The sequence below is a fragment of the Palaemon carinicauda genome, chromosome 25, assembly GCF_036898095.1.
Source record: "Palaemon carinicauda isolate YSFRI2023 chromosome 25, ASM3689809v2, whole genome shotgun sequence".
NCBI lineage: Eukaryota > Metazoa > Arthropoda > Malacostraca > Decapoda > Palaemonidae > Palaemon > Palaemon carinicauda.
The window spans coordinates 79,194,547-79,259,086 of NC_090749.1; the positions used below are offsets into that span (position 1 = coordinate 79,194,547).

The following is a 64,540-nucleotide window of genomic DNA, read 5'->3' on the forward strand; positions in this document are numbered from 1 at the left end:
AAGACACCCAGTGTGTTTCTCAAAAGTAAATTTGCTGTCGAGAATCACACGTAATTTTTCAAAAAAGCCGTACAAAGTTAAAGAAACATTTTTGGGCTCAAGCCATGTCATCCTGATGGAAGGTTCCTGAGAGTAGCTTCCTAAGGGATATTTGACTACAGTGATATTCCCAAAAAATTTACCTTTAGGTCTCCAGAATTTTAACTCCTGGCACGAATATCCTTAAATTTCTCAAGGATATCGCATAAAATCAGGGGACGTATTCTTGACACGCCACATAGCAATCTGCACCCTGAATGGCGTTTACTCTACGAGGGGGAAAGTGGCAGTATTTGAAGGAGAGCCATATCAAGGTTACCCTGGTTCCCATACTACTATTGAGTATCACAACAGCGCCATATCTAAGATGGCGGACATTCCTAAATTTGTAGCGAATTCGCACGGTGTTGTTCCCTGTTGATCTGACATTTTCGATCGTTTTTCAATGATTACAATTATGCTATCTCCAGCTTCTTTTGCCTCTGGAAAGTTGAGTATTGAGTCTTTACAATATGTATATTTTAGCTCCTGTCTCACAGTGAAATTAGAGTAATTTATTGTGATTAGGAGCTAGGCCTGTCACCGGAGGCACCATGGGCGCTGTCGTTCGTTAGGCGTGTGTTATTTAGTTAGTAGAATGACATTCCCGGTTTAAATAGCATTAATGATTTAATTATGGAAGCTATTTAAGCATTTTATACTTGTAAAGATATTTATATACATAATTTTCCTTTTCTGTGTCGATCGTATATGTTAGAGTTTCGGTGATATAGGTAACCGAGATCTTGTCTTGCCTAGGTAGCCTAACCTAGGCAACATATACTTTCGACTTTCCCCGGTTACCCTCGTGTATTGGTTATCAATTCATCGGAGATTGATATCTCCTAGAATTATTATATAACCAATGCTCGTCTCGAATAGAGATTTAAGGGTAAACTCTCTTCCCTCTTGAGTGTAGCCTTTGGCTACAACCCTAGTGGGTCGTGCCTCGAGTTTTAATTCAGGCATGACTAGCCTAGGGTTTTCTGTCTCTTCCCTTAACAGCAGATGATAAGTTTTGGGATTCATTCAGAACCTCAGAGTATTAGTCTTGTGATGGCAGTCGGCTGGCAGGGTGAATAGTCATTCCCCTGCCGGCTAGGCTACTGGCATAGGAGGCTAGCCCTCCCTAGGCTACACCTGAAGTGGTTGTATGATGCCGCCACCTTCTCCCTGTGGCCTAGTAGACTAGTCCTATGCTTGCAGACCCTAGGCTGAAGAGTAGTACTATTCTGAGGCCTAGGATGGTGTGGCACTGGAACTCTGTTTCTCCCTTGTTGAGAGGAGGCGGCACTGCTGCCGTCCCCTTAACTGTGTTGGCAGTTCCTAGGCTGGAGAATAGAAGATTCTCCGGCTGCCTAGGATGGCGCCGATAATGAAACAGAGTTTCTTTAGGGTGTGTAGGTCTGGCAACAATACCGGCTCCTTTCACATTTCATACAGGACTCTTTTCCCTCCCCCTCTGTTCTTTTATGATGGCCGAGCCATTGTCTTTCTTGAACCGGTGTCTTGCAACCCCACTGTTGCCGGTGGGTTGCCGGAGCCGGCCAGACTCCCTCTCTGCAGCCGGCGGCCATGTTGGCTGCCGACGACCATATGTTTTATAGCTGTCGGCGGCTATGACGGCTGCCGGCGGCGTTACATGCTGTTGGTAGCCATGTCATCTATCGGCAGCCATGATGGCTGTGAGTGGGAAGTTCCTTCTGTTATCAAGGTTCTTCAGTTCTCCCTTGGACTGCTGGCCACAAGTTCTGTTGTCGGGATATTGCTCTGGCCAGCAGTATTCCGGCCAGGCAGGCACAGATAAGTGCTGATTCAGCCGGCAGCACGCCGACTGTACTATTGCTGCCGGAGGCTAGCCTGCCGGCGATAGTACTGTGGCTAGATGGAAGCCTGAATGTTACATTCTCCCCTTCCATTTTAACCTTCTTTCTGGAAAAAGGCACTAAAATTAGAATTTTACATCCTTAATTACTCTATACATACTCAGTAATAGGTAGCCTTCACTCCATGCTGTCTCTCTCTCTCTCTGTTAGCTAGCATGCTGGATAAGCTGGCTGGAGCTAGCTATGCCGGCTATATGCCGGCTGAATTACAGTATATGTTTATACAGGTAGTCAGTATATTTGCAGTACAGTGGTCCCTCGCTAGTTCGCGGTTCAATTAGAAATTACATTATTTTACAAATTTTGAAAACAAAATATTCAATTAGAATTAGTAATTGCATCATTTTACAAAATTTTAAAACAAAAAGAAATGCACGTATACGCTAAGCATCACGGGCATAAACGCAAGCTGATTGGCCAGCACTCACTGAGAACTCGACTCCCCATTGGCCCATTCACTAGCCCAAGCTTCTCCCGATGCCCATCGCTCCACGCTTTTCTCGTATACGCTTCTCGCCATAGATCGCGGTTAGTTAGTCTTTGTCTCGCGGTGATTTTTTAAGTGTAAAAGTTTTGTGAAGCCCTTCTTGATGCCTCCCAAACGCTCTTTATCCCTTGGTGCATCTAGTGAACCGAAGAAAAAGCGAAAGATGTTAACAATTAACAAAAAAGTGAGTTTATTGGACAAGTTGAAAGCGGGAAATAGCTACGCGAGCGTAGCCCGACAATATGGCCTTAATGAATCCACGGTACGGTACATAAAGAAGGAAGAGAAGAACATCCGCAAAACTGCTGCAATATCTTTCACGAAAGATGCCAAAAGGGTTGTAAACACCCAGAATAAGACCATGGTGCGAATGGAAAATGCACTGGCTATTTGGATCCATGATTGTAGGGAGAAGAAAATCAGCCTGGATACAAACATGATCCGAAGTAAGGCTAAAACTTTGTTTGATGCTATGGTGCCTGAGGGTGGTGACGACGACAACATTCAAGATGAGGAAGAAGACGACGGCGACGAAGATGATCCTCTGCCTGGTACCTCAAGCCAGACTAGCCCACGACGACCACGTACGACTTTCGTTGCCAGCAAGGGCTGGTTTGATAAGTTTAAGAGGCGATTCGGACTTCAGAGTGTGTCGTTGTATGGAGAGGCAGCCTCTGCAGACGAAGCAGCAGCGAGGCATTATGTTGAGGATGTGTTTCCGGAAATAATAGAAGAAAATGTCTATGTCCCGGAGCAAGTCTTTAATATGGATGAAACAGGCCTCTTCTGGAAGAGGATGCCGTCCCGAACATTTCTTTTCAAGGACGAACTTAAAAAGACAGGTTTCAAAGCTCACAAGGATCGAGTGACTCTGCTCATGTGTGGCAATGCTGCAGGATTCATGCTGAAGCCCGGCCTTATCTACAAGTCACAGAATCCTCGAGTTGAAAAACAAGAACAAAGCCTTACTGCCAGTGTACTGGATGGCCAATAAAAAGGCATGGATCACCAAGGCCCTCACACTTGATTGGTTCCTTAACTCTTTCATACCACAGGTAAAGCTTTACCTGGCTGAAAAGGGCCTGCCCTTTAAAGTGGTTCTCTTCATGGACTGTGCAGGAGGTCATTCAACTAATTTGCATTATGAAGGGGTACAGGTGGAGTTCCTTCCCCCCAACACCACTTCCCTTATACAGCCCATGGATCAGGGGGTTATTAGGGCCTTCAAAGCCCTCTACACTAACTCAACAATGGAGGGTCTCATCTCCTCCATTGAAGAGACCGACGAGACCTTCAGCATCAAAGCTTATTGGTAGGACTACAACATAGCTACGTGTCTGGCTAATATTCAGAATGGCCTAAAGGACATGAAAGAACAGACACTCATCTCCAGCTGGAAGAAATTGTGGCCAAACAAAATCACTCATGACTATGAGGGTTTCACGCCTAACGAAATCCATCACTCTGCCGTTGATAAGGCTGTCAGGCTGGCTCGGTTGGTGCAGACTGAAGGCTTCTCGGATATGACGGCTGATGAAATTAACAATCTCATCGACTGCCACTCAAACCCACTGACAGAAGAGGACCTACAGGAAATGACCAAATCGGCGAGTGAGGAGGAAGACGAGTCTGCTAGTGACGAAGGTGACGAAGCTGAAGAAGGTGGCCTTACATTGCATAATTTACAGGACCTCTTCAATGTTGCCAAAGACCTCCAAAAAAGGGCCAAAGAAATGGATGACAACATGGTAAGAGCCGTCGAATTCAGCAATCGTATTGATGACGTCATGGCTGTTTATAGGCACATCTTCATCGACAAAAAAGACAACGTTCACAACTCCCAATAACGATGTTTCTTACGCGCAAAAACCCAGAAGAAAATCCTCCTGCAGCCGCTACCGCCTCCTGCATCCCTTACGCCACCTCCTATAGCCACTACGCCACCTCCTATAGCCACTACGCCACCTCCTGCATCCATTACGACACCTCCTGCAGCCACTACGCTGCCTCCTGCAGCTTCTCCTGCATCGTCTGCGGCGTCATCCGAGGAGCAGTAAAGCTCTTCATGCCCCTGTGCAGTCATTCATCGTTATCACCTCATCGTACTGCACAGGTCTTTTCATCAACTATACTATTGTAAGAGGTAAGTTAAATGTTGTTTTATTGTTTGATTGTTTGATTGTTTAACATGAATCTCTCTCTCTCTCTCTCTCTCTCTCTCTCTCTCTCTCTCTCTCTCTCTCTCTCTCTACACCCATTTTCTATATGGTATGGTACAATTTTATTTATGTATTACTGTAATCTTAAACCCCCAGAAATAGAAATTATAAATGTTAATTTGTTGCGCAAAACGACGGACTAATTATGTTAGCTAGTTGTAGTGTTTGCTTGTTTTTGAAAGCTGATAACGATAATTGGTTGTTCGCAAGTAAATTGTTCGGTAGAACAGTGTTCTAGACCCTCAATTGTTATTGTAAACAGACAACATATTTTAGTTTTTTTTTTTTTGATATAACGTGAATTTCACTCTCTCTCTCTCTCTACCCGTATTTTATATGGTGTACTGTATACAGGGGGGGTATATATACATTTTTTTAAGCATTTTTGAAGAGGCGCCGCTACTTCGCGGATTTTCAGTTTTCGCGGGTGGTCTCGGTCCCCATTAACCGCGATAACCGAGGGACCACTGTATAGGATATACTGCAGATAGAAAAACTACTGTATATAGTATACTTGTAGTTATTTTCCAATATATTTTGGGTATCCTTGTCTGGGCGTTTGCTGAGACCAATCCTATATTGAAAGAATAGAATTTCTTCAATATTTTGATTAGAAATCAGTTTTTCCCTTTTTACCCCATAATATTAAATATTTTAAAGGGCTGGTGGTATTATACTTCTAACCCAAAAAGGATAGAACCCTTATCCTTGAGTTTTCCTGATCAGGAAACTCTGTGATTTAATATTGTAAGGGAGGTCACAACAAATGGGCTGGGTAGGATACACAAATATATGTCTTTCATATTTCCTAGTCCAGTCGGTGTCATGCCGGCTGGACCATGCCGTCAGATGCTTGCCACAACGGCAGCACACTGGCTGAACTACATTATATATAATTATACAGTAGCCAGTATATTTGCAATATAGATCATACTGCAAACAGAAAACTACAGTAAAATATTATACAGTAGCCTAAATTTTCCTACTACTCTGTGTTGTCATGCGCAGCCTATTGTTGAGACCATATAATATAAAGAAAGGAAGTCCTTTCTATATACTAATAAATTAGTGATAACGATCCTCAATCTTAAACCGTCTGGAAGCTAGAATTAAGTTACACTTACCTATCCTCACAGGATAGAAATCTTCCGATGGGCTTTCCAATTAGAATGACCAAAGGTTTTAATTTTGAGGGAGGTCACAGCAATTGGCTGGGCAGGAAATACATGTATGTATCTTTCCTATTTAATTTCTTGGGTACCCTTGTGCGAGCTTCTGCTGGAACCGTTCCTATTTTGAAAGAATAGAATTCCTTCAATACTCTGATTAGAAATCTGTCATCCTTACCCCACAGTGTTAAGAATATAAAGGGGCAGTGATTTGTACACTTCTCTACCCGTAGGGTTTAGAACCCTTTCGTTGGAGTTCCCTTGATAGAGGAATCTCCTTATAGTTAATACTGAGGGGAGGTAACAGCATTTGCTTGCAAGGGATACACAAGTATGTGTCTCCTACTATCCCTTTCTAGCTTACTATCCTAAGCTGTTTTAGTTAAAAGATGACTTTTACATATTGCTTATCCGTGAGATAATCAATTGTATACTCATTCTGCTTTCCTTTCTTTACAGGAGGAACCCCAGATGACATGTGTTGCAGTCTTCTGCAATATCAAGAGTAAGTGTTTTTACAGTCATAATACATGCAGGCTTCATGTCCTCTGCAATATTATGTCCGAATCCCTACATTATTGGAACCCGCAGGTTTGCAATGTATGCCGGACCTTACTGTCCGAGGGTTTCGAGAATCCCAAGTCGATAGAGTCTAGGGATGCAGCTCATAACAAACTACGCAACTGGGTGAGAGGCTTCCAGAAAATCTCTCCGGGACCATACCTACCTAATGATAGGATGCGTAACCTACTATTCCCGAAAGCAAGTAAGGAAATAGTGGTGCCCCAGGCACGATTCACACCTCCCGGCAGCCTGATAGCCTTTGGGACTGAGGGCAGGAAGCCCCCACGGGAAGAGGGGGATAATGTCGTGTCGGAATTGTTTCCGTCTCTGCCGGCTCTAGAGCCATTAACATCGACATCTTCACCCTCTACCCCTCTGTTAGATGGAATGGACCAATTATGCCCAAGTGAAAAATCCAATTGAAAACTTTCGCAAACAAGACGAAAAGGAAGAAGCGAAATGCAAGATAGAGCTCTGTGAAGCTCCACTTGTCACTCCCCAAGGGTCATACAAACTACCCAGAGACGAAGACCATCCGACATGCTCCAAAACCAATCCCTGGAGGGTTGCGGAGCTGATGCCGATTTTAAACGGCAAACTCAACATCTCGGAGAAGATGGGTGCTGTTCCTTTGGACAAAATGCAATTTTGGCCAAGCTTTGACGCTTTCCCTAATTGTTTCATTCGATTGAGACATGAACTAACGTCAAGAAAAGAAACGGAATTGAAGGAGGTCATGATTCTTGACCATGATAAGGGACAGGCTATCTTGTCAAGGAGCCTAAAAAAGGCAGGTTACTTGGTGTCAAAAGTATTCACACTAGGTAACAGACACTCTTCCTTTCTTGCTCCTACTTCAATTTCATTCCCCTTTACGTGGAAGGCCTTTAAGTCTGTTGCCAAGGCAGTGGAGGCAGGTAGACCATGAGTGCAGGCCTCTATCATTAGCCTTTCCCAGGCAGGAGAATGATTGGAAGGAAGTCCACTTAACTTTTTCAGTAGGAAGACTAGATGCGGATGTCGCCAGTCGACAGTTTAGCGAGAATCTCCCACCAAAGTACCCCAGAAATGCTCTTGGTCTTGGCCAAAATCCATATGGCCTCCTTAGTAAAAGACCTTTATGCCTTTATGAAGGCTAGGAGAGTCTGTAGGGAGTTTGTGTTTGCTGCCGCAACAGTGAAACACGAAACCAGGAAGCTGATATCTTCCAACATCTGGGTTAAAGACCTCTTTCCAGCCGAGGTAGTTAGAAAGGTGATTAAGAAAGCCACCACGGAGAGCCTAGAACCTCTCCAAAAGTGGGGCATCTTTTCAAAGAGAAAGTCTTTCATGGCTGTGGGTCCCCAACCTAAAAGGAAGACAGTAAAGTCTGGAAATATCCCTCAGGCCGTTCAACATCATCCCACTGTTGCAGTGACCGCAGTGCCACAGGCAAGTGGTCAAATATGTAAACCTGACCAGTCGAAGCAAAGAGACGCTAATGGTAGGAGGGAGGTTCCTTCAGGATCGCTGGACCTTTGATCCTTTAGTCAAAGGCCTAATCAAGATGGGACTAAGATGGGAGATAGACATACCTCCACCATCATTTCCTCAACTCTACCTACATTCCAAAACCCTCCTGGAAGAGTATACCTCAGAGCTCTAGAGCATACAGGTGGTAAGGAAAGTATAGTCCATCGAATTCCAGGGAAGGCTGTTTGGTGTTCACGAGAAGGACTCAAGAAAACTCAGAGTCATTCTGGACTTGTCGCCACTCAGGTTCAAATAAAACAGCAAGTTCAGAATGTTAATCCTTCTGAACATAAGGACCCTGTTTCAAAAAGGGGTGTTAGCAGTCTTGTCAGACCTGAAAGATGTCTATTGGCAACTTCCAGTCAGTCACCCCCTCCCCTCCTACCTAGGATTCAAGTTACAGAGGACAACGTAGATCCTAGGAAAGATACTTGTTGGACTAGACACAGTCCTAAGTATCTTCACGGGATTAGCAGACACAGTCACGCAAAAACCAAGCCTAGAAATGGTTCAGGCAACAATGTACCTGGACGAAAGACTGGGGTGGGCAGCACCCGTAGTGGCTGGTCTATGAGCATCCAAGGAAGTGATCCGGTTCCCGGAACATCGGGGATGCAACATAAACCTCAAGAAGTCTCGATTCTCTCCAGCTCAAAGGCTTCAATGGTTGAAAAACCATTGAAACCTGTGGTCACACCAACTCTCCTTTCACTTAGGGATGTAAAAGGAGATCGCAGGGTCGGTCAAGAGAGACTGGTAATCAGTCAGGATTTCAAGACGCTAACAAGGGGAAGTTCTCAACTCTCTCCAGTTTGCAATAGTGACAGACCCAGTGCTAAGAGCACAGATGACAGATTTGTTAAGAGTCTGGAGAAGATTCTCATCAAACGCTCGAAGAGATCTAAAAAGACCGATATCAGTCCTTCCTTAATCGCTCCTCTAACAAGGGTCAAAGGCCAAAAGTCCCAAGACCATGTTGGTCCAGTCATGAGTGGGGAAACTCTCCACTCAGATCAGACCTCCCAAGGCTCCTCTGGGACACCGAAGCGATAATGAGACGTCAGAATCGATAATACTAGAGAACGTCTCATGCAGTCTAGGTGACGTTAACCATCCCTTACCTAAAGGGATGACACCTGTCAGCAGTTCATGTGCAATCGATCCGCAATGTAACAGTGGATGCTCTACTTAGGCTCAAGCCGATAGAGTTAGAATGGTCCACAGACGCAGACCTATTCTTCCCCAGATGGGAACAAGTCCCCGAGCTGCAGATCGACCTCTTCATCACAAGCGTCTTCAAGATACTACCTCGATATGTAGCCCCATATGAGGATCCTCTAGTGGAGATCACAGCCGATCTCCTGCTGAAGGTCCTCAATATGCTGAGATCCTTCTAGGGAGGAGTGGCTCTGTTGGCTCCCAAGTAGCCCAAGAGCAATCTTTTCCCTTTAGTGAAGGAACTGAAGCTGAGGCTGGACCTAGTTCTGAACCCAGGACTATCTCAGAAGGTTCAGAAGTTAATTGCCTTCGATTTATCACAGAGAACCCGAACCCTTCATTTCATGATTTTTTCGCCGTAGCGGTTAGGAAAAGATTTGGGATCTCAGAAGGCAATATAGAATTCTTAGAAGAATACAAGTCTAAGTCAACGAGAAGACAGTACGAGTCTTCTTTGAAAAAGTGGGTTGCTTTTGTAAAAGCAAAAGGACCGAAAGAAATTTCAATAAACTTCTGTCTGTCCTTCTTTGTTCACCTTCATAATCAAGGTCTGGCGGCCAACACGATAACTACGTGCAAGTCAGCCTTGACTAGATCTCTTCTGTATGCTTTTCGAGTGGATCTGGTGAATGAAATCTTTAATAAGATTCCGAAGGAATGGGCAAGGCTTAGGCCTGCACCACTACCAAAGCCCATCTCATGGTCTTTGGACAAGGTCCTACATTATGCCTCATCTATGAACAATGATGATTGTTCCCTTAAGGATCTAACACGAAGGGTTATTTTTCTGTTCGCTATAGCCTCCGGGGCTGGAGTTAGTGAAATAGTGGTCCTATCTAGAGATGAGGGCCACATTCAGTTCACAGAAGCAGGAAAACTGAATCTCTTTCATGATCCAACCTTTCTCACTAAGAACGAGCTACCCACTAAAAGGTGGGGTCCCTGGAGAATCTGCCCTCTGAAGGAAGACGTCTCTCTATGTCCTGTAGAGTGTCTAAAGGTCTATCTTCGTAGAACTTCAGACTTCAGGGAAGGACAGCTCTTTAAAAGAGAAACCTCTGGATCAAATATATCCCTAAAACAACTGAAGGCGAAGCTCACCTACTTTATTCACAGAGCAGATCCTGACAGTACTCCCACAGGTCATGATCCAAGAAAAATTGCTTCATCACTGAACTTTTTTCAGTATATGTGTGGGTGTGGTACTGTTATTAACACACATTCCTGTTCTAATCAAATGTCTCTTCAATGTGTTGTAATATTTAGACTTGGTAGGTTGCTTCTTCTAAATAAGTCTAAGTATGTTAACTTTAAAACAGTTTATTCCTTTAAAACAGTTATTAACATCTCCATCATAGGATTATGACAACTTGATCAGAACTGACTAAAATATCAATATCAAAGATATCGTATAGTCAGTTATCTTAGCATTTAAAGATATAATGTAAACTAAACATTAATAGAGGAAGACACCTTGATCCGGTGAGATACAACTCTTTCTCACGGTTTGTATTTGTGTTTACTCTTCATAAAAATTTTACATTGCTAAGGTTTGGCATTCGCATCCTGGTTAGGACTGACTATGGCATTTCTCACACTCGCTCCTAACTTCCATATTGACCTCTTAGGTCATGGATTTAAACATGTAATTTTACATACATTACATTAGCTCGGTCAGCTACCTTCAATTAATTGAACTCTAATGACACGTTCAAAATATGTTTACTAGGAGTGTGACTGGATATATATAATTTTTCTTTTAACTTTAGCCATAAGCAAATGATTAAGGATGAATGTTCAAATAGGCAAAAAAAGAAAAATGCATACCTAACAGATATTGTCAAATCAAAAAGAAAAAATGCATGGTAAATACAGATCATATATATGGTACATTGCTAGCAAATGATTATATGGTACCAATATAAAAAAATTCTGATATACATATGATTCGGTAACTTGTTAAAGAATAGTTGTTACCTTTGTCAAAAATATAGATTATTATAATACGGTAACTAATAAAGAATATTTGTTACCTTGGTAAAGATATAATTTTAGTGCGCAAACACAAATTCCTGGTACGTACACGCACCACGGTTTCGTATATATATATATATATATATATATATATATATATATATATATATATATATATATATATATATATATATATATATATATATATATATATATATATATATACATACAGTGAACCCTCGTTTATCGCGATAGATAGGTACCAGACCCGGCCGCGATAGGTGAATATCCTCGAAGTAGTGACATCATATTTACCTATTTATTTAACATGTATATTCGGACTTTTAAAATCTTCCCTTGTACGTAGTATTGATAACAAACTACCCTTTAATGTACAGAACACTTAATGCATGTACTACAGCACCCTAAACTAAAACAGGCACAAATATTAAAGGCGATTTTATATCATGCGTTTCCTAAACACCTAAAAAGCACGATAAAAAATGGCAACCAATGTTTTGTTTACGTTCATCTCTGATCATAATGAAAAAAAAACTCATTTAGTGTACACATATATGTACTGTATAGGTTAGTTTTTGCATCGATTATATTGATTATACAGTATGTTGATTTTGTTATTACCAATGTTTTACTTAATTTTTCTTAGGACTTCCAAATGAAATATTTTTCTTTATGACGCCGCCTGAAACGATGGCGTCAAAGTACTGTACACTCAGTAAACAACCACGCTCAGAACAAACAAGGCATTTAACGCGCTTGATGAAAGTGATAAATAATGATACAGTATTTACAGTAAAAGCATTTACAAAATATGTTACCTTACAAATATAATTTACCGTATCTATATAAAATCATACAGTACTGTACAGTACATATTGTACGTAGCAAAGCAGGAAAACAATTTACGATAGAGAGAGAGAGAGAGAGAGAGAGAGAGAGAGAGAGAGAGAGAGAGAGAGAGAGATTGTTTTACGTACGTACTGTAAATGTAAATTTTAAACAAAAAAAAATCAATTTACGAGAGAGAGAGAGAGAGAGAGAGAGAGAGAGAGAGAGAGAGAGAGAGAGAGAGAGAGAGAGAGAGAGAGAGAGAGAGAGAGATTGTTTTACGTATGTAAATGTAAATTTTAAACAAAAAATATGATAGGTTACAACATGTAGACTTTTAAAACCTTCCCTTTAACTTAATGCATACAGTACTAAACTATAAAACAGGCACAAATATTAAAATGTTAGAATATTAAAGTAAAAAATAAAGATTGTTACTGTACTCACCACGAAAGAAGTTCAAGAAAAACTTGAATGATGATGGCGATGAATTTGCTGCACAGTAGAAATGATGATGATGAAGCTGATTATGTGTTCTACTGTGCAGCCAATGATAGTATTTTACGTCTCTTCAGACGGATGTGTCTTTTCCTGGGACACCTCTTCAACTTCTTCAATTTCTTCCGAAGGCTTAGTAGCAGAAGGAACTGGCTCTTTTTTGCGAGGCTGGAAGAACATTGTGATCGGAAGTTGTTGCCGCTGCTTCTTTTTTCGATCTAAGACATCCTGTAGGGAGTTATGTCTTCATCGATCTTGTTGCAGAATTGCATAGACCGAACCATATCCTCGTCCCACTCTAGCAACATTTCTTTCAACTCCTTCGCATGGTTGCAGGCCTTGGCAAGCCGTTCTAATGTTAAGTCCGTTTCTTCAAAATTTTCTTGGGTCTCTTCCTGTGTTTCACTCTCTTCTTCACTTGCCGATTTCGTCAGGTCTTCTAGGTCTGCGTCAGTTAGCGGCTGGAATGGCAGTCCAACAACTCGTCGACGTCTTCAGTCGTCATGTCGCCAAACCCGTCGCCTCCAATTATGGCAGCCAACTGCACAGATTTGCGTATTGCAGAGTGTTGGATTTCAGATGGAGTAAATCCCTCGTTGTCGTAAACAATCTTGGGCCACAACTTCTTCCAGCTCGCATTCACGGTTGCAGGTTTCATCTCTTGCAGTGCCTTCTGAATATTCTGCAGGCACTTGGCTATGGTGTACTGCCGCCAGTACGCCTTCAAGTTAAAATCTTCATCCTCATCATCTTGGGCAGCATCTACACACACAACGAGGTCTGCCAAGGTATTCTTCGTGTAGAGGACCTTGAACGCCCTGATAACCCCCTGGTCCATCGGTTGAATTAATGACGTGGTGTTGGGTGGCAGGAACTCAACCTGAATGCCCTCATGCGACCGATCAGTTGCGTGTCCACCACCGTTATCCATAAGGAGAAGGATCTTGAATGGCAAGCCCTTCTCTACAAGATATTTGCTGACTTGCGGGATGAAACACTGGTGGAACCAGTTAGAGGTCAGCATCTTTGTAATCCATGCTTTTGGATTATGCATCCAGTACACGGGAAGGAGATTCTTATTCTTATTTTTCAAAGCGCGAGGATTTTTCAACTTATAAATAAGCCCCCGGCTTTAGCAAAAATCCAGCAGCATTGCCACACATCACGAGGGTAACGCGATCTTTGAATGCTTTAAAGCCAGAGGCTTTGGCTTCCTCTTTGAACAGGAAAGTTCGTGACGGCATTCTCTTCCAAAACAAGCCGGTCTCATCCATATTAAACACTTGTTCCGGCTTGTATCCACCTTCGGCGATAATATTCTTGAATGTCTGGTTCAGGTAAGTTTCAGCAGCGGCAGTGCCAGCCGAAGCAGCCTCACCATGCAGGGAAACGCTTTTCAGGGCGAAGCGTTTCTGAAACTTCGCGAACCATCCTTTGCTGGTGGAAAAACTTTGTTTCTGAGGCTGGGAATCAGTGGATGTCCCTGGTTGAGGTTCATCTGCATCATCATCTTCTTCAGCATGGTTGCCGTCGTCGTCTTGAGGTTCCTTTGCAGCAAAATTTTCATACAAGCTCAAAGCCTTTGTTCGGATGGTGTTCGTATCCAAGGCTATGTTCTTCTTCCGGCAGTCGGCAATCCACACAGCTAAAGCACCTTCCTTGCGTACGATCGTTTTATTACGCGTTGTAACGACTCGCTTCGCTGATCTGCTAAAGGTGATTGCAGCCGTCTTTCTAATGTTCGCTTCGTCCTTCTTGATATAGCGAACAGTAGATTCGTTGATTCCAAAATGGCGCGCCGCGGCCGCGTAGCTTCTACCGTCTTTCAACATATCGAGAAGCGTCATCTTCTCAGCAATCGTCATTATCCTTCGGTGGCGTTTAGGCTCACTACCAGCCTTAGTAGAAGCAGAACGCTTGGGAGGCATTGTACAGTAGGATTTAACAGAAAGTTCAACAAAAAGTTCAACTTAAAACTGTCGCACACAGCACAGATTAAACTTCACAAACTTAAGAACGTCTACTCAGCGATACGGCATAAGAGAAAGTGGACGACCCGGGCCCGCGAGAACCTAGATGCTGCGGGTTGGAGATGTGGGCAAAACACCAATCACAGGCTAGATAACAAAACTTGAGTTCTGATTCGTCATCTATCAGCGCTTGAAGCAATCACAACCCGTCTTATATGATGCGTAGGTTACCAACTCAAAGTACAAGATACCCCGCGTATACCGTACGTACAGTATTAATAATAATAATAATAAATAATGATAATAATACAGTAATAATAATAATAATAATGATAATAATAATAACAATAATAATTTTATTAACAACAACAACAATAATAATAATAATAACAATAATAATAATAGCTTTATGTGTGCTATTTTATTCTTTTGTAGGATGTGTGTGTCTCTCTCTCTCTATCTCTCTCTCTCTCTCTCTCTCTCTCTCTCTCTCTCTCTCTCTCTCTCTCTCTCTCTCTCTCTCGTACGCTTATTCGAAATGTGATTTTTGCAACAAAGAATATTATTGGATGCAGTACTACGTACGTATACATACAAAAGATTCATGGAAAAGAAGCACATCCATTACATTTGTAGTACTGTACAGTAGTAGCCATCAGCAGCCTTACACCATTCTTATATGGTATGACTGCATCTGATTTGCGTTTCATGTTCGATTTAATTTTACTACGTACTGTATACAGTACAGTACTGAATTATCGTATGATAATACTGTAATACAGTAATAATAATAATAATAATAATAATAATGATGATAATAATAACAATAATAATTTTATTAACAACAACAACAATAATAATAATAATAACAATAATAATAATACAGTAGCTTTACGTATGCTATTTTATTCTTTTGTAGGATATGTGTCTCCCTCTCTCTATCTCTCCTCTCTCTCTCTCTCTCTCTCTCTCTCTCTCTCTCTCTCTCTCTCTCTCTCGTACGCTTATTCGAAATGTGATTCTTGCAACAAAGAATATTATTGGATGCAGTACTACGTACGTATACATACAAAAGATTCATGGAAAAGAAGCACATCCATTACATTTGTAGTACAGTAGTAGCCAACAGCAGCCTTACACCATTCTACTATGGTATGACTGCATCTGATTTGCGTTTCATGTTCGATATAATTTTACTACGTACTGTATACAGTACTGTATTATCGTATGATCACATTCTCTTTTCGTGTTTTATTTCTTTCTGTGCTGAATTATATATCATATGTAATACAATGAACAATCAGTAAGATCAGATATTACTAATTACAGTATTAATGGAATTACAGGTAACGAAATATCGTATTTGGGGGTCTTCAGATTTCGCGGTATTTTCAAAATTTCCGGAAAATCCCCGATATGTATATATATATGGGTTATGGAAAAAACCCGCGAAGTGGTGAATCTGCGATGGTCGAACCGGGAAGTAGCGAGGGTTCACTGTATATATATATATATATATATATATATATATATATATATTATATATATTATATATATTATATATATATATATATATATATATATTATTATATATTTATTATTTTTATATATAGGGCTTATATATTTTATTAGATGGCCAAAAAATTATTTGTATTTTAAATGTTTTTTAAAATGTTTTTAAAATGTTTTTAAATTTTTCTTTAAAATGTTTTTAAAATGTTTTTTCAATGTTTTTAAAATGTTTTTTAAAATGCAAATGTTCAAGAGTCTCTTCAACTACATATTACTAGCGTACTAACTGCTTTTCGTGCACAACACTTTTCCAAGACAATTGTACTCCTTTGAGCGAATGAAGGGACCAGTTTCAAACAGCTTTAAATTGAAATAAAATAGGAGGTTTGTCTGGACATTGCAAAACGTTTTGTTTGATCTCCAACTTATTTTTTCTTAACCTACGCCAAACAAAGATTTTAACGGGGATAAATATCATCACCGTAACGCTGATTGCTGCTAGTAACACGTAAAAACGAAGGTCTGCATAAGTCGGTGTCGGGTGGTCCGTTTCGGTTAATTTCATCAACCGCTTAGCCACTCGTGCATTGTATGGGAGAGGTAAAGATGGAATTGTAGTCGACCATGTGAAGTTCGCGAAGTAGGCCCGTTCTCTAATGATAGTCTTGATTCCTCGAACCGTGTAATTCGTGGACGTACCGATACAACCATCTGCTGCAACGAAGATTTGGCAATAGGACGTGGATCCATCCGGGCATGATACATTGAAGCCGGCCTTGTCGTATTGTATCCACGAGCCATTGTTCAGTCTGCAATTGAACTTATTATTGTCAAAGGGATAAAGTTTTTCCAGACAATTTTTATGTGTATGGGAGAGAGCACCGTCTAGCACTATACCTAACTCGCATGTATATTGAGTTTTTATGGAATTCAAAGGAGTCAGCTGTAAATATTTTTTTATTCATTGCATCTAAACAGTGAGTTAATTGATTTACGTCTTTAATGACTGCATATGTTTCCTTGTCTGGGGAAATCAATACGTGTCCTGTCAAACTGGATATTACTGGGTTTGAGTTATTCGTCATGAAAGTCGGAAATGGTGATATCCTGTAAGATTGCCAGGCATCGGAAGAATCAAAGGGAATTGTAATCATAATCCTGTGATTTTCAACACTTACTGTAATTAGGCTGTAATAAAATTCTAACCTACGTGCGTCTAACAAAGGAATATAACCTAATTTCTCCCGTCCGTTCTCCACAATTAACGTTAAGTCTCTTATCGGCAACAAATGCGGTGACAGTACACCTTTAGTCGCTAACGTAATAGCTTCCACATAGTCTTTTGATATTCTCAATGAAATGTGCAATTCTATTATGGATATGATCTATTTTTTAATCATAATACGTTAACGTTGCCAACAAATCTTGTACTTCCATAATCTGACTGATATTACTAAAATGTTCATTTACCAAACTCATAATTTGATTGATTGAAGCTAACTGATTCCTTAGTTCTGATAAAATCAATTCATTTTCATCAGTCAAAAACTCAATTTTCTTATATTGATTACTAATCTTAAGATGATTGAAAATCCCTAAGCCTAAACTTGCAACAGAACCAAAGATGTTTAGTGTAGCAAAAATAAACGGGTTACGTTTTTCAAGGTTATCGTGTCTTACTGTCCACATCAAAAGGTCACGAGCCAAAGATTCTGCCTCGTAAGTCTTATTTTGCAAGTCGTCGGATAGCATCTCTGCAACTTTTAGTGTCGATGCAAGCGAACTCTCTGTATTAAAAGGAGAGTATCTTCTATGCATTTCATTTAATGAAACAGCAAACCTTGAAATGGCGCTCTTTAAGCTAGTGACGTCATTCTCTGGGGGAAAAATTGCTTGCATGTGTACTTTAACAACTACGTTACTTGATGTAATAAAAACTTCTTCTCGTCTCTCTACTATAGTGCCATATTTAAAATCTATACTTTTAGTTTTAGAGCTCTTCCCACACGAGAAAAATGTCTGAGCGAACAATATCACTCCTAACAATAAAAACTTCATCTTGGAAACCTGTAATGAGAAAAATATATGTAATTACTCCTGTATTAAGAAGAAAAAAATGTTAACATATAAATTTCATAGATAAAGAATAGAAAAAAAAATTCCCTCACTTCTCTCTTATTTTAATTTATGTGAGCCAATGGTATAATTCTTTCATCAGTGGGCTGGGATATGTTTTGAACTCTAAATCTATTGGCCGTTAATGTTTCCAAAATGCTAAATGGGCCTTCAAACTTAGGTGTTAGTTTATTATTGAGTCCTTTACGTACATTTACCTGTATGTATACATTATCACCCACGGTATATGTTTTAGTTGGCTTCGCTATTTTATCATGATTCCTTTTCATTATGATTTGTGATTCTTCTAAATTCTTTCGAAGGATATCAATACGACTTTTGCTTGCATTTATACATTCTTTTAAAGGATTTGAAAGATTAGTTGTAGGCGTTAATACATGAAAAGGCGTTCTAACTGGGGTACCATACCATGCCTCGTGCGGCGACATTTTAATTGATATATGATATGAGTGATTCAGATTATTTAGTACCGCAGGTATTGCAATATCCCAGTTGGGTTCTGATCCCCCTAGTGTTAATCTTAATATGTTTAAAACCTACCTATTCCCTCTTTCCACTAGCCCATTCGACTCTGGGTGATAGATCCTGGTACTGAATTTCTTTATGCTAAGGAATTCACACAATGAGGTAAGAAAGTGATTATTGAATTCTCCACCCGAGTCTGAGATTATCATGTGTGGAATTCCAAGTTTACAAATGTAACACTCGTAAAACTTCCTAGCGCATTCAATCGCAGTTTTAGTTTTAAGTGCTATAAGTTCTGTATATCGAGTCAAAGCATCTACAATTACTAAAAGGTGCTTATTTCCTCTGTCTGACTCGTAAAATCCTGTTAATAAATCTAAATGTATCCTTTAAAAGGGTTGATTGGGCACGGGATAAGCCCCTAGGCTGACAGGTGTTTTCGTGTGCCCTTTGTTTTCCTGACAAGTGCGACAATTAGCCATGTGTTTTTTTTTATATCTGTAAGCATCATATGCCAATAAAACAATAATTTGGCTTTCTGTGACATTATGGAGAACCCCGGGTGTCCATGCAATGGGTTTGCATGCAACCAATTTAGGACAATGGATATAAGTGAGATTGGTACCACTACCTGGTCGTTAGTCACATGTGGTGTACAGTGAACCCTCGTTTATCGCGGTAGATAGGTTCCAGACCCGGCCGCGATAGGTGAAAATCCGCGAAGTAGTGACATCATATTTACCTATTTATTTAACATGTATATTCGGACTTTTAAAACCTTCCCTTGTACGTAGTACTGTTAACAAACTACCCTTTAATGTACAGAACACTTAATGCATGTACTACAGCACCCTAAACTAAAACAGGCACAAATATTGAAGGCGATTTTATATCATGCGTTTCCTAAACACCTAAAAAGCACGATAAAAAATGGCAACCAATGTTTTGTTTACGTTCATCTCTGATCATAATGAAGAAACAAACTCATTTAGTGTACACATATATGTAAAGGTTAGTTTTTGCATCGATTATATTGATTATACAGTATGTTGATTTTGTTATTACCAATGTTTTACTTAATTTTTCTTAGGAATTCCAAATGAAATGTTTTTCTTTATGACGCCGCCTGAAACGACGGCGTCATAAAGTACTGTACGCTCAGTAAACAACCACGCTCAGAACAAACAAGGCATTTAACGCGCATGATGAAAGTGATAAATAATGATACAGTATTTATGGTAAAAGCATTTACAAAATATGTTACCTTACAAATATAATCTACCGTATCTATATAAAATCATACAGTACTGTACAGTACATATTGTACGTAGCAAAGCAGGAAAACAATTTACGAGAGAGAGAGAGAGAGAGAGAGAGAGAGAGAGAGAGAGAGAGAGAGAGAGAGAGAGAGAGATTGTTTTACGTACGTACTGTAAATGTAAATTAAAAAAAAATCAATTTACGAGAGAGAGAGAGAGAGAGAGAGAGAGAGAGAGAGAGAGAGAGAGAGAGAGAGAGAGAGAGAGAGAGAGAGAGAGAGAGAGATTGTTTTATGTACGTAAATGTAAATTTTAAACAAAAAAAAATATGATAAGTTACAACATGTAGACTTTTAAAACCTTCCCTTTAACTTAATGCATACAGTACTAAACTATAAAACAGGCACAAATATTAAAATGTTAGAATATTAAAGTAAAAAATAAAGATTGTTACTGTACTCACCACGAAAGAAGTTCAAGAAAAACTTGAATGATGATGGTGATGAATCTGCTGCACAGTAGAAATGATGATGATGATGAAGCTGATGATGTGTTCTACTGTGCAGCCGATGATAGTATTTTACGTCTCTTCAGACGGAGGTGTCTTTTCCTGGGACACCTCTTCAATTTCTTCTGAAGGCGTAGTAGCAGGACGAACTGGCTCTTTTTTGCTAGGCTGGAAGAACATTGTGATCGGAAGTTGTTGCCGCTGCTTCTTTTTTCGATCTAAGACATCCTGTAGGGAGTCATGTCTTCATCGATCTTGTTGCAGAATTGCATAGACCGAACCATATCCTCGTCCCACTCTTGTAACATTTCTTTCAACTCCTTCGCATGGTTGCAGGCCTTGGCAAGCCGTTCTAATGTTAAGCCCGTTTCTTCAACATTTTCTTGGGTCTCTTCCTGTGTTTCACTCTCTTCTTCACTTGCTGATTTCGTCAGGTCTTCTAGGTCTGCGTCAGTTAGCGGCTGGGAATGGCAGTCCAACAACTCGTCGACGTCTTCAGTCGTCATGTCGCCAAACCCGTCACCTCCAATTATGGCAGCCAACTGCACAGATTTGCGTATTGCAGAGTGTTGGATTTCAGACGGAGTAAATCCCTCGTCGTCGTAAACAATCTTGGGCCACAACTTCTTCCAGCTCGCATTCACGGTTGCAGGTTTCATCTCTTGCAGTGCCTTCTGAATATTCTGCAGGCACGTGGCTATGGTGTACTGCCGCCAGTACGCCTTCAAGGTAAAATCTTCATCCTCATCATCTTGGGCAGCATCCACACACGCAACGAGGTCCACCAAGGTATTCTTCGTGTAGAGGGCCTTGAACGCCCTGATAACCCCCTGGTCCATCGGTTGAATTAATGACATGGTGTTGGGTGGCAGGAACTCAACCTGAATGCCCTCATGCGACAGATCAATTGCGTGTCCACCAGTGTTATCCATAAGGAGAAGGATCTTGAATGGCAAGCCCTTCTCTACGAGATATTTGCTGACTTGCGGGATGAAACACTGGTGGAACCAGTTGGAGGTCAGCATCTTTGTAATCCATGCTTTTGGATTATGCATCCAGTACACGGGAAGGAGATTCTTATTCTTATTTTTCAAAGCGCGAGGATTTTTCAACTTATAAATAAATCCAGCAGCATTGCCACACATCACGAGGGTAACGCGATCCTTGAATGCTTTAAAGCCAGAGGCTTTGGCTTCCTCTTTGAACAGGAAAGTTCGCGACGGCATTCTCTTCCAAAACAAGCCGGTCTCATCCATATTAAACACTTGTTCCGGCTTGTATCCACCTTCGGCGATAATATTCTTGAATGTCTGGTTCAGGTAAGTTTCAGCAGCGGCAGTGTCAGCCGAAGCAGCCTCACCATGCAGGGAAACGCTTTTCAGGGCGAAGCGTTTCTGAAACTTCGCGAATCATCCTTTGCTGGCGGAAAAATGTTGTTTCTGAGGCTGGGAATCAGTGGATGTCCCTGGTTGAGGTTCATCTGCATCATCATCTTCTTCAGCATGGTTGCCGTCATCGTCTTGATGTTCCTTTGCAGCAAAATTCTCATACAAGCTCAAAGCCTTTGTTCGGATGGTGTTCGTATCCAAGGCAATGTTCTTCTTCCGGCAGTCGGCAATCCACACAGCTAAAGCACCTTCCATGCGTACGATCATTTTATTATTAGTTGTAACGACTCGCTTCGCTGATCTGCTAAAGGTGATTGCAGCCGTCTTTCTAATGTTCGCCTCGTCCTTCTTGATATAGCGAACAGTAGATTCGTTGATTCCAAAATGGCGCGCTGCGGCCGCGTAGCTCCTACCGTCTTTCAACATATCGAGAAGCGTCATCTTCTCAGCAATCGTCATCATCCTTCGGTGGCGTTTAGGCTCACTACCAGCCTTAGTAGAAGCAGAATGCTTGGGAGGCATTGTACAGTAGGATTTAACAGAAAGTTCAACAAAAAGTTCAACTTAAAACAGTCGCACACAGCACAGATTAAACTTCACAAACTTAAGAACGTCTACTCAGCGATACGGCATAAGAGAAAGTGGACGACCCGGGCCCGCGAGAACCTAGATGCTGCGGGTTGGAGATGTGGGCAAAACACCAATCACAGGCTAGATAACAAAACTTGAGTTCTAATTCGTCATCTATCAGCGCTTGAAGCAATCACAACCCGTCTTTTATGATGCGTAGGTTACCAACTCAAAGTACAAGATATCGTACGTTCAGTATTAATAATAATAATAATAAATAATGATAATAATACAGTAATAATAATAATAATAATGATAATAATAACAATAATAATTTTATTAACAACTACAACAATAATAATAATAATAACAATAATAATAATAGCTTTACGTATGCTATTTTATTCTTTTGTAGGATGTGTATTTCTCTCTCTCTCTCTATCTCTCTCTGTCTCGTACGCTTATTCGAAATGTGATTTTTGCAATAAAGAATATTATTGGATGCAGTACTACGTACGTATACATACAAAAGATTCATGGAAAAGAAGCATATCCATTACATTTGTAGTACTGTACAGTAGTAGCCATCAGCAGCCTTACACCATTCTAATACGGTATGACTGCATCTGATTTGCGTTTCATGTTCGATTTAATTTTACTACGTACTGTATACAGTACAGTACTGAATTATCGTATGATAATACTGTAATTCAGTAATAATAATAATAATAATGATAATAATAATAACAATGATAATTTTATTAACAACAACAATAGTAATAATAATAACAATAATAATAATACAGTAGCTTTACGTATGCTATTTTATTCTTTTGTAGGATGTGTGTGTCTCTCTCTCTCTATCTATCTCTCTCTCTCTCTCTCTCTCTCTCTCTCTCTCTCTCTCTCTCTCTCTCTCTCTCTCTCTCTCTCGTACGCTTATTCGAAATGTGATTTTTTGCAACAAAGAATATTATTGGATGCAGTACTACGTACGTATACATACAAAAGATTCATGGAAAAGAAGCACATCCATTACATTTGTAGTACAGTAGTAGCCAACAGCAGCCTTACACCATTCTAATATGGTATGACTGCATCTGATTTGCGTTTCATGTTCGATTTAATTTTACTACGTACTGTATACAGTACTGTATTATCATATGATCACATTCTCTTTTCGTGTTTTATTTCTTTCTGTGCTGAATTATATATCATATGTAATGCAATGAACAATCAGTAAGAGCAGATATTACTAATTACAATATTAATGGAATTACAGGTAACGAAATATCGTATTTGGGGGTCTTCAGATTTCGCGGTATTTTCGAAATTTCCGGAAAATCCGCGATGTGTATATATATATATGGGTTATGGAAAAAACCCGCGAAGTGGTGAATCCGCGATGGTCGAACCGGGAAGTAGCGAGGGTTCACTGTATTGCGGGTTTCCCTTGTCACGAATCTACACAGAATATTGTCTTTGATTATATAATTCTGCTGCGTATACTTTATATATTTTTTTTCCTTACGATTGCAGTCCAAAGCATTTATAATTTTTACTAATTTCTGATCTTTTCTTTGCTCAGTCTGTAATAATTCAGTGCTCCAGCCCAGATCTTCATGTTCAGATATAGTTCTAACAATAGGCATGGATGTTGATATATCTATTAATTCAGCTAAAGGTTCCGTACAAGATGTCACGGGGTTGCGTGATAATGCATCAGCAATGATATTTGCTTTCCCTGGTAAATACCCGATTCTCCCGCCAAAGTCTTGAATGATCAAATGCCACCGAGTCCTTTTGGGGTGTGACTGAAGCCTTTAAAGAAGTCGGTTAGTGGTTTATGATCAGTAAGAACCTTAACGGGATAACCGTATATTATGAACTTAAAATGCACTAGTGAAATAACAATAGCTAGCCCTTCCTTGTCTATTACTGCATACTTACTTTCGGAAGTTCTCAGTTTTTGAGAATAAAAAGCTATCGGGAAAAATTGTTTTTCATATTGCTGAAGCAATACCCCTCCTACTCCTAAGTCTGAGGCGTCTGTTGCAATGAAGAATTCCTTACCGAAGTCAGGAAATTTTAAGATAGGAGAACTACACAGTTCATCTTTCAAGGTATTAAACGCCTGTTAATGCTGCTCAGACCATATGAAATTTACGCCCTTCTTCTTAAGATCAGTTAGGGGAGCGGCTATTATTGAATAATTGCGTATAAAACGCCTGTAATATCCACTACACCCCAGAAATTGCTGTATTCCCTTGACATTAGTAGGTATCGGAAAGTTACGGATAGCTGACACCTTATCGTGGTCTACTTTAAGACCTTGGCTAGACACCGTAAAACCCAAATAGACCAATTCTGTTTTGAAAAATTCACACTTACTAATCTTTACCCTTAAGTTATGTTGTCTTAGTCTCTGTAGTACTAGTTCTAGTTTACGTAGGATGTTCTTCTAAGGTATTGGAAAAGATTACAAGGTTGTCCATATAGGCATGCAATATATCCCCTAACAGGTCTCCAAACACTATGTTAATCATTCTTGTAAATGTTATAGGAGCACAACATAAACCAAAGAGCATATGTAAAAATTCATAATGTCCCCTGGCTGTGCTGAAGGCTGTGTATGGAATACTATTTTCTTCTAATGATATCTGGTGAAAGCCTTTAAGTAAGTCCAAACTGGTAAAATATTTATTCTGACCTAACAAAGATAAAATATCGTCAGTACATGGCACTGGGAACCAATCAGGGATCGTTTCCTCATTCAAGCAAGGGAAACCTACGCAGATACGCCATGTTTGATCTTTTTTCGGTACAACTATTAATGGAAAATTATAAGGGCTGTTCGATTTCCTAATGACTCCTTTTATCATTTTACCTACTTCATCATTTATCTCATTCTGGAATTTCATAGGGAGTCTGTACGAGGGTACATAGATAATTTTCTGCTTGTCCTTTAACCTTATTTGATGTTCTATGACACCTGTTTTTCCTAAGGATCCATCCGTAGTGGAAAAAAAAATCATGATATTCAGTTAAAAATCCAAAAAATTTCTGCTGAATTTCTTCTTCTTGAATGTCTTTATTGATTTTATTTTTAATAGATTGCAAAAGGGATTCATCCGCAACTGATTGAGCGTGATTGATTTCAGCGACGGTTAGAATACGATGTTTATAAACTTCTACATCCAAGATATGTTGATTTTTGTGAATTACTAAAGTGGTATTTAAATGATTACAGACTTCAATATTACATTGTTGATGTGAGCCTACTGTAAAAATAGCTTGTGTGACAGACAATCCGTTAGTTTTCAAAGTGTCGGAAAGGATTAATATTTCAGATCCCGGTAATGTTTTCTTTATTTGCACTATCAAATTCGAAGGTACATTCGGCTCGATAGATTGCGTGCAAGATGATATTACGGGTGAACGAGAATTCTGTTGGGTCGCGTATATTATTTCTTTATTAGTGAGACAAGTTATTGGTTCTTCAACGTACGTCACTGTTTTATTTGTCGACTCCTTTTTATCCAAAACTGATTTTAAGGTATTAGAAGACTTATAGAATTTTCCTTTGATATACACGCCATGCTTGGTAGGGGCTAAGATAATGTTTTGATTACCCATAGACGGATATCCTATAATTACAGCTGGATACATATCAATGTTTTGTACAACAACAAAGGTATCGGCAAACGTGCGCTTACCGACCTTATTACATTTAATTCATTATTTCCTATACCTGAGTGCCTTACTCCGGACTTCTCTATAGGGAAGTTCAAAAACAACAAATGATGTGTCCTCAAATCCATGATATTACGTGGACTACCAGAGTCAAAAAATAATGTAAAGGATCGGTGTTCTAAATTTACAGCATATAATGTTGGTCGTAACTCATTTTGACTTATTATTGTATGAATTTGTTGCAAATCTACGGGAGCATGCACTAATTTATTTGATTCGGTCGTGTGTTTCGTAGGAAAATCTATTGCCTCACAGTGATCTGATAAAACATTAAATGGATTATTTAACACTACTGATGTGGATTTAAATGACCCAACATCACTCTCTTCCCCACTGGAGTTAATTATGTGGTAATTGCTTTGCTCTGCACATTCTGAAAATTAGTCTGACCTTGCGAGTTCTGGGTAGACGGCCCAGGATCAGAGTTATTCAAAGAACTGTTTGTTTGTTTCTGAACTACATTGACGTTTGGCTGTTTCTTCTTATTGAACTGAGGATTTTTATTTTTATTTCCATATGGAACTGACTGTGGAGTTGACTGTGGATTTGACTGTGTATTTCTAGGATTCTGTTGTGTCTTACGCGAGTAGCACTGACTATATGAATGAGTTGAAAATTTTTTGCAAAAACCTGTGTAAACAAGGGATCAAGATTAGTACACTTAGACATGTGTTTCTTTATCTGTTTATATACGTCCAATTCTGTACTTGCTGGCGTTAACTTTTTATCAAAACACCGCACTAAAGCTTCAGGCAACATAAGTGTCATGCAAGTTAAATACATTAATCGTAAGAAATCTTTCACGGAGATGTTATCTCTAGTAACCCAAGTGGAATTACCTAAAAACGGATTTTGAGCGAAGCGAAAAATCTATTTTTGGGTGAGATAGCCATGGCGTCCTGATGGAAGGTTCCTTTTTGGTAGCTTCCTTGGGTAAATAACTACTAAGATATTCCCAGAGAATTTAACCACAGGTTATCACAGAATTCTAACTTCTGGAGCGAGTATCCTAAAGGTTTCCCTCTTAAGACATCGTATATCAACAGGGGACGCATGTATTAACGCGCCACACAGCTATCTACACGGCGAACAGACTTAACACTTCGGTGTGTAAGAGCGGAGAATAGCTGGGAGCCGTTCCACAGCTAATTTCGTCCGTGGCTACTTTTGGTACTCGAGACGTAAACAAACGGGCGCCATTGCTAAATGACGTCACGTCCGTCCTCATCCTGAAGCCAGTTGCTTGCCGATCACCATGATACAGTAGAGCAGGGTGGGACCTAAAAACTGGACGAAGTAGCAGGGAGGGTCCATCAGGACGCCATGGCTATCTCACCCAAAAATAGATTTTTCGCTTCGCTCAAAATCCGTTTTTTGGGCTCAAGCCATGGCGTCCTGATGGAAGAATACCAGAGAATCAATGTATCGTGGTAGATTTTCCCCTATTAGGTAAGTGCCAAGGGCTTTGAACAATGTAGCATAGTAATCTTAATAAAAGAACCGTAGGGAAGAATCTTCCTGCCCCCCTTGGCAGTGAAGTTCCCACGGGCCATGCCGAGATCAAAGTGGTTATCGAAGGGCTATTCACCTTGCTAGAAGAACCTGAAGAACTTGGAGACGAGACTGAATGGTTGGCATTCGTATCGGAACATACTCGAAGGCAGACAAGTGGTGGTTGGACACTGTGTGTCGAGAAGGAGAGTTTCGTCTTTAGGGTATGAAGAGTAAGTATTCGTATTGGAATATTACATTGCGAAGGTGAATATATAATAAGGGTTAGGACCTTATTATCTCCATGAACCATAGGGAAGGGATAATAAAACTATGACAGGCATGTATTTCATAGTATAAGTAGGAGCGGATTGAGACGCACAAGTAATAAAATAAGAATTTTATTTCACAATTGCAGAAAAATAAATGAATTGCAGTAATAAGTAAATTTAATTTACAGTAAATATAATGTACATAGTAGTAAAGACTTGCTCTTGAATCTGAAAGGGAATTTCAAATTTATTAGTAGGCCCTCGTTCTCGAGGAACGTCAGTCTTTAATTAAAACACATCATGCTCTAGGCATGTGGCACTTGTGTGACGACTATGACATTTCACCTGGGATAAGAACAGTTATAAGAAAGCACTAAGTGTTTTCGACATCACTACGTATCGCTCGAGGGTCAACATAGGCACCCGAAGAGTTAGAGTCCCAAATAACTCGCTGTTCTATGCAGAGTTAGGTGCAGGTTTCATAACACTACCTGCGGCTACCACAAAATGTTTGACTTCGTGCACTTGTTTCGCATAATGTTTGAAGAAAACACGCGAGGACTTCCAGCCTGTGAAGCTTTTAAGGCTTTCGAAGTCCATACTCTGAAAGAAATTCAGAGACGATGCAACTTTTCTAGGATCGTGACCGGCGGGTGTACTGTCAGGATCCGCTCTGCGAATGAAGTAGGTGATTTTCGCTCTTAGTTGTTTCAGTGACAGGTCGCTGCCCGATGTTTCTCCTTTGAAGAGTTGGCCTCCACCAAAGTTCGAAGTTCTGCGAAGATAGACCTTGAGGCTCTCTACTGGGCATAGAGAGGCATCTTCCTTCAGAGGGCATATTCTCCAGGGGCCCCATCTTTTGGTGGGTAATTCGTTTTTGGCGAGAAACGTCGGATCCGGGGAGAGGGTAATGTCTCCTGAATCAGTAAACAGGATGTGACCCTCTTCTCTTGACAATGCCACTATTTCGCTGACTCGGGCTCCTGAAGCAAGAGCAAAGAGAAATATAACTTTCTGAGTCAGATCCTTGAGAGGGCATGAATCATAATCCAAGTTGGAGGCGAAATGGAGCACCTTGTCCAATGACCAGAAGATCGGTTTCGGTGGGGGTGCTGGGCGTAGACGAGCGCATGCTTTCAGCAGTTTATTGAAGATGTCGCTGGACAGATCAATTTGGAAGGCATACAGCAGCGGTCTAGTCAAGGCCGATTTGCAAGTCGAGATCGTATTGGCTGCTAATCCCTGTCCATGAAGGTGAATGAAGAAGGACATGCAGAAATCAATGGAGATTTCCTTAGGATTTTTTGCCTTGACGAAAGAGACCCATTTTCTCCAAGATGATTCGTATTGCCGTCTTGTGGATTCGGTCTTGTATTCCTCGAGGAAGTCTAGACTTTTCTTCGAGATCCCAAACCTCTTCTTTGCGGCTAGGGAGAGAAAATCATGAGATGAAGGTCCTTGATTTTCGGTGATGAAGCAAAGACAGTCGACTTCTGTACTTGTTGGGAGAGAACTGGGCCCGGGAGAGGGATCAGCTTGGGCTGCAGCTCCAGGACCAGGGGGTACCAGTTGCTCCGGGGCCACTTGGGAGCCACTAGGGCCGCTGTCCCTTTGAAGGTTCTCAGCTTGGAGAGGACTTTCAGCAGAAGGTTGGTGGGAGGGAACAGGTAGATCTTGGACCATCTGTTCCAGTCCAGTGACATGGCATCCACTGCTTCTGCCTTGGGGTCCTCGTACGGGGCCACATACCGAGGAAGTTGATTGTTGTCGCTCGTTGCGAAGAGATCGATCTGAAGTTCTGGGACTTGGTGAGAGATGAAGGAGAATGATCTTGCGTCTAGAGACCATTCCGACTCTATCGGGCTTGTCCGAGATAGAGCGTCCGCTGTCACGTTGCGGAATCCTTGTAGGTGAACTGCAGACAGGTGCCATTTCTTCCTCTCTGCCAGACGGAAGATTGTCAGAAGCACCTGATTTATCTGGGGCGATCTTGAGCCTTGGCGATTGAGACATCGAACTACCACCGAGTTGTCTAGGGTTAGACGAATATGGATCGAGGGAAGCGGGGAGAGTTTCTTCAGAGTTAGAAAGACCGCCATGGCCTCCAAGATGTTGATGTGAAACGTCTTGAACAGGGGAGACCATGTGCCTTGAGCCTGTTTTTGGTGGGAGTGACCTCCCCAACCCTCCAGCGAAGCGTCCGTGTGGATGTTGAGTGATGGAGGTGGGTGTTGAAGAGGAATGGACCTTTTCAGGGCCTTTGCTTCCGACCACGGCTTGAGGAGAAGTCGAAGTCTTTTTGGGAGCCGTCTCTTGAGGTCTCTTCGAGCGATGGATGCAGAATGTCTCCAGACTCCCGCGGCATCCTTTAGCTGTGCACGAAGCACCGGGTTTGTTACTGAGGCGAACTGTAGAGAGCCTAGAACTCGTTCCTGCTGGCGTCTTGAGATCCGCTTGGATTTCAGTAGTCGCTTGACAGACCCTGCTATTTCCTTCCTTTTCTTCTGGGGGATGGAAAGGCGGTGTGACTGAAGGTTCCATTGGATTCCTAACCATTGGAACTTCTGAGCTGGAGAGAGGTGAGATTTTTTCACGTTTATCTTGAATCCCAGGTGTTCTAGGTACTGGATGACTTTGCTGCAGGATTTTAAACAATCCTCGGGCGATGGAGCCCAGACTAGCCAATCGTCGAGGTAGGCCATCACCTGGACGTCTCGGAGGCGGAGCTGTTGTACTATGGCGTCCGCCAGCTTTGTGAAGATCCGCGGGGCCACATTGAGGCCGAAGGGCATGGCCCTGAAGGCGTAGCTTTTCCTTTGGAGTCGAAATCCTAGGTAGGAGGAAGCGTGATGGTTCATTGGAACATGCCAATAGGCATCCGCCAGGTCTATGGAGACCGTGTAAGAACCTCGAGGCAGAAGGGTCCTTATCTGTTGAAGAGTCAGCATCTTGAACTTGTCGTTCGCTATGAACTTGTTGAGGGGGGATAAGTCCAGAATGACTCTGAGTTTGTCGGAGTCTTTCTTGGGGACACAAAACAGTCTCCCTTGGAACCTGGTGGACTTTACCTTCCTTATCACCTTCTTTTTCAAGAGATCTAGGACATATTCTTCCAGAAGGGGGGTTGATTGTTGGAAGAATTGCTGGAAGGTTGGGGGTGGTTGAGTCCAACTCCAGCCTAGACCCTTCTTGACGATGCTGTGTGCCCAGGGATCGAAGGTCCAACGATCATGGAATTGGCGGAGTCTTCCTCCCACCGGAGGCACTTCATTGCTTCTGGTGTCACGAGGGCTTACTGCCTCGGCCGCTAGCTCCCCTTCCTCCTCTGCCTCTGGAGGGACGGCGAGACGCGTCTCTGCCTGCACCTCTGCTTGAGCCTCTACCTTTGGGACGAAAGGTAGTCGTCTGTTGCTCGAAAGCAGGGGTGAAAACCGGTGACTGTGACAATACCGGTTGGGTGACCAGCTGAAAGGTCTGCTGTGGTTGAGCTGCCACTTGGGGAGTAGCGGGTCCCGGAAACTGCCGTCTCTGTTGACGTTGCTGGGGTTTCTGCTTGAAGGATTTCCTCTTAGGTTGAGGTCTGTCGTCCTGGGAGGATTTCCTTTTCTTTGACATGCCCCACTTGTGGAGAAGGTTCCTGTTCTCCGTGGCGGCCTTGTCAGTAATCTCTTTCACGAGGTCAGAGGGAAAGAGGTGTTTACCCCAGATGTTGGAGGAAATCAGCCTCTGGGGTTCGTGTTTCACAGTGGCACCTGAGAACACGAATTCTCGACAGGCTCTCCGAGCCTTCATGAAGTGAAACAAATCCTTCACCAGGGTTGCCATGTGGGATTTGGCGAGTACCATGTAGTGGTCTGGTACTCTGGTGTCACAAGCCATGATGTCAAGTTGGACCTGGTGGGACATGGATGCTGCAAGCCTCTCCTTCGTATCTTGTTCCCGACGAAGGAGGTGGACGTTGAGTTTCGGGAGGTCTTCGTTAAACTGACGTCCGGCTACGTCAGGATCTAGCTTTCCCACCACGAAAGTATGCTGGATATCCTTCCAGTGTCGAGCGTCGGGGGGAGTTACTATGGAGAAGGGTTTGCACTCCTCCAGTGCAGGGCAGGGTTTTCCTTCTTCCACAGCCTTGAGGCACGCAGCGAAGGTGCGACGTAGGTAGGGTGCTTCTTGCTCAGGGCCGGAAGCTTAGAGCAGGTAAAACCCCTACTTTTAAATGTGTTGGCTAGCATAGCCTGGGCCTTCGCGAGATCGAACACTATCTCCTCCTTGGGTTCGGTCTCTTCTTTAGAGGCAGGTTCAGAACGAAGCCGGACGTAACAGTCCGGGTAAGCCTCAAAGTTTGGGAAGAACTCCACATCTTCCAGGGGGACCGTGCCGATCTTATCGCTGACAAAGATCCTGCCGGTCGCGATAACCATATGCTCGGCATACCTCCAGGGGTTGGCATGTGAGCATGCAGGGAGATCCTTAACCGAGATCTTCTTCGGTTCTTTGGACCCCTTCATGGACCTGATGAACTCATGAGTTTCTTTCAGCCTGTCGTCCATAATGGCTTTGATCATCCGGAACATCTCTTGGGCGGATGGAATGGGTTCCGGGGTAGCGGAGGTAGACGGAAGAGACACTTCCGTCGGTGTAGGAGTGGGGGCGGTGATGGAAGGAGGAGCGACCTCTTGCTCCGACTCGGTGTATTCCACCTGGTCCTCTTCATCTTCCGCACCTTGGGCCATAAGGGTCTTCTCCGTGCCCTCCGAAATATCCGACATGTGTTCGTCGTTCTCGGAATCCAGGTGGCACTCGTGCATGGACTGGGCCATGACTACGTCTGGTTCCACCGTAATTTGGACAGTGGGGATCAATTCTTTGGGCACCACAGAATCGGGGGAGGTCTTTGGGAACAGAAGGGACCTCATTTCTTCAGTGGCCAGGTATGGTCCAGTGGCGTTCTTCTGGAAGCCACGCACCCACTTGCGTAGCTTATCCCGAGAAGTGTCCCTGACCTCCGCTGAGGGAGGATTATGGAAGGCATCGACTAGGCGATCCTGGCAGACCGTACAGTTCTGCGGGTCCCAGAACTTCAAATCCCCTTTCTTGTTGGCACAAGGGGCGTGAGTCCTACACGCCGTATGCCCGTAGAAGTGCGGGCGTTTCACAGCGCAGAAGTCGTAGTCACACTTCATCTGCTCCTCCTGTAAAAGAAAGAGAAAATGAGTATTGGGGGAGTCATAAGAATGGCTCTTAAACTAAGTTAATATTAATCATTAATTTTAACTTAATAAAGGGTGTGATGCACAGAGGAAGGGTTGAGATAGGATAGGAACATACTCCGTGCATCCCGCCCGGCTGGTTACTGTAACCTTCATCCTTGGACAATCCGAGGTGACCGAAGGCACAGGATAGAATTCCAGTAGAAGTCCATAGGGCAGATAGAATTCTATGGGAATTGTCAAGGATATAAGGTTGGGACTGAGGCCACTCAGTTCCAAATTAGGGGACTAAAAGATCCCATAGGGTAACGGCTTCCGGCAACCAGCCGCGCTAAGATACACGCAGCATGCTGGAAATCTGTAAAATGCAAGAAGACAGCATGATTACCAATAGAACAGTAATAAGATACTGATCCATTTACGTAAACAAGCCATCTGGTTGCAGTGTAGGGCTATCAATATCAGATGATAGCTAGTAGAAGGGGGTGCAAGTCGCCTTGACGCCTCCGGAAGGTTCCGGCAGACCGCCGGCACGCCGGAGGCTGCTCCAGCAGAGTTTCTGGCATTAGGGCAGACAGTATAAAAGTCAAGAGTAATACCAGGGTGGCGGCCGCCGGCACAGCGGCGGGACGCCGGCAGAGGGAGCGGCGGCTCCGGCAGCCGGAGGTCGCCGGTTTGGTGACAGGAACAAGGATGGTTATAGCAGAACCGGACTGCCGGCAGTGGATGCCGGCACTCCGGGGGCCGGGCGGCGGGCGGACGACCAAGCTATGAGGAAGGAGGGAGAGCCATCGGCTGGAAGCCGGCGGCAGGCGGCAGTCCCCCGGCACACGGAGGACTGGCGGCCGAGGGGATATGGAATGAGTCACCAAGGTAGGGGGTGGGTATCACCGACAGTGGAGGCGGCAAGGGACCGGCACCCGGATAGTGAAAGAGACAGAAGGAGGGATGTAGGGGTCCGGCCATGGACTCCCAGACATCCCCCCTGAGTGGGTGTACCCATGATAGAGGCTGACTCTATCACCCAGAAGCAGGGGCCGCAGAGGACCGGGAGCTAAGGTAGCCCAAAGGAGGGCTAGGGGACACCCAGGGGGGGGGGGGGTGGGGAGACCCCTGCATACAGAACATAACCAGTGGCTAACCCCATAGGACACTATGAAGGGTATATGTACCAGAGCGGACTGCACACAGAAGCTCAAGGTAGCCCTATCACTCCACCCTAAGGAGGAGTTGTAGGACAGGGGACAGATGGGTATAGACTAACCTAAGTATAGGCTAGGCCATACAAGAGATAGGTGGGGAGGGGAGAAGAGAAGGGTCTTCCATGGAGGGGGTTCTGTACCAGAGCGGCCACTAAGGAAGGGAGGACACTCCCTAGCCTAAGGTAAGGCAGCTTGACTGAAAACGGTGCATGGGTATAGTTTCAGCAAGGAACAGAATTAACCCCTCCAAAACCTAACCTAGAGCAGGGATGTACGTCCTGAACTAGGAAGGATTGAAGACATATCGCTATTGCAGGAAAGTCGTAGACCTAGCCCTGGCAATAGAGGAAGGACTAGCCGTTCCTCACTCTCAGGCGCAACCCTAAGGGGGGATCATTCCCTTAGGGAGGACAGAGAGGCGATAAAATACTCTGATATGAGCTTGATCCCCTTACGTGGTAGGGGGAGCAAGGCTACACAGAGGGAATGCCCTAGGGCAGGGGGATGAAGGAAGCATATAGGGGTCCTACATGTAGGTTAGGTTAGAAAGACACACTAACTAACCTATCCCCTATATGGTCCCTGAAGGCGAAAGCACTTGCATCACAGTCAATAGTATTGTAAAATAATGCCACTATCTTCATAAATAAGCCTAGGATCACTGATAAATATCATGCATGAACACTGATATAGGCGCTCTGGCCTGGGGGCTATAGTAGCCAACTGGTATGGGGTCAATCGATGACCGGTAAAAAAGCGTCAAAACACGATATAAAAGTTCGTAGCTATGAAGACTAAATAAACTAATAGTATCGATTAGTAAATAAGGCCGGAAGCGTTGTTGAGGCTAACTAAATAAGGCATGCAGAACAACAACGACGCCATAAAATGGCGGGTCCGGTTGAGGCACAGCTCTGCCACAAAACATCAAATATCTCGAAAAGTAAAATTTACTTTACGGTCAGAGCTTAACTAAACAATACTGGAACCTTGTACTGTACTCAACTTTCCAGAAGAAGGCAAGGCCGAAGGTAGCGACATGATGAAGATGCAAGTCGATAAAGTAAGCACAGGGAAAATCCGTCTAAGTAAGGCAAGCGACTATGCAAAGGATGAGGACGGACGTGACGTCATTTAGCAATGACGCTCGTTTGTTTACGTCTCGAGTACCAAAAGTAGCCACGGACGAAATTAGCTGTGGAACGGCTCCCAGCTATTCTCCGCTCTTACACACCGAAGTGTTAAGTCTGTTCGCCGTGTAGATAGCTGTGTGGCGCGTTAATACATGCGTCCCCTGTTGATATACGATGTCTTAAGAGGGAAACCTTTAGGATACTCGCTCCAGAAGTTAGAATTCTGTGATAACCTGTGGTTAAATTCTCTGGGAATATCTTAGTAGTTATTTACCCAAGGAAGCTACCAAAAAGGAACCTTCCATCAGGACGCCATGGCTTGAACCCAAAAATATCTTGGTACTTGTTTAGCCTATCGGCAAGGAGAGCTGCTCTCTCAATAACATTAAGCCGAGTCATAGTGGCTTGATTAAGTGTATTTCTTAATGTTAAAACTACATCCAAGGCTTCCTCACTGCCATAGCCCGCACGTAGCCTAACTTTGAAATCGTCCCATGTTGAAACGAAACTCCCCTCAAATACGCACTCGCATCTCCTTTAGAAAAGTCTATAAAACTTTTAGCTTCTTGTAATTGTACAAATGGGTCTATAATTTGTTTAGCATTTAAATGGGCGTCGACGGAAGAAATCCACGACTACATTCTGAGGTAAGAAGCCGTTGACCCGACCTTGAAAAGGAAGGATAGCTGATCTTGCATTAACTAATGTAACAATGGGAGCGGGGATGGGGTTACTCGGGGCGTGGGTGGGGTTACTTGGCCTGACAGGAGGTGTCATGTTAACTTTAACTTGTTTTTTATCTCTTCGATTCCTTGCAGTCCTATCAAAATCTCTCTGTGAATACAGACGTCCACTGCGTAAAGGCATAAACACTATTCAAATAAAGATCATAACATAATCCCCCAATACAATGATACAAATATAAAGATATTTCCCGAGAACTTCTGAAAGAAAACGGAATTAGCACAGAGAGAAAAAAAATTCTCGACGAGAATTCGAAGTTGAATACAGTTTCCTTTAATGAAAGAAAAAATGAAGATTAACAAACAACTCACCCCAGCAATAATGGACGATTGACTCGTGATAACTACACCTCATTGTCTAAAACTGAAATGAATAAAGAAATGTACTTGGCTTGGGTTTATATGGGCAAAGGGTGATGTCATTTCCTCTCTCTCTCACTGGTTTGCGAGAGTTTTGATGTTTGGTTGAATGTTTTCGGTCCGATTTCCCGTTGTAATGTTGAACGTAGAGTTTTCTGGATACGATTCTCGAATGTTTAATAAACGTTGAATGTCAGTCCTTGGTATTCAATGTTTTCATTTCTTCGGTGGACGTAGATACTTCGTCAAAATTGTAGATTCATTACTGTTGATTCTCATGATACTAAAGTTGATTTATGTTGAACGCTGGTTCTTGAAGATCTTTCTCTGGTTCTTAAGAGTTTTATTCGCTGCCACCAATTGTTGGTGTGGTACTGTTATCAACACACATTCCTGTTCTAATTAAATGTCTCTTCAATGTGTTGTAATATTTAGACTTGGTAGGTTGCTTCTTTTTAAATAAGTCTAAGTAAGTTAACTTTAAAACAGTTTATTCCTTTAAAACAGTTATTAACATCTCCATCATAGGAGTATAGATGGTTTGGTCGGATGACCATTCCGTATGACTACTTGATCAGAACTGACTAAAATATCAATATCAAAGATATCGTATAGTCAGTTATCTCAGCATTTAAAGATATACTGTAAACTAAACATTAATAGAGGAAGACACCTGGATCCGGTGAGATACAACTCTTTCTCACGGTTTGTATTTGTGTTTACTCTTCATAAAAATGTTACATTGCTAAGGTTTGGCATTCGCATCCTGGTTAGGACTGACTATGGCATTTCTCACACTCGCCCCTAACTTCCACATTGACCTCTTAGGTCATGGATTTAAACATGTAATTTTACATACATTACATATGGACTTAGAGCGACTTCGCTCATATACTGGAGGGAAATCATCCAGAGTGTTCTACAAACCCTATGCTAAGCAGGTCCATGAACTGAAGCATTATGTGGTGGCGGCAGGTAGTGTATTAAAACCTGTCGTGTAATTCTGCGATGAACAGTTCATTGATTAGGACTGTCATTTAAAGGGAGAAGGGTTCATCACTTTTAGTGTGACCTCCTTTTGAATGAGTGTTACCCTGGTGACACTAACTATGTTCAAAATCTCAGGTGTGGAATTATACAGATAGCACTAGTGCCGTGTGTACGTAGTACACAGTGTTGATAGAATATAACAGGTACAGAAATGATGAAGAGAAAATTTATAAACTTTTATTCAGTCTGAGAGTGGCACTCATCATTTCTTCCCTTTCAAAAAGGGAAAAATAATTTCTGTATATGTTACACGTATAATTCCTTTATCATGCTATATTCGTTTTACTTGGTAATTCATGTAGTCATTTATTAGAAATAAATGTCTATTAGAATGTAATTGCATCCTAATTCACCCGACAATTGCATGTTTAAGATGCCAGAGTTCTTTGACTCACTGATGTAAGTATTCTTCATATCATTGTATGCTTGCAAACAATGGATATAATGGACACTGATATTGGTTTGGCAATATATACAAACTATGAGACTGTTTGTATATTCAGTGTATACTTATGTTTGTTCATACAATATATGCTAACCTTGAGGCCCCTTTTCTACCGTCTAGAATGACTCTTCCCTGTAGGGGGCAGGAAACACTAACATCGTTTATGATTAGTGATGATGACGGATTACGGTAACGTCATTTGTCTCAAATGGTCCAAATAACCATAGAAATGCAGTCCCAAGGTTAAGGCACTGATGAAAATCCACAGATACATTAATTCTCTGGTATGCTTCCATCAGGAGCCCAAAAAATGGATTTCGCTAGACAATTGCATGTATAAATGCTAGAGTTCTTTGACTTACTAAAGTAAGCATTCTTCATATAGTGTATGCTCACAAACAATAGATATAAGAGACACTGGTATTGATTCGGCAATATATACAAACTATGAGACTGATTGTATATTCAGTGTATACTTATGTTTGTTCATACATTATATGTTAACCTTGTGACCCCCTTTCTACTGTCTAAAATGACTCTTCCCTGTAGGGGGCAGGAAGCACTAATATCGTTTATGATTAGTGATGATGACGGATAATGGTGACGTCATTTGTCTCAATTGGTCCACATGACCATAGAAGTACTGTCCCAAGGTTAAAGCACTGATGAGAATCCACAGATACATTAATTCTCTGGTATGCTTCCATCAGGACGACATGGCTTGAGCCCAAAAAACGGATTTTGAGCGAAGCGAAAAATATATTTTTGGGTGAGATGGCCATGTCGTCCTGATGGACCCACCCCTCTTTTCTAAAGAAAAGATCTTCACAGTATCCCTCCCGAACTACTGTATCTGTAGCACCATGCTCAATGCTACAAGGAATGTCTGCCATCTTGGATATGGCGCTGTTGTGATACTCAATAGTAGGAATGGGAACCAAAGGTAACCTTATACGGCTCTCCTTCTAATTCTGCCACTTTCCCCCTCGAAGCGTAAACGCTATTCGGGGTGCGATTTCTATGTGGCGTGTCAAGAATACATCCCCTGATTTTATGCGATATCCTTGAGAGAAATTTAAGGATATTCGGGCCAGTAGTTAGAATTCTGGAGACCTAAAGGTAAATTCTTTGGGAATATCACTGTAGTCAAATATCCCTTAGGAAGCTACTCTTAGGAACCTTTCATCAGGACGACATGGCCATCTCGCCCAAAAATAGATTTTTCGCTTCGCTCAAAATCCGTTTATTAATGCTGAGATCCAGATTTTGAGGAGCCACTGTCCTTGTCCTACTTACAATCATACTTTGAGTTTTATTTGGATTTAATTCCATACCACATAACTTGTACCATGTACTAATTTTAGCTTGATCTCTATTAAGGGATTTAACAACCACAGATCTACATTAAGGAGATGGAATTGATGCAAAGAGAGTAGCATCATCTGCATATGTAATAAGCTTATTTTCTAGGCCAAACCACATATGTGTATATATTATGGAAAATAATGGGCCAAGAACACTACCCTGAGGAACACTAGATATCTCATTTCTATACTCACTATAGTGCCCATCAACAACAACTCTTTGCTATCTATTACTTAAAAATTCAATAATGATGCTAAGAAACGACCCACCCACTCCCACCTGTTTGAGTCTGATAACAAAGGCCTCATGACTAGCATGGTCAAAGGCAGCACTAAAATCAAGGCCAAATCATACGAACTTCGTGACCACAATCAAGGGATTTTTTTTACAGGATTTGAGTGTATAAGGACATCACATGCTCCAAGACCTTTACGAAAACCAAATTACAAACTAGGGAACAAATGATTATTTTCAGCAAACCCATTAAGATGTTCAAAAACTTTAGATAATATGGGAGTTATGGAAATTGGGCGGTAATCAGTTGGATTTGATCTACCACAAACATATTTACAAAGTGGGGTAACATTACCAATTCTCCAACAAGTACTAAAAGCTCCACTTCTTGCTAACTTAAGCAAAATAAGAGATAATTTCAGAGCTAAGAAATCTGCAGTCTATAAAAAGTAAAGGAAAAATGGTAACCGATTCGTCGTCCCTGATGAATTTTTTTCCGTCTTCAACCTCCTCTGACAATCTCCAGTGCCTACGTCCCATTGTGGGAAAATTTAATCCTGCCACCAGAGGTACAAACAGCCAGAAAAGCAACACATACCAAGAGATTTGAACACCACAACACATGTCTTTTGTGCCCACTGACACTAGCAAGCCACAGCTTTCTTATTCACCATTCGTGGTACAGAAGACCGAGTCTTCATTAATCGCCCAAAATCTGTGTATATCCTGCAAGATGACCCCCCTACAGTTTGCCTCTCTAGGGCAGGTCGCCCTATTTCACATGTATGTCTTTTTTAGGGGGGAGCCATGTAACGCAGGTGTTTCATACACGTTCATATACTGTAATGCTATTGCTTTTTTTCTATCTCAACCATATGTATTTTAGCTCGTTATCTTGTTGAGTAAAGTCACTTACACTCACCTCGCCTTTCTGTTAGTACCTAACAGCTACCTCGCAACACTACCAACCCATTATTCTTATACTTGGTTTGTGATTCTTACTGACGCCCCTCCAGTAGGTACGGTTTCTCTTTACAAGGGATGGTATAATTCATGTATGACCCAGGGCCTATCACTTTCTCCTATGATAAACACTTCTCCACAGATCAAGCCTGGAACACTTCCAGGGAAGTTACAGAACCTTCCAGTTTTGGTTCCAAGTGAACTTTCAACCTTCTAATCGGTTAGTCGCCCAAATTATAGGACTCAGGTTGTATGGATAGGAAAAAATACAAATTATTTAAGAAAAAATTCATTTTCGGTTGAAAATTGTCTTTTCATTTCAGAAAACTCCAACAAATATTTTCATCTTTTCCTTTTCCAATGATAGATGTTCTCTACTATTTCAGATTTTTTATGGCAAAGGAAATAATCATCCATCTATTGTGACGAAGATTATGTAAACTACTGAAGATATTTGCAAGAGATACAGGACTTGGAAAAAGGAAGAAGGGTCTGTGTTAGTTCATGCTGTAAGACTTCCATGTAGAGAATAGGAATTTTGCTGTTAACTTTATATTTGTCTGCTGTTTATGATAATATTGAAGAGGATGTCATCCAGTGATAGGGAGAGGATTAAGAACTCTGAATCAATAGAATTTCCTATAAAAAGCGAAATGGAAGATTCCTTTTCACACACTGCAGTCAAGATAGAAAATGATGATTTGGTCAACAGTTGTGGACTCTTTGATAATGACTCTCTTTTCATGGATCCAGACATGGAATTCAAAGCAGAGCCAGAATTTGAAGCAGAGCCAGAAATAGAATTCAAAGCAAAGCTAGAAATATTTGAGTCAAATGAAAGTGACATGAAATACTGTTTCGACTCTGATGCATCACTGAGTGAGGAGGATTCACAAATCTGCAAAAGGGAAGTCAATAAAGAGGAGGAGAAAAGTGTAAAGACAAGTGTAAAAGAGGAAAGTGACACATATTTGGTATCCAGTAGGAAAGAGGACAAAGGAGAGGGAAGAGGAAAGGGGAAAGAATGTTCACAGAAAGAGGAGCAGATGGAAAACAAATGCTGTGAAAAACCTCTTTGTCAGGAAAGTGATTCCAAAACTCAAATTGATGTTGGTACGAGAGAGAAGTCGTTTGTGGGTGGAAATTCTGAAAAGCAATTTAGTGGAGTAGTTAACCCCAACACTCAAATGCTAATTCACACTGAAGACCGGTTCAGATGCAGAGAAAGTGACAAAACATTTTCTAATGAAATTGATCTTAAAGTACATTATGAAACTCATAGTAGGATAAAGTCATTTAAGTGCAGTGTCTGTGATGAAGCATTTCATTTGAAAGGTAGTCTTGCAACACATTCTAGAATTCACATTGGGGAGAAACCATTCAAGTGCAGTGTCTGTGACAAAACATTTCGTATAAAAAGTTATCTTGCAACACATTCTAGAATTCACATTGGGGAGAAACCATTCAAGTGCAGTGTCTGTGACAAAACATTTCGTATAAAAAGTTATCTTGCAAGACATTCTAGGATTCACACTGGGGAGAAACCATTCAAGTGTAGTGTCTGTGACAAAGCATTTAATAGGAAAAGTTGTCTTGCAAGACATTTTAGAATTCACACTGGGGAGAAACCATTCAAGTGCAGTGTCTGTGCAAAGCATTTCATAGAAAAAGTTATCTTGCAACACATTATAGATATCACACCGGGGAGAAACTATTCAAGTGTAATGTCTGTGACAAAGCATTTAATATGAAAGGTAATTTTACAACACATTTTAAAATTCACACCGGGGAGAAACCATTCAAGTGTAATGTCTGTGACAAAGCATATCATACGAAAGGTTCCCTTGCAAGTCATTTTAGAACTCACTCTGTGGAGAACCCATTCAAATGTGATGTCTGTGACAAATCATTTAACAATAAATATTATCTTGCAACACATTTTAATATTCACACTGGGGAGAAACCATTCAAGTGTAATATCTGTGACAAAGCATTTCATACGAAACCTTCCCTTGCAAGTCATTTTAGAACTCACACTGGGGAGAAACCATTCAAGTGTAATGCCTGTGACAAAGCATATCATACGAAAGGTTCCCTTGCAAGTCATTTTAGAGCTCACACTGGGGAGAACCCATTTAAATGTGATGTCTGTGACAAAGCATTTAAGAATAATTATTATCTTGCAACACATTTTACAATTCACACTGGGGAGAAACCATTCAAGTGTAATGTCTGTGACATAGCATTTAATAGGAAAAGTCATCTTGCAAGTCATATTAGAGTTCACACCAGGGAGAAACCATTCAAGTGTAATGTCTGTGACAAAGCATTTTCTGAGAAAAGTTCTCTCACAAAACATTATAGAATTCACACTGGTTCATTCAAGTGCAGTGTCTGTGACAAAGGATTTTCTGAGAGAAGTTATCTCACAAAACATTATAGAATTCACACTGGTTCATTTAAGTGCAGTGTCTGCGACAAAGCATTTTCTCGGAAAAGTCATCTCTTTAGGCATCATAAAATTCATAATGGGTTTTGATGGAGAAGGGGTGATGATAGGAACTAAAGACCAAGGACTCCTAACAAACAGCTTCAAGAAAATGGTGGGCATATCAGGAAATGACCAGTGTAGGTTTTGTCATGCAGCAGTTGAGAGTGTTGGTTATCTGGTTTCAGTCTGCCAGACCAACCCGCAGATGGTCACTACACAGCTCATCACAGTAAGATCTGTAAATATATACATTGGAAAATATGTAAAGAATACAAAATTGAAGTAAAAGATAAGGTATGGGAGCATGAACCAGATCCAGTTACCACCAACAGATACATTACCATCTTTTATGATGAGATAATCCCGACAGGAAGATATATAGAAGGAGGTGCTACAAGACCTGATATTTTGATCTGAAGTAAAGAAGAAAAAACAGCAAAGATTATAGATGTGACAGTACCCCGTGATTTCAGCCTCAACAGAGCTGAGAGGCAGAGAATAACAAAATATCAAGAACTGAAGGATGATCTGAAAAATACTTGTGAAATGAAAGAAATAGAAGTAATACCTGTGGTGGTGGGGGCAGCAGGACTTATGAAGAAAAGCCTGAGACAATACATTCAGGGGATACCAAGTTGCCCAAGCATAAATGAGGAGCAGATTGCTGCCATCAAGGGAACAGTGACCATCTTGAAAAGAGACCTTGGATACAAAGCTAGTGGGGTATAGAGGTGCAACCGTAGACCCAGTGTTGGGGTCCATTGCATCACTAATATAAAGTAGAGCCAGTTAAGGCATTAAGACAAAGCGGGAGAAGCTCTTTAAGTGCAGTGTCTGTGATATGACATTTTCCTGGAGAGCACTTCTTTACAAGCATAGGAAGATTTGCGCCAGAGAAAATTTTGTAAGAAATTGGGAATGTCGTGTTTTTTTTTTTTTTTTTAAGAGAATGCTGTGGAATTTGCCACTTTGACCTACCTCTCTTCAAGCGAGCAGTCTTGTGTTAACAGCCTGCAAAAGTGCCCACTTCCTTACGGATGGCCCCCAAGAAAGACCTCGGCATTTGCTATGATGATTCTCTCCTGTTGTGCATGCAGTTGGCCACCTGTACCATTTGCTTCATTCCCCAATCCTGCGTGTTGCATCTTCAGAAGTTGAATTACCATTTTTCCTCCTCCACCCCCTCACATTTGTATCTTAAATCCAAACACAAGTCAAAGAGACCATGAGGTTAATTATAAATAGCGAGACAAATTTCAAGACAAAATTCCCTGGTCCCAGGATATGTCAGTCAAGCAGTTGTCATTAAGGAATTGAAAATTGCTGGTTTTTAGGCTATTTAGGTAGTCTTTTTCTAGAGTATTGTTAGGAGATTAAGGCCAATCTAGGTCACTGCTTCAATAGGATGTAGTCTTAGTTCTCCATAGGCTTAACACACCGTATTTCCCATGTCTTAAGATGCACCTTTATTTCAGAAAAGTGCCCCCAAAACTCAACCCCGCTCTTAACTCTAAGAAAAAGTTGTATAGTGGAGTTTGACAACCCTTAAACACCCAACTAAATGACAAAGACACTCACACTCACCTGACATAAAATATAAACTTACATTTTTGGGCTTAGGCCATGTCGGCCTGATGGAAGGTTCCTTCAGTAGCTTCCTAAGGGTATATATGACTACAGTAGATATTCCCAGAGAATTAAACTAAAGGTTTCACAGAATTCTAACTTCTAAATTCTAAGGTTTCCCTTTAGGATATCGTATATTAACAGGGTACGTATGCTTGACATGCCACATAGCTATCTGCACCCCACATAGCGTTTACGCTTCGAGGGGGAAGTTGGTGGCAAGTTATGGGAGGAGCCGATACAAAGTTCTTCTCCTCCGTTACTGTTACGGTACTCAGATGACGTCATAAACAACGCCATGTTGGCCGCCATCTTGGTTGACGTCATAACCGCGTGCCTTTTCATTCCTTCGCTTGTAGCGTCTATGATCAGGTGTTTTTTCGCAGTATGTCGCAATCTTTGGCCTCTTCTGCTTCTGGAAAGTTGAGTACCTTATTTTCATATTGTATAAATCAGCTCTGGCCGTAAAGTAACGCCTTTTTATCTTTAAATACTGTGTTTTGTGGCGGAGCTGTTGCCTAAACCGGAAGCGTCCTGACGCTGTTGTTCGCTTCGCATGTTTTATTTAGTTAGCCAGAACAACTGTCCCGTTTTCTTAACTAATTATCAGTATTAGTTATTTAGTCTTCATTGCTAGGAATTAGTTATATTATGGCGATAGTATTCCTTTTTCGGCGAGTGTAGGTAGCCAAATTGCCTCGCTAGAGTTGCTAGCCTAACCCCCAGGCTCGATAGCCTAGGCGTTTAAGTTTACTTTCTTGCATGAGATAATAAGTGTTCCTTGTGTTAATCTATAAAATGAAGATATTAGGCATTTATACATATAAGATTCTGTGATTGCACATGGGTTTTTCTCCTTCTAGAGGTATACAAGGGGTTTTGATGATCTTGGTAGTCGATTCCTTTGCCCCTAACCTACGGCTTTGGGCTTTTGTATACTTTCACACCTCCCCGGTTACCTTTGCACTAAGATAATCTTTCCTCCCTCTGAGGTAGCCTAGGCTTCATCCTAGCTCTCCTTACCTTGAATCGTATTCAAGTGAGGTTAGGCTAGGATTTTCTTTCCCTGCCCAAAGCCATAGTTCATGAGCTTTGAGTTGGGGTCAGAACCTCTGAGTATCAGCCTATTGGTTTCCGCTGGACGGCAAAAAGTGGGGGGGAGGTGTCTACCCTCCCCCCTAGGCCACACCTGGTAGGGTTACGACCCTTCCTCCCTGTGGCCTAGCGACTCGTCCTACATCTGCCTTCTCTGGGCTAGGGGATATGTATAAAAGATTGCCTAAAGTTTCAATAAATTATCACACTAGGAAAACTATGTCATGCATGAGAGTAAATGCTAGGTGCCTAGGCTTGGAAGCCTAGCATAAGTGAGGATCGGTAGCTAATTCGCCGAAACCACGATACTATCGGCATAATATAAAATTTCCTAGCTAAAAATACTAAATAGCTATATTTATTAAAGTGAAATATACCGGGAAGGTTGTTCTGGCTGACTAAATGACACATGCATATCGAACAACAGCGTCTATGACGCCTCCGGTTAGGCAACAGCTCTTGTTACGTTAATTACGTCTTGAATCGATGAAAAAACTGGCAAGAGCTTACTTCTATACAAATTAAAGATAATACTCAACTTTCCAGAGGCAGATGAAGCTGGAGAAAGCATCATAGCTGATAAAGTAATCCAAAATAGCGAGAAAGCACTGGGAAAACACTGAGTATCACTACAAGAGAAAGAATGACAAGATGGCGCCGGGACGTGACGTCATGCTGGGGCTCAACAATAGTACGAGTAGAAGTGTTGCCTTAATAACGGCCCTCTTACAATTCTTGCCACTTTCCCCTCTCGAAGTGTAAACGCTATTAGGGGTGTAGATACCTATGTGGTGTGTCAAGAATACGTTCTCTGATATTATGCGATATCCCTAAAGGCGAAAGCCAGGGATATTCGTGCCAGGAGTTAGAATTCTGGATACCTTAAGTAAAATTCTCTGGGATATATCCCTGTAGTTAAATATAACCTAGGAAGCCACTATGAAGGAACTTCCATCAGGACGACATGGCTACCTCACCCAAAAATTCGCTCAAAATCCGTTACTTACAATTACACTAAGTATAGTGAATAATTTCTATATTAGTAAAGCCTACATGATCAGAAGAAAAATATATTTCTGGAAATGGGGATTTTTGGGTGGTTTTGGAAATTTTGTATCACAAGTTTTAAGGATTTTTACACTAACCCATCTGGCAATATTGGTCAAGATATCTTTCCCCTTCCACAGACCCTTTCATAAAACTAATTATTATTGTTATTATTATTATTATTATCAACTGCTAGGCTACAACCCTAGGAAAATAGCCCAGTGAGGAAAAGAAACAAGGGTGAATAAAATATTTTAAGAAGAGCAACAACATTAAAATAGATATTTCCTAAATAAACTATAAAGACATTAACATAACAAGAGGAAGAAAAATAAGATAGAATAGGGTGTCAGAGTACCCTCAAGCAAGAGAACTCTAACCCAAGACAGTGGAAGACCATGGTACAGAGGCTATGATCTTACCAGCCAACCCAACCATATTTGACTTGATGACAGTCTTGGAACAGACTGTGCCAGAGCTAGTGGTGCAAAACTCACAGAGTTGCCTTTTGTATCCTCTTCTTGTGCATTGATAATTGTGTCAAACTTTGGCTCTAGTTTTCTTACCTGATTTGTGTCCTTTTCAATTTGAATTCTAAGGGAAAGTTCAGACTTCCTAAGTACAAAATGTTACCTTATTTTGAATTTCTTCTTAGATTGATATTTTTGTCAGTAAAACTATAAAGAAAAGGGAATATTTTTTTTGTCTAAAGTTGTAAATTGACTTTGAATATTTCTTCTCTTTTTTTTATTGCTTACGTGTATGTGACTTAAGTGTATGTTGTATTATTCTTTATTTAAAAAAAATAATTGTTAATTTGAGATATTGTATTTTTCATGTGAATTTTATAATTGAATAAATTATTTTTAAAGAAATGTCCTTATTTCATGTCCTTATTTCATTTACACTTTAGTTCCTTTCACACTTCAGTATTATTAAATGGACAGGTCTCAAGACAGAAAGTATTTAGAATTTGAGAAATTTACTTCCAAATCTTAAACATTGGCTGTCAACAAATGGATATTCAAAGAAGAAGAAGAGCATAAGCCATGGTGCTCTGAACTCACAGGGGCAAGTGGGTGAAAACGGATTTTGAAGCAAAGCGAAAAATTTATTTTTAAGTGAGATGGCGCCATGTCGTCCTGATGGAAGCTTCCTATTGGCAGATTTCTAATGGATATTTGGCTACAGTGATACTCCCAAAGAATTGACCCTAGGTCTCCAGAATTCTAACTCCTGGCGCGAGTATCCTTAAAATTTTTCTTAAGGATATCGCATAATATCAGGGGATGTATTTCTTGATACGACACATGGCACATGGCAATCTTCACCCCGAATAGAGTTTTCGCTCTGAGGGGGAAGAGTGGCGAAATTGAAGGGGAGCCGTCATCAAGGTTACACAGTGGATCCGCCTTCCCGTACTAATACAGGATCCAATATGGCTACCCTTTCCTTGTAGCAATTAAGCATGGTGCTACAGATAGAGGGATTATTACCTAAGCCTTTTCTTAGAAAAGGAGGGTGGGTCCATCAGGACAACATGACCATCTCACCCAAAAATAGACTTTTCGCTTTGCTTCAAAATCTGTTTTTTGGCCTCAAGCCATGTCGTCCTGATGGAAGTTTACCAGAGAATTACTTGAAAGTACTGTATCTGTGGGTTTGTATAAGTGCCTCAACCTTGAGTCAGACTCTATATGGTCATCCAGACCACAGAAATATATGACGATACCTTTATACGTCATCACCACTAAGCATGGAACAATGTTAGGGCTTCCTGCCCCCTGCAGGGAAATGTCGTACTCGACAGTAGAAGAAACAAGGTTTGTATCTATATAGGAACAAATGTTTATATTCTGAATCATTCAGATATTTTGTATACCCTCAAGCATGAACTTTATTTAGAAAAAATAAGTAAAAAACTCCGGCTAATTTTATTCAACTACATTTGGGGCGAATAAGATGCAATTACACACTATACATTTATTGAATAGACAACTTAAATGTAACAGATGGTGAAACAAAAATTAGCAATAGAATTATACATCCAACATATAAAAGATATATTTTCTACCTGAAAGGGAAGAAAAGTCATAAGACACTCGAAAACAGTTGAAAAACCATTAAGATAATTTCACTGTGAATGTTGGGTAATTATCAACACTGCGTACAAGTGTACACATGGCACTGGTGTCATTGGTATAATTCTGCACCTATAAAGAACAGTCCTTTTCACCCAAACTGACAGTCCCTAACGGTTCACTGTTCATCGCAGCACTAGACGACAGGTTTCACAACACTACCTGCCGCCACCACAAAATGTTTTAAGGCGTGTGCTTGCATCGCATAATGTTTATAGAAGACTCTGGAGGATTTCCAACCAGCGTATGAGCGGAGTCACTCAAGGTTCATATACTAAAAAAAGTTCAGCGAGGAAGCAATCTTTCTCGGATCATGACCTGCGGGTGTACTATCAGGATCCGCTCTGCGAATGAAGTAGGTGAGCTTTACCCTCGGTTGTTTTAGGGATAAGTTTGATTCGAAGGTTTCGCCCATGAAGAGCTGTCCTCCTCTGAAGTCTGAAGTTCTTCGAAGATAGACCTTTAGACACTCTACTGGACATAGAGAGACATCTTCCTTCAGAGGGCAGATTCTCCAGGGACCCCACCTTTTGGTGGGTAGCTCGTTTTTGGCGAGAAATGTAGGATTAGGAAAGAGATTCAGTTCTCCCACTTCAGTGAACAGAATATGCTCCTCGTCCCTTGATAGGGCTACTATTTCACTAACTCTAGCCCCTGAGGCTATAGCGAGTAGGAATATCACTTTTTGTGTTAGATCCCTTAGAAAGCAATCTTCATTGTTCAAGGTTGAAGCATAGTTTAAGACTTTGTCCAGAGACCATGAAATGGGCTTCAGAGGGGCTGCTGGTTTAAGTCTAGAGCATTCCTTCGGAATCTTGTTAAAGATTTCGTTCGCCAGGTCCACCTGGAAAGTGTATAGAAGAGATCTCGTAATTATCGGGATGGCAGCCAAGCCTTGTTCATGAAGGTGGATGAAGAGGGACAGGCAGAAGTCTATTGAGATTTCTTTTGGCGTTTTTGCTTTAACAATAGCAACCCACTTCTTTCAAGACAATTCGTATTGTCTTCTGGTTGCCTTTGACATGTATTCTTCTAGGAAGTATATACTGTCTCTTGAGATCCCAAACCTTTTCTTGACTGCTAAGGCGAGAAAATCATGAGATGAAGGTTTTGGGTGCTCTTTGATGAAGCGAAGACAGTCGACTTCTGAACCAATTGGGATAGAGTTGTGTTCTGTAGAGGGACCAGCCTTAGCTTCAGTTCCATCACCAGAGGGAATCAATTGCTCTTGGGCCACTTGGGGGCCACTACTGCTGCAGTTCCCTTGAAGGATCTCAGCTTGTTGAGGACCTTCAGTAGGAAATTCATTGTAGGGAACAGCTATATATGTGTCCATCTGTACCAATCGAGGGACATGGTGTCCGTTGCCTCTGCCAGAGGGACCTTGTATGGGGCTACGTATCGAGGTAGTTTCTTGTTGTCGTTCGTCGCGAAGAGGTCGATCTGCAGTTCTGGGACTTTTTCCAAGATGAAGGAGAATGAGTCTGCATCTAGGGACCATTCTGACTCTATCGGCTTTAGCCTGGATAGAGCGTCTGCTGTCACATTGCGGAACCCTTGTAGGTGAACTGCCGATAAATGCCATCTCTTCTTTTTTGCTAAATGAAAGATTGCTAATATCACATGGTTGATGTAGGGCGATCTCAAGCCTTGTTGGTTCAGACATCTCACTATCACTTTGCTGTCCAAGACCAGCCTGATGTGGGCTGATCTGTGAGGGGATAGTTTCTTCAGCGTCAAGAGGACTGCCATGGCCTCCAGAATATTGATGTGAAAGGTCTTGAACAGGGATGACCAGGTCCCTTCGGCTTTCCTTTGATGGGAGTGACATCCCCATCCTTCCGGCGAGGCCTCCGTGTGGATGGTCACCGATGGGGGAGTTGGTTGTAAGGGAACGGTCCTTGTTAGGCTCTTGACCTTCGACCACGGCTTGAGAAGTGATCATAGTAAGGTCGGTACCGGTAGATCTCTTCGAGCGTTTGATGCATATCTTCTCCAGACTCCTGACGCATCTTTCAGCTATGCTCTTAGCACTGGGTCTGTTACTGCTGCAAACTGGAGAGAGCCCAGTACTCTGACCTGTTGGCATCTTGAAATCCTGTTGGATTTCAGTAGTCTCTTGACAGAACCCGTGATCGCTCTCCTCTTCTTTGGTGGAATGGAGAGGCGGTGTGACTTCAAGTCCCAATGGATTCCCAGCCATTGAAACTCCTGAGCTGGAGAGAGGCGAGACTTCTTGTAGTTGATCTTAAATCCCAGATGTTCCAGGAACTGGATCACTTCCATGGATGCTTACAGACAAGCAGTCTTAGATGCGGCCCACACCAGCTAGTCGTCCAGGTATGCTGCTACCTGAACACCTTTTAGGTGTAGTTGTTGTACGACTGCGTCCACAAGTTTCGTGAAGATCCTTTGGGCATTGTTTAGTCCGAAGGGCATGGCTCTGAAGACATACTTTGTCTTCTGTAACTTGAATCCTAGGTAGGAGGAGAGGGGGCGACTGACTGGAAGGTGCTAGTAACCATCTGCGAGGTCTATTGAGACTGTGTACGCACCTTTCAGAAACAGGGTCCTGATGTGTTGAAGGGTTAACATCCTGAACTTCTTGTTCTCGATGAATTTGTTTAGTTGCGACAAGTCTAGAATCACTCTGAGATTGTCCGAGTCCTTTTTGAGAACACAGAACAGCCTTCCATGGAATTTGATGGACTTTGCTTTCCTTATAACCTTCTTGTTCAAGAGTTCTAAGGTATATTCTTCCAATAAGGGGGTGGCGTGTTGGAAGAACTGAGGAAATGAAGGTGGAGATCTGTTCCATTTCCATCCTAGTCCATTTTTGGGCCCAGGGATCGATGGTCCAACGATCCCGAAAGTGTTGGAGTAGTCTCCTACCTGGAGCATCTCATTGCTTAGATGGTCCTGAGGGCTTGCCACCCTGACCGCATCCTCCCTTGCCTCGTGGGGTGTTTCTTGAGGAGCCCCCACGAGATCCTCTTCCTTTTGGACGAAAGGTAATAGTGTGCCTCTCAAACCCTTGGTTGGAAGATGGTGACTGGGCAACCAGCTGTTGAGGCACCATTTGGAAGGTGGTCTGTTGCTGAGCGACTTTGGACATTGCGGTCATGGTGACCGTGGGATGTTGTTGAGCAGGCCGAGAAGGTAGTCTTGGCTTCTTTGTCTTCCTCCTGGCTTGGGGACCAGCATCCGGGGAAGACTTCCTCTTTGAAGAGATGCCCCACTTTTGGAGAAGGTTCCTATTCTCCGTGGCAGCTTTCTCTACTACCTCTTGGACCACTTCTTTTGGGAAGAGATCCTTACCCCAGATACTGGAAGAAATCAGCTTCCTGGGTTCGTGTTTCACCGTTCCACCAGCAAACATGAACTCCCTACAGGCCCTCCTGGCCTTCACGAAGGCGTACAGGTTCTTGACAAGGGTGGCCATGTGCATCTTGGCCAGGACCGTGAACATATCTGGGGTGCTGGCATTGCCTGCACACATCTCCATGCAGTTCTGGAGGGAAAGGGAGGCGGCTAGCCTCTCCTTTGTCTCTTGCTCCCTTCGAAGGAGAAAGTCCAATAGCTTAGGTAGGTTCTCGCTGAACTGCTGTCCTGTGATATCTGCGTCAAGCTTCGCTACCGAGAAGGTTAGGTAGACCACCTTCCAATCCTTCTCATCTCTGGGCAAGACCAGAAACAAAGGCCTACACTCTTCTAGTGTAGAGTATGGTTTGCCTGCCTCAGCGGAATTGAGGACACTCAGAAAAGCCTTCGACGTGAAGGGGAAGGCTCTCGAAGAAGGAGCAAGAAAGGTAGGTTGTTTCTTGCTCAGTGCAGAAACTCGAGTTAATGTATCCTGCCTTCTTCAGGATACTCGTCAAGAGAGCCTGTGTCTTGTCGTGGTCGAATACCATGACCTCCTTTGGTTCCGTCTCATCTCTCGACGCTGGCTCATTCTTCAGCCGTATGAAGCACTCCAGGTAAGCCGCCAAGTTAGGCCAAAGCTCAATGTCGTCCAGGTGGACGGCTCCCAACTTCTCCGAGATGTAGAGTTTGGCGTTCGTGATTGGCATGAACTCCGCATACCTCCAGGGATTGGCCTCGTAGCAGGGTGGCAGGTCCTTCACTCTGGGTCGCTTGTGATACCCTCGGGAAGTAATGATCCGAGTCGTTTCGCGGAACTCTCGTCATCTTTTCTTTCAAATCTATGTTCTCCTTACGTAGATTTTCCGTTAGAGTGATAATGTGGGCCAAGACTGCATGACCCATTGCATCTAATGAAGGGGTAGGAGCCGAAGACATAGATGGTGTCGGCTCTACTGCCGGCACAGGCAGAAGGGGCTACTCCGCTTCTGTCGAGTCGTAGTCCTCATCTCCTCCGGGTGGTAGAGTAGACTCTTCTTCAGAGTCGTCTTGAAGAAGATCCTTCTCCGTGTCTGTGGACACTTCAGACATCCTTTCCTCCTGGTGGATGTCCATGCCTTGCAAGGCTTCACTGACATTAGCCTCGACTGCAATCTGGACGCAGGGAGGCCTGGGTCATGCTTGGGGTACGACGGCATGAGCTGTTGCCTTTGGGAACAGCAAGCTTCGCATTCTATCGTTGGGGAGGTACGGTCCAGGAGAGTTCTTTTGGAACCCTTGTACCCATTTCTGAAGCTTCTCACGTGTTGCATCCCTCGACTCCGTCGACTTAGGGTTGCCGAAACTCTCGGTCACCAAGGCCGAGCAGACATTACAGTTCTTGGGGTCCCAATACTTCAAGGTTTCGGTTGTCACTATGCAGGCGGTATGAGACCTGCACATAGTGTGACCACAAAAGTTCCTACTTTTGTAGTTAGAGTACAATCACCTCACATTTCAGTTTCTGGTCCTCCTTTCCAGAGGCAGAAGATGCTGGAGAATGCATGATAAAATCCTCGAAATAGCAGTCTAGAACACCAGAGCAAGCAGGAGTACACTGTGCATTAAGCGCTACAAAACAAGGAATGGGTAGCCATATTGGATCCTGTATTAGTAAGGGAAGGGGATCCACTGGGTAACCTTGATGACGGCTCCCCTTCCATTTCGCCACTCTTCCCCCTCAGAGTGAAAACTCTATTCGGGGTGAAGATTGCCATGTGTCGTATCAAGAAATACGTCCCCTGATATTATGCGATATCCTTAAGAAATATTTTAAAGTTACTTGTGCCAGGAGTTAGAATTCTGGAGACCTATGGTCAATTCTCTGGGAGTATCACTGTAGCCAAATATCCCTTAGAAAGCTGCCAATAGGAAGCTTCCATCAGGATGACATGGCTTGAGGCCAAAAAGTTAGATTTTATTATGATTCCGTTGTAATAATGTAGGGGACATGGCTACACCGTTTACTCCACATTGGGAAACAATTTAGGTAATTAGTTATCACTATGTTTACTCCAACAAATTAATGTAATTTTGTTTTTGTTTACATAAGTAACCTTAACCTGATCTTGTTGAAGATGGATTTTGAAAACAGACAATTTTTCACTTTACATTTTAACTTGAGATTAAGCAAAATTGTATATCACAAAAATATTGTGTTCATAATATTCAGCAAATACTTTACTGTACTCTGTACCTATGATCAACAACATTTTCTTTACATTTCAGTGGTTTACTGTAATGATTTAAGCTGCCTTTTGTAACTAAATAAGCAGGAATTGATATGTTCTTATATACACACAATATTTGGCTCCCAAACTTTGGAGAAAGGTTGACTTAGCTGGGTGAAATGTATAAAGCTGTTAATGTAAAAGTCAATTAATTCATGATTTGTTCCAACACCTAATACAAACCCCTTTGCTCTTTACAGTGAATTTGTATCTTAGCAAAAGCTGAAACCAGCCAAAAGACTTTTTAGCAAGGTATAACCACCCACTGCTAGTCAGCGAGGGGTAGACCAGCCACCCTGCTCACACACGACTCGAAGGCCTCCAACACTGGCATTGACCCTGAGTGGGAGAGACTGGGCATTATCCTTTCAAATCCATCCCCAGACGACTCTCATCACCCCAGGACTAGCGGGGGCTAGAGATAGACTTGGATTAACTGGAACCTCTTGCTCTAACTGCAGAAGTAATAGTTCCTCCTCCCATACTACCGAAGGTCATACAACGTAAGGAGGCTAGGAGGAAGGAGTCGTCTTTGCTCCTCGCGACCTTTACCACTCAGCCGTGAGAGAGATAGAGCACATAGGCCATTCTGAAGAATAGCATTCGACATCTGAGATCCCAGATTCTCAGAAAGGCATTATTGATCCCAGATTGGTCTCTTCAAGACCAGAGGACTGTGGCTTACCTCGTAGGTCTCAAGTCCTGCTAGTGGACTACTTTGACCCTCCCGGGTTTTTATGGATATGAGCTCGGGGGTTGAAGATTCCTTAGACGATGTCTTGGAGCACTCAGATGGCATGCTGCTGGTGTCTGCTAGTCCAATGATCTCTCTCATGGAGCAACTATGACTCGAACCATGTCTTTATGCAGGTCTTATTCTGGATAAGGAAGATCAACTCCTTGGGAGATCCAGATGATGTTCCCATGAGGGAAAGGGTACTGTTCTTGAACTCTTTTATAATACCCCCAGCAAGACTAAGGTAGCTTTGCCTAGCTCTAGGGAGTTTAAGGAAGCCAAAAGTAGGGCCTCTGCCCAAGTGGCATGAGTTTACCAGTCCCTAGGGTCTGTATACTCGTTTCATTTACTTCCCCAGCTGAATATATGACAGAGGAAACACTGTGAGATTTTAGATGACTATCCATTGCCCCTACTGTACTCTGGATCCAGCAATTTTGGCCTTAAGCCAGACTTCAACCCTCAAAAGACTCCCATCTCTGTCAGTGACTTTCATAGTGACGGACGCTGCAAATATGGAGCGGGTTGAGATGTACTCTTCGTTCCTTCTCTTAGGCACCAGAATGGTTGAGTTCCTAACCCACAATGTTCTCAGTTAGTGAGTCAAGTGGGTTTTGAGGTGTGATGCCGTCACCTCAAAATTCTAGGAGCACATGCCAAGGAGGAAAGCTCTTAAGTTTTTCAATGACTTGATGAAAGGTCACTCCTATTTAACATTGGAGGACTTTGAGTCGGGTGCAAAGCAGTGAAGGAAGGCAAACCAAGACCTCCTCTTCCTTCAGGCAATGACATCATGTCCATACTCCTCAGCACCACCGCTTCAGATATCATCTCTTACAAGATGACAGGGGCACATGAGAAAGTCAAATTTCCCAAAGCAGGCTGCCTCTTAGAAGCTGGGCCCCAAACAGCCCTTTCAGGCTAGAAGGTCACGAGGTAGATGTGACCTTTCCTGCTAAGGGGCTAATCTTCTTATCATTCCACTGATGGGAGAATGGCTACAGAGTAGGTGGCAGAGCTGGATGTTTCACGGGGCCAAACCTTGGTGCATCGTTCGAGAGGTACACCTTATCCCATTCACTCTCTCTCTCCCTCAGTGATGTCGAGTTCCTATGCGAAGGAATCCTTGAATGAACAGGCCCTTCATGCCAAAGTTCAGACCATGCTAGAGAAGAATGCTTTCCAAGAGGTCCTAGACAGGTCTCTAGGCGTCTACAGTCGACTCTTTCCTGTAGAAAAGATAATTGGACGCTGGAAACCAGTCATCAATCTCTCGGCCTTGATCGAGTTTGTCCAGCAGACTCCGTTGAAGATAGAGACCACAGAAATGGTCATGCAGGCCATCAGACCAAGGGACTTCATTATAAAACTGGATTTGAAAGACGCATATTTTCAGATCCCTATCCATCTGTCTTCAAGGAAGTACCTAAGATTCATCCTGAACAACCAGAGGTACCAATTCAATGTGCTGTGCTTTAGTGTGTCCTCATCCCCCAGGTATTCACAAGGATCTTCCCCATAGTGGCAACTTAATCTCACAGCAGTCGTCTACTTCGTTACTTAGACAATTGGCTGATTCTCGCAGACTCGATGGAGATCCTTTTCTTTCATTGAGACAAACTCTTTGAGTTTTGCCATGATCTGGAGGCTTTGGTAAATCGTAAGAAGCCCTCTCTGCAACCAGCACAAGACCTGGTATATCTCGGGATGCAACATGGGATCTTGATGCTCAGACTGGTAATAAGAGTGAACTATGTTCCTCTTAAGGAATAATATAAGTTTTGAGTTTGCCTTAACTAACATACTCCTATCAAAAGGAGTGTGGAAATTATACACTTTTACTATTTAGTAAAATAACCCCCCTGTCACTAGTGTGCTCACCTGCATCAGTGTCTGTTCCAGCTCCACTTGGCAGAGGGTTGTTACGATCGCATGATCTTGCAGTTGTTAACTACAGTTATTGGCAGTGGGTCTCATCTTTTGTTAAAAAGCAACCAAATGACAGCAGATGTCCATTTATTTCTTTCTGCTACACGAAAATATACAGTAGTAGTATTCTTACACTCCTACCACAGGGCAAAAGAATTATTAACTGGTATATATCTATCAGATTATCCTCTTATATCTTATTTATGATATTACAAAAATGTTCCATCTATCTTTTCATTTCTTCTTTAAATGTTATGTTAGACCCATCCTTCCTGTTTAGTGATACTTTCTTCCTATTTTCCTTACTCAAGGATATTTCATCAATATAATTTTGTGGGCTGAATGACCTAAAAACAAGTGCTGCTACTCATTTTTTTCCCTGAGATTTTTTATCTCATCTCTTTTAACTTCACTGCCCACACCCCCCCAGATGCTGAAGCCTTGATGTGGATGGGGGGCTTAGGGATTAGCAGCTGGGTTCCGATGTTTGGTGGGAATTGCTTCCCCACTGGTCCTTAGTGCCAAGCTGTTGATCCAACTAAATTAGTCAGCACTTTCTCTTTTCCTTTTGTTTTTTCCTTTTTTCTCCCATCTCCAACTCTTGGACATGAACTTGTTATTGACTTTGGCTTATGTTTGATTATGGTTTGGCTGCCTCTTTGGATCTGACGCAGGTGGGATGGACGGCATGCCATCTCAAAAGAACTCGAGTACCTGACGTGACCGAGCGAGGGGAAAGTTTTATGTCAAACCTTTCCCTCAGTGCTGGGTCTGACGTTGACGGCCGTCATGACGCCTCAAGTGCTGAGGGCGGGGTGTATCTCTGGATATTGCCCCTAGGGCGGCCCTAATTGTAGGGATGAACCCGTCCTCTAAGTGTGGCTCCTTGGTGGGTGGGGGGAATATCCAGACGAAATTAATCTTCTCGTCATTATGGCGAACCCACCGAAACCCGTTGACGACCAATCCGCTTCCTCTCTGGTTGACTCTTCCAGGGAAATAGTTCACTCGATGGACTCGCATTCATCCAGTGTTATTACTCTGGAACCTTTCATTCCAACTTCCCCCAGATGCCAGAGAAATAAAAACTCTGGCAGTTTAAATGAATATTTAAGGGTCCTATATTGTGAGGGAATTACTCGCAATGGGAATTATGAAGAATTATTTGATGTTCTGAAAAAGTTTGGAGATATAACAAGAATGAAACTGCAGCTCTCCAAAGATAAACAAGAATTTGAGGCTTATGTCACTTTTAGTAACACATTACAAGCTACAAATGCTTTTCATGAAATAAGAAATGGTAAAGTTTCTGACCTTTCTTGTCGAGTGAAATTGCATAGTATAAAAAATGTTTTAGACTCGGAATATGACTTTATACCCAAATGCTCTGCCTTGCATGAAGAAGTTCTGGAAAATACCAGAATAGTACCAGAACCAGTCTGGTATGTTGCTTCATACAAGGAGGGATGTAATAATCTGATAAAGGGGTATGAATGTATTGAAAAAAAGGTAGGCTGTATTCCACAGGGACATTTAAAACGCTATGGCCGTTGTCTGCTTATTAAAGCAGGTAACGAATCTCAAGCTGTATTATTGAATAATTTTAAAGCTTCCTCGTCAGATATAATCCAGAGAGTCTCTCCTCACCACTCTTACAACCACGCAAGAGGAATTATTTATAGTAGGGATCTAAGTGAATTTTCTGATGAAGATATACTGAAAAGATGCCCAGCTACCGTTCTTAAAGCTAAAAAACTAAAAGGGAATAATAATGCAATTTGTTTAATCTTTTCATCACATTACCAACCAGATTACATCAAGATCAGACACTTAAACATTCCGGTCAAGAAATTCCACCCACGACCAATGCAATGTTATAAGTGTTACGAGTATGGCCACATTAATGTAAAGTGTACTAATAAGAAAAGATGTTATATTTGTCCCGAATTTCATGATCCCAACGAATTCCATGATACCTCCGCCGATTTTACTCATGAAAAGTTTTGTTTCCATTGTGAGGGAGCTCACTCTCCCAATTCTAAACTGTGTCCTCAGTACAAACTGGAGCAATCAATAATTGAGACTGCCAAAAATGAGCATATAACTTTTGGCGCAGCAAGGAAAAAACTTATTGGTTCTAATCCAACATATGCCAGAGTTTTGTCCAATCCCGTAAAGTTAAATAATAATTCAAGGAATACTTACCCCACAGTTACTGCTGGATCTAAATATCCTGAGATTTCACCTTCTTCATCAACAAATCCCTCAAGGCCCGACAAGATTTCCAATAATTCCAGCAAGCCACAGAACTTTCATCCAGTTCCAGCTATTCTGGAAAACAATAATAGCAGTAGAATAAACAAAAAACCAAATAACAAAGTAGGCCAAAATGGTCCCTTAAAGCAAGAAGACCATATTCCACTGCAAAACCGTTTCAACACACTTGCCACAGACAGTGCCAGCAAGGCTATAGAAAACATAGGAGAAATAGAGATGGTTGATATCGAGCCCCATAAATCAAAATGCGTAAGCAAGAAAAGAGTAATTGAAGATACAACACCACCCAAACCCAAAAAAACAAATAATATAGAATTTATACCAGATGCAATTGAAATGGATATCGAAAAATTACTAGAACTCCCAACCTCTGGACCCGAACCTAACACAGTCAATAACCACATCACTAAACAAGTGATAAACGTTGAAGTCCATAGGAATCCCAATGACCCTCAAGGAAGTGAAAGCAAGTCGAATAATAATGCACCCATTAAAGAAATAAGCCCTTCTCCAGTTCTAGGTATGACTGGAAAACTAATGCTTTCACGTAAAACAATGGCAGAAAATACAACACACAAAGTTTCATGTGGTTGTAATGATTGCTTCATGGCAGAATTCAATGACCCTAAAAATCTAAATGTACATAAGATGAATAATATAATAGATAATTTTACTAAGAACAAAAACAAAAACCAGTATGGCAAATTAGAAAGCCACAATGCTGGTTGTATGTGTGTTGACCATCTAATAAAGAAACGTGCAACAGGCACCCTCCAACTGGAAAAATTTATAGAGAAACTTAACCTTAATCCAAATGACACTCAGGAAGCTAATACAAACAAGGGTAAAACCCAGGGAGCCATACCCAAGGAACCAAATCTTGATTCAAAAACTACATCTAGCATAGTCAAGCAGAAACCCGTCTCCAACAGAATAAGCAGAAATAATGCCTTACCCAGTGGAAATTTATCTTCTTTGCCGTAACGTTCAACCCTTACATAATTCAGTGGAATATTAATGGTCTTAAAACCCGTTTACATCTAGGGGAAATCCAAAGACTATTGAAAAATTATAACCCTATTGCAATATGCTTACAACATACTAATGATACTGTTCCTTCAATAGGAAACTACAATTTAGCATCTCGCTCAATCCCTTCTCCCAATGCTTTAGGGACTGCAGTATATGTTCATAATAAAGTAACTTATGATGCTTCAATATTCAACACATCAGAATTTCAATTATCTGGAGTTAGATTACATCTAAATAACAACACCTTTAATATCTATAATATGTACAATCAACCCTCTTTCAACTATGATATACAAAATCTACCTAAAGTACTCCCAAATATGCAAGAGGATATACTATTACTAGGAGACTTCAACTCCCATAACTCCATATGGGACACCAATTGTGTTGATGTTGACATAAATGGTTCAAAGGTTGAACAGATGATGAATGATCATAACCTCTGTATATTAAATGAGGCAGAGAGTAGCACTTACTATTCAAAAGCTCATGGAACCTATTCGTCAATAGATTTAACTCTGTGTTCCAATAATATTGTTGATAGGTTCGAATGGAATGTCTTAGACGACCTGTTTACCAGTGATCATTTTCCTATTTTGATTACCATATTAGGACATACACCAACTTCTTCGATTCAACGATATAATACAGATAGAGCTGACTGGGATAAGTTCAAGTTTTACACTAAGCAAGTGCCTCCCTTTGATTACTCCCAAGATCATGATAAAACAAATGATGACGTTGTGAATTTTATCACACAAGCGGCTGATAAATCGATACCTCTGACTGGCACCCGACAGTTAAAACATTCAGTCCCATGGTGGTCAGAGACATTAACCCAGCTGATAAACGAAAAGCATGCAGTTGGAAGAAAATTAGAAACCCTAAATAAAAGATTCAAACATTTGAGCACTGGTCCCCTAATGTTAGGGAATAAAATAAACAAACTGGTTGACATAGCAATAGAAATTAGTGTGTTGAAACCATATTTTAATAGGGTTTCTGCTAAATTCAGAAAGGAAGTAATTAAAGGCAAGATAATTTCATGGCAAAAATACGTGTCAAGCATATCGGATAATACTTCTGTGCAGAAGGTGTGGCAGAAGTTTAGGAAGATTAATGGCTCTTACAGCAAACCAGCGAGACACGCATTAATGCATAACGGCTCGTTAATACATGATACTCAGACAATCTCTAATATTATCGGCCATAATATTGAAAATATAAGCAGCATTGATAATTTAGATGCCCACTTTCGAGCCATTAAAAGAAGAGAAGAAGGAACACCATTGAACTTTGATACTATGGAGGATATCTATTACAATAAAAGATTCACTGAAGAGGAGTTGGAATTTGCCTTATCTAATTGTAGGTCAACAGCCCCGGGTAAAGATAAGATAAATTTCGATATGATTAGAAATCTAGCCCCTTTAGCTAAAGCATATCTATTGGATTTTTACAATCATCTTTGGACCAAACACCTATTTCCAAAGGCATGGAAACATGCAATAGTAATACCAATAGTATTGATAACATTTACTCCGAATCTTTTAATCTTGACAGTGGTGTACCGCAAGGCAGTGTTTTAAGCGGGACTCTTTTTGCATTGGCAATTAACGACATTGTTAATTAAATGCCACAAGGAGTGCAAAGTAGTCTATATGTAGATGACTTTGCAATTTACTATTCCTCCAATAGCTTGCGTCATTTACAAAGGATACTAAATAGTGCCACTAGAAAAATACTAGAGTGGACCGCATCTGTTGGTTTTAGACTTTCGGCAGAAAAAACTCAAGCCATAATGTTTTATAAAAATAGTAGATGGAAGCAGAACCAAGATATCAATCTAACATTGGGCAACGTACAAATCCAATTTCAAGATAAGGTAAAGTTTTTGGGACTAATTTTTGACACCCATTTGAATTGGAAAGCACATGTATCATACATCAAATCCAAATGTAACAGTGCTCTTAATTTAATGAGGAAATTATCTCACACAACCTGGGGTGCAAGGAGATCAACTTTACTAATGATGTATAAAGCATTAGTATTATCAAGAATTGATTATGGTAGCCCAATTTATGGTTCAGGATCAGAAGCAACTTTGAAATCTTTAGATCCAATACACACTCGAGGCCTGAGAATTTGTAGCGGAGCATTTAGATCATCCCCAAATCTCTCAGTTTTATGTGAAATTGGAGAACCCCCATTGTCTTTGCATCGGGATTTTGTAACAATGCGGAGTGCATTGAAAATTTTATCCACTAATTCTCCAACAAAAAAGCTTTTTAATGAGAGGGACATATTTATAAACAACCATGAACCACCATTCCCAATTAGGGCAAACAGACTGTTACAATCAACAAACGTTAAAGTGAATCTTATCTAACCATCTTTATTTCCCCCACCTTGGATTATGACAAGGACAAGAATCTGTTCTCATCTGTTTTATTTATCAAAAAAATTCACTTATACTCCGAGTCACAACAAGCAAATTACCATAGAACATATTCAGAGAAAAGGTCCTTACTATGCAATATATACTGATGGTTCTAAATCCCCAATGGGTACTGGATGTGCTGCTGTATCTTTAGATGGAACACAACAATTATCGTTGCCAAAAGAATCATCAGTATTTACATCAGAGTTATATGCCATTTTACAAGCAATCAATATGATTAAAACCATGGAAGATAGGAAGAATTTTAAATTTGTCATCTATTCAGATTCTCAAAGTGCCATAGTGGCCCTTAAAAACTATACTCATAGGAACCACTTGATCCTAAGAATTAAAGACCTTATAAGTAAATTATCTTCTTAGTGTGTAAGTTTCGAGTTATGCTGGATACCGGCTCATGTTGGAGTTGTTGGTAATGAAAAGGCAGATGCTGCTGCTAAAGAAGCCATTAAATTACCACAACAAAACATTAACCTCCCAGTTGGAGATTTGATTACATTATTAAGGCATTTCATATTGGAAAAATGGCAGAATATTTGGAATAATGTGCCAGAAAATAATAAATTAAGGCAAATTAAACCGAAGGTTGCTCCTTGGGATTCCTCGACACAAAAGAACAAGAGAACAGAAGTAATTTTAACCAGATTACGAATTGAACACTCGAGATTAACCCATGAATTTTTAATGAGTACACCTCACGGCACGGTTCCAATGTGCAGTGAGTGTGATACTTTTTTATCTATTAAACATATATTTTCGGTTTGTAAAGTTTTTCAGCGAGAGAGAGAGATATGTTCTGGTCAGAAAACTTTTTCTGACATTTTAACTGAATCAAGTAATTTTTCTGCTTCTAGAATTTTAACCTTTTTAAGGAATTCACGTATTATTGATAAAATCTAAATTTTTACCTAAGTTTTTTACTAATTCATTTTAAATTACATAGATTTAATATATAGTTAATTATTTTTATCACTCAGATTTCATATATATATATATATATATATATATATATATATATATATATATATATCTACTCATCCATCTATTCACCCATATTTAGAATGTTTAAAGATTATAAGTATATACTGTATATACATATATATAATTCTTTTTTTCATTTATTTATTTTTTTCCTTATCAATTGAATTATTGATAATCTTATAATTCTTTATATCCCGATTTTTTTTCGGGCCAGCCCTGTGAGAGTCAAGCTTGACTCATTGGGCTGGTAAAACTCCCTCTTTTAATAATAATAATAATCACTGCCCACACTTTGGTCCTTACCTCAATCTACTTTGATTTCTTCATTTCCTCTCTGAAATTCTTGTATAAAAACTTTCTGCTTTTGTATCTTCAGTACTGTATCATATGCCTCATCCAAACTCAAAGGTTTGCTCCGTCTTGTTACTCTATACATCCCTTTGCTTCTTTTCCAGCAGACTGTCATTCATTCTCCTTCCACTTCAAGTTGGCGACATGAATATACTCAGGACTCCATTAACTCTTTAAGTTGGTTAAAGGTGAGCAACTGTTGGGTCTTATGTCCCAGCCATTTGAACCTTCTCTTGGACAGACAACCTAGTTTTGTCTGGACA

At 41.4% G+C, this 64,540-nt stretch overlaps 2 protein-coding genes across 2 annotated transcripts; both read left to right on the plus strand.

The window, feature by feature from the left end:
- The first annotated feature begins 41,070 nt into the window (after window positions 1-41,070).
- Window positions 41,071-42,234, plus strand: LOC137619087 (zinc finger protein OZF-like). Its single transcript, XM_068349279.1, has one exon. The coding sequence runs from the start codon at window positions 41,071-41,073 to the stop codon at window positions 42,232-42,234; it is 1,164 nt and encodes a 387-aa protein (XP_068205380.1).
- On the plus strand, window positions 42,231-43,022 carry LOC137619088 (zinc finger protein 83-like). The gene has a single exon (XM_068349280.1). It carries the CDS (start codon window positions 42,231-42,233, stop codon window positions 43,020-43,022), a length of 792 nt encoding a protein of 263 aa, XP_068205381.1.
- Window positions 43,023-64,540: the final 21,518 nt, after the last annotated feature.

Excerpts from the sequence above, each read along its gene's own strand:
- LOC137619087 (XM_068349279.1), top strand. The coding sequence starts at position 41,071 with ATGTCATCCAGTGATAGGGAGAGGATTAAGAACTCTGAATCAATAGAA.
- LOC137619088 (XM_068349280.1), top strand. The coding sequence starts at position 42,231 with ATGAAAGGTAATTTTACAACACATTTTAAAATTCACACCGGGGAGAAA.